At 41.3% G+C, this 57,652-nt stretch overlaps 2 protein-coding genes across 10 annotated transcripts in view; both read left to right on the plus strand.

Moving 5' to 3' along the window:
* The first annotated feature begins 10,473 nt into the window (after nucleotides 1–10,473).
* LOC129179635 (transducin-like enhancer protein 4) lies at nucleotides 10,474–41,917 on the plus strand. 9 transcript variants are annotated; one of them, XM_054773102.1, is made up of 20 exons: nucleotides 10,474–11,021; nucleotides 11,263–11,360; nucleotides 14,414–14,477; nucleotides 14,586–14,630; nucleotides 23,314–23,376; nucleotides 28,390–28,464; nucleotides 29,265–29,463; nucleotides 29,842–29,858; nucleotides 33,324–33,446; nucleotides 33,525–33,578; nucleotides 33,663–33,815; nucleotides 35,585–35,720; nucleotides 35,816–35,991; nucleotides 36,917–36,993; nucleotides 37,115–37,364; nucleotides 37,446–37,693; nucleotides 38,872–39,019; nucleotides 39,092–39,242; nucleotides 39,362–39,438; nucleotides 41,616–41,917. In XM_054773102.1, exons 1-20 carry the CDS (start codon nucleotides 10,977–10,979, stop codon nucleotides 41,721–41,723), a joined length of 2,307 nt encoding a protein of 768 aa, XP_054629077.1. In that variant the 5' UTR covers nucleotides 10,474–10,976; the 3' UTR covers nucleotides 41,724–41,917. The 9 variants fall into 9 exon arrangements, with proteins under 9 accessions (XP_054629077.1, XP_054629074.1, XP_054629075.1 ...); XM_054773099.1 differs by having other exon boundaries at nucleotides 10,476–11,021; nucleotides 29,262–29,463; XM_054773100.1 differs by having other exon boundaries at nucleotides 10,476–11,021; nucleotides 29,262–29,463; nucleotides 35,588–35,720.
* Nucleotides 41,918–54,802: 12,885 nt separating this feature from the next.
* The window catches only part of mccc2 (methylcrotonyl-CoA carboxylase subunit 2), an 11,323-nt gene continuing 8,473 nt past the window's right edge, over nucleotides 54,803–57,652 (plus strand). The window contains exons 1-5 of the mRNA XM_054774132.1: nucleotides 54,803–55,008; nucleotides 55,455–55,521; nucleotides 56,799–56,883; nucleotides 57,006–57,107; nucleotides 57,578–57,652. The exon at nucleotides 57,578–57,652 is cut by the window's right edge and continues 53 nt beyond it. Of these exons, the coding sequence (XP_054630107.1) occupies nucleotides 54,877–55,008; nucleotides 55,455–55,521; nucleotides 56,799–56,883; nucleotides 57,006–57,107; nucleotides 57,578–57,652 (461 nt within the window). The 5' untranslated portion in view covers nucleotides 54,803–54,876. The remainder of the gene's footprint in view (nucleotides 55,009–55,454; nucleotides 55,522–56,798; nucleotides 56,884–57,005; nucleotides 57,108–57,577) is intronic.

A 57,652-nucleotide genomic window follows, 5' to 3' on the forward strand; every position in this document is an offset into this window, starting at 1 on the left:
GTATTAACAAACGGCACCTCGCTGCATTAAAAAAAAATCCTTGACAATAAAAACCCAACATTATGGTTAGATTTGATATTTTTTTATATATATATATTTTTTATTTTTTTAGTGGGTTGCGGCCCACCAATTGAGAATCACTAGAGAGTAAGGGTGTCACGAGACACTCAGCTCACAAGACAAGACAATACATGAGATTGGGTCTACGAGGACATTACTTTTAAGAAAGTAGGCCTACAATAAAAAAAATATTAAAAAATAATATACATGACAACATATTGCAATCTACTAATTTAATTTCAACTGCCTTACACTCATCTGCACTCTGTGTGTATGCTATCAGGCCCGCCTCCACCCGCCGAGACAAAGAGACTGTATGACTGACAAAAGGGCTCACTCCGTTCATGCCATTGGAACAAACGTGCCAAGGTGGTGAAACCAATGCAAACCAGAGAATGAACTGTTCATTTTCATTTATTGCGTGATTAATTTATTTCGGGCCTAGTACCCACGAGACAGTTTTTATCTGAACGTGAAATCTTGTCATGTTTTAATCTTGCGAGATCTTGTGAGACCCCTACTAGATACACTAGAATATATCGAACATGCCGCAGGCCAATAAACACACTTTGTCAGTAGTTTCTGTCTATATAAACACTCATGGAATGTAAACATCTGTACACATACACATACCACATAATCACCTGTCTGTCCATTCACATACACATGAAATATGTCTCTATTAACATAAATGCATCACAAATACACAGTAAACGTCTGTTTGACCACTCACATAAACATGTCATGAAAACGTCATAATAACGATCATATATTAGGAACTTTTCAGCAAATACATTGCTACCCAAAATAATAATGCTTGCAATTGTTCCACTCCTCGCTTTTCTTGCCACAGTTCTGTGATTTCCAGCGCCCGCTTGATTGGTTTGCATTCCAGTCGCCTCTCATTGGGCGAGGCAGAAACCTGACTGAGCCGGGCTAATTTGCCATGCTAATGAGATGGCACCAGCAAACACAGCCAGCTGGAGACCGGAGTAAATGATCCTGTCACCGGTCGAGAACACAAACACGGCTAACGGCTAATTAGCTCTCCTCGGCTTGTCAGGGTGACATTATTGCGGAATCCGAGAAGGACGAACAGAGGGAGGAGGGGCTGACTAGAGACAAAGGGAGCGTATACTTTTGTAACATTAGGTGCAGCATCTTTCTGCTGCGTCCCTTCTTTTCAGTGTGCTGTACACTGAGGGGTTAGTGTGGCGATGGGCCATGAGAATAAGGCGGGAAAATATGCTAAGCAGACAATCAAAGGTGTACCCCCTGGTGCTAAACAGCCAATCACTGCCGCCCCAGCGTGTGTCACCAGCCAGCAGGAGGCAGAATTAGTCCTGGTTAGCGACCAAGGCCCTGCCGTGTGGCTGATTAGGCTTTTAGAAAGAAGAGGAGACAGGACTGAAGTCTGCCTGCGTGAGGTGACTCAGACAAAGGACTTTTTACACTGTACAAAAAGTTGGAGGCATAATTTCACTTTTTAAAAACATTGTGTAGCCCTTACAGTACAGCAAATCTGGATATTTTTTTTGACCAACAAGATTCATCTTCTGTTGTGTTATCGCACAATTGTCTGTCCATAAACGCATAATGTAAAGAACTGTCTGTTCATTAACGTATGGACAGAATGTAGAAATCCGTTTGTCCACTCACATAGAAACGTCATATAAGGAACTGCTTGTTAAGGAATGTATGCACAATACTGTATCTAAAGCTTGTCTATCCATTCACTGACACATCATGAATTCAAGAATTGTTTTCTTTAACGTACGGACATTATGTAAGTATCCGTCTGTCCATTCACATTGTAGAGCAACAATTCATTTTTTTCACATCCAGGGTTCTGTGCCATGAGGTGCTATGTTGAACTTCCAGTGAGAGCGATAACACAAATTTAAACACCTTCTCCCCATTCACACCTAACACCTTGTAACACTAACAAGTCACATGACCCCGGGAGGGAAAATGACTCATTGCCCCCAATTTGTACATTTCCACTAGGGGGTGTACTCACTTTTGTTGCTAACAGTTTAGACATTAATGGATGTGTGCTGAGTTATTTTGAGGGTACAGTAAATTTACACTGTTATCCAACATGTACACTGACTACTTTACATTGTATCAAAGTGTCATTTCTTCCATGTTGCCCCATGAAAAGACATACTGTAATGAAACATTTGCAGAAATGTCAGGGGTGTACTCACTTTGGTGAGGTACTGTGCATCATGCAAGCATCCGTCTATGCTTTCATACACACAATGTAAATGCTAAATTACAATGTAAATATCTTTGCCCATTTACATATCATGTAAACATGTAAGCATCTATCTTTCCTATATATGTAAACACATAATGTAAACATCAGTTTTCCCATTAACAACAACATTATGTAAACTAATTAAAACTATCAGTCCTGTCATCCTTCCATCTTGCTGCTTGTCCTCATTAGGGTCGCAGGTATGCTGGAGCCCATCCCGGCTGACTTCGGGCGAGAGGCGGGGTACACCCTGGACTGGTGGCCAGCCAATGGCAGGGCACATATAGACAAACAACCATTCACACTCACATTCATACCTATGGACAATTTAGAGTCTCCAATTAACCTAACATGCATGTTTTTGGAATGTGGGAGGAAACCGGAGTACCCGGAGAAAACCCACTCACTGTGTGGCCAACATGCTAACCACTAGGCCACCGTGCAGCCCCAGTCCTGTCACGTACACTATTTAAATATATGTCTGTCAATTCACATACACAGATTGAGTAAACATCTGCTGTCTGTTTATTTACACATACTGTATCATATAAACAACATTTATCCATTCATAGAAAAAATGTATTTAAATGTCAGTCTGTACAGTACACACATAATGTAAACATTTGTCTGTCCTTTCACGTACACATATGTACACATCTGTCAATTTTGTATGCGCTTGTCATATAAACATCTGTATGTGTTCAAGTATGCACATATTTTAAATCATCTGTCATCCAGTCACATACACGCATTATGTAGACATCTGTAAGTAGGCATGTATTCTAAACATTTGTTGGTCCATTCATACACTCATCATGTAAACATCTGTCTATCCATTCATGTACACACATCATAGAAACATCTGTCTGAGAGAAAATAAATACATTTGTCGTCTTGGTCGCTTTCCATTTTCATCCGGTTAAACACTTGCAGCCATTTGTGATGTAGTAAAGAAATGGCAGCAAACTGCGCATTGCATTTGAGGGGCGGCCTGGCTTTGAGCACCAGATGCTGATGCTCCCCGAGGGTGGTCGCTGTGATGGAGCCCATCCTTAAATGTCTCCTCACACACGTCGCTCTCCCCGTGTGGAGGCAGGATTAACCTGCTGCTGGTGGAGTAAATCCAGTGCTGCCTCCACCTCTCCATCTCTGTGTCTGGTTATCCCTTCACATGAGCTCGTCCGTTCAAAGGGGATGGCAGCCGGGGATTAATGATGTGTTAAAAGGCGACAATGGGGGATTTAGATGCAGCTTGCAGTAAGGACAGGAGATTTGAGAACACGGGCCACCGGTTAGTGCTCAGTGAAGTATGATTAGGTACCAGCAACACCCCCCTCCACACACACACATACAAAGACAGCATGATAGACAGGTGATATATTATTATTTCATGTACCGAGAGGATAGCGTGGTGGCGAGCTGTTCCTATAGTAAATATACCTTGAGAACCCTACTGACCTTAAGGTCAACAGCAGCAACCCCCACAATCAAGTGGAGGAGTCCACATATTGTTGTCATTTGTTGACATGTGTGTGCTTTATTTCTTCATATTTATTTGTACAGCGTAGTTTGCTGTGATGGGTTTTGAGTTGTGACACTGATCTCTCTTCAGACTTTGGAACAAAGTTGAAAGATGAAATTCTGAGTGTAATGATTGAAATTGATACTTTTTGAGCAGATTAGTGCCAATTTGTAACTGAAGATACCACACTGAGTCAGTAGATTAATACTTGTCATTTTTGGTCCATCCTTAAAACGAACCTCAATCCATTTGCTCTACTCGTATGTTTGGTTGAGTGGGAATTACGCAGTCCACCAAACCCAGGACCGGATCAAACAAGGGGACCAAGACCGCCTGACAGATGGGTCTCAGTCCACCTGCAAGCAGACTGGAGAACTGATCCACCAAATCACCGGATATGACGCCGCTGCCGCCATAACCAGACAATGGTTTGCTAGACCGAACAGAAGGCAAAGTCAGCAAAATAAAAAGAGTTAAATGTCACCCTAGAAAGGTAAATACAGTAGCCCCATTATACAGCCCCATTATTACCAACACAGTTTGGGTTTTCCACCTTGTCGCAACATGTAAATGGTGCCAAAATAACTAACGTGTGCTGTAGCACGTTTTTGTCGTTCTGTTCCTCTTCTGTGTCAAACTCATTGGGTGGATTAAACTGTGTCTCGCCTACACACCCCACAGTGGAAACAAAAGCCAGATCAGGGTTTACTGTTCCGAAAAAGTACAGAAGAGAGCTGAACTGAACTTAACCGCTTGGTGGAAACATGTCTGTTGATGTGGCTCGTGCTATTTGTGTAGTACACGAGTGTATGTAGGGCATGTTATATACACAGGAAACATTTGACAATGACATTTAAAACCATGTCATGAGATACAGTTTGGATGATTACGGTAATTGCGTTTTATAAGGCTGGGAGATATTAGTTCCCAATTCAAATGCAGAGCCTATATCCAATTCTATTTACATTGACAATCTGTCATGTTCTGTGCCTGTCGCTCTGCTGCTGCCTGTCTGACATGTTGTTGCAGTGCGCTGCAGTCTTGCTGAGGCGGAGCCACCTGTGCACACCTGCCGCCAATTACTCACCGGCAGGACTCACCAGTTGCCAGATTGTACCTCAAGCTACGCCTGCTATCCGCTCAGCCCTTCTCCTAACCTTGTCTTGTACCCTAAGCTTCCTGACTTTTAGCTTGTGTATTGTGTGAGTACCACAGTTCCCGCTTGGCCTTTCCAGCGGAATTTTGAGTTTTTTGTACCACAGCTAACGCGTTCCTGTCTGGCTTTTCCAGCAGTGTTTTCTGTTCCTGTTATTGTACTTTTTCCTGCCAGCCTTCTTCGCTGGCAGTGCTTTTTGTTCAGTATTCCTTGGACTCTGACTTGGATTTTTGTTGTATGTATTTTTACCACTTTTTGTATTAAATTATTTTACATCAGATTGTGCGATTGTGCATTGGGATCCACACCTTGGCTAGCGCCAACCCTGACACAATCAAGTGATGCATATCTAATTCATATCGGATTTTTATGCACACTTAAAGTTCCCAAATTATATTTCTCAACAGTCTCAGAGGTCCCTGCACAACAGTGTTTTGGAAGTGTGTCCAAACTCTAGCCTTGATGCTGGACAGTTTAAAAGTGCTTTTCGTGAGCCAAACTGGGCACACCCTCTTTTGTGTGTCTGTAGCTTTAATGCTAATGAGCTGTGTTTGTCCACACCGTGAGCGTGTGGCTTCAAGAAGTGCTTTTGTGCACTGTATCCACTGTGGGGGATAGGTTCCCAAAATAGCCCGCAATAAGTGAAAAAGCCAACTTTATTTGTTTGACGGCTGTAAAACCCCTCACCATACACTTTATACACTGTTCTCAGAAAGGCATTAACATTTTCTCTCATTTTTCTCTTGTTTAAACACTCTAAGTTCAAACCTTTGTTTGAATTTTAATGCTCAACCTACGAGGTTGAAGAAGAAATTATGAAGTGCCTCACGCACATTTCACGATTCTGACCATGCCTCTTCATCCTGGTGCCGCTTCGCTGAAGCTTTTTTGTATCCTTGTTAAAACGTATTATTGCTGTATCCTCGTCCTCCAAAAATGATTACAAAATCAGAATGACACAGGAACCTGAGGTCAAATGCTTGTTACCTTTTAGAATGTAACCAATATTTTGGGGAAAAATGTACCTTCTAAAGTTGAAAGGTTTGAGAAATTCAACCGCCAAGACTTTAACTCAAACAAGTGTCAGAGGATTAACTCTGTGCATATGTTTTGCTTTTTCTTTGGCTTTTTGGCAACACTAATTCCAAAAGCCGTCCACACGGCAGCCACTCAGGGATTACACCACATGCAGCAGAGGGGACAAATGCCGCTCATTTCAATGGCCCAATGAAAACCAGGACATTTTCATCACTTTCTAAACCCCCCCCCCCCAAAAAAAATAGGATTACCAGGCCTTGTCCTGGGAAAGAGGACGTTTGGTCACCAGAGTTAAAGAATTGGACAGCCGGACACAAATGTTAGCAACAGTAGCATAGCTACGTGAGCTACAGTGCTAACATTACAGTCGCATTTTAAGATCGCCGTCATGCTATGTTAGTCTGTTCACTGAACAAAAACAAAATAATCGAGTTTAGGCTTTATTTTAAAATCTGTAGCATTTTCTACAACGCTGTCCTCCGCGAAGTGGCGCTTGTACTGTATACTTGGCAGCGGGCTCATCTAGCTATGGGTGGGTCAGGGGTGGTCGTGACGTCAAGAAAATTTGCAATTTCAGTAGCAACCGTTTGAGCGCCTCCTCTCTCAAAAGTGGAGCAAACCAGTGAGGGAGGTGATGGATTTTTTTTTAACATTTGGGTCTTCTAAAGAGGCTCTAAGGACAGATATGACTGTAAGGATGTCATTAAAAAGTCAATTGTGCATAGTTCGGGACCTGTAAAAGAAACAAGAATCGGATCTGAGGATCATCCTATTCCACATGATTTTTTTCTGTTTGAGGCATATACTGTATCTGAACTGGGAGACAAGGGCGAAAAAACTGGGTCACTTGAACCATGTAGGTGTAAATCCATCCAATGGTTTATAGTTGCACATAATACTGTATGTTACAGCCACCTCTTCAGTCGTGCTTAGTGTTGCATTTAAGGATGTACAGTACATGAAATGGAACACAGCTCACCTCAGCTGAAATAGACCACCTTACTGTATGTGGCACACTGGACAAGAACAATATGTTTTTGGTTTTGTTGTGTTGATGAGGAGCTGTCAAATCCTCACAAAGGGTTAGGGTAAGACACTATACAGCCCCCTTACAAACACACATACATACAGTATACACACTTTGACACGCACATCCAGCCTAACCACCTCAAAAACCTGCAATCTCCTGTGCATCAGATGCCAAATGAAGTTCCTCTTTAGAAAACAAAAAAAAAAGAAGCTCGAGCTGTCAAATCGTCAGAGGCTTTGTGGCCGGCGGCCTTGCAGCCCTTGTGTTGAAGCCAATAATCCGGCGTCGGGGCTTCAGGCGCGCAGAGAGTCGTGATTGACAGGGCTCGATATGAGGCCCTCGCCTCACTTGACATTTGGGTTTCATAAGGTCTGGAACAAAAGGCAGGGGCAAAATAATCAGAGACGGACGCAGGCAAATAAATCTGTTTATTCCTCCTCACCTGCCTCCCCTTCTCTCCCTCCCTTCTGCAACTCCCCTGCTCGCCCACATCACCGCTCCGCTGTTGGAGAGGATAGAGGGAAGGCATGATATTACCTTTTCTGAGCCTTAGTGGATTCACGCGCCACGACAGCAGGTCACTTTAGGCCCTGTGCTTACCTGAGATATTAGTTTGTATGTGTGCTGGATAGAGATGTGTATTTGGATGGAGTGTGTGTGCTCAAGCCAGTCTATGTGCCAACCAACAGAAAGGATAGAGAGACATAGGCAGATACAGGACGAATATAGCGTCTAAGTCTACTTAATTATTGTATAGACCTGAGTATAAGACGACCCTGAATGTAATACGACCACTGTTTTCGGAAAAGACTAAATCAAACTAAAAAAACGAAATGAATATTTTATAATCATCTTTTCCACCTTAGTGAAATAACAACCGGTAGCTTGAAATTTAAAAGTACCACATCTCCTCACTGCTACACAGTTCTTCAATGACTCTGCTTTGTTAATCAGCAACATCTTAAAATTATCATCATAACGCCTCCTCTGCTGTTTGATAAAATGCTAACAGCTTATGAGAGACTTTTTTTCCAGCGTGTCTATGCGAGTGAGTGACGTGAGTGAGTGAAGAAAAGCTCTGACTTGCTTGGGGGGAATTTGTTGGTTTGCATGTATACATTTGTAGAACCTGAATATAAGATGGCCCCTTAGAAGGGAAAAAAAAACACTGTTTTATATTCAGGTCATTACGGTATTTGCTTTAATTCATTAAGATACAGTCGTCCCTCACTACGTTGCGGTTCACTCTATCAATAATTGTCAATAATTAACTAATGATCGCTGTTTTGTGGATGAATATGGTCTATTATTAGTTTTAAAAAATGCATATTTAAGCAAATTGTACATATTCATGGCCTAAATTAAGCATTTTCAGGCATAAAAATGCTTAATGAAGGCTCAATGAACAAAAATACAAATATAGGGCATTCAAAAGGCGTTTTATATGAAGTGCAATACCTTACCTGTGACTTCTTGTGTCTTGTGTTACCTTTAAGACACGGGGCCTGGGACATCAGCTGGCTAGAGTTGACTTTTAGCTGCAGGTTAGCAATGTAGAGAGTGGCCGACAGCAGCTCCTGTGTGAATGTTCAATGCATGTGATCTCTGCTTGTCAATAAAGCAATTGAAGTGCATCATGAGTCACTCTTTAACCATAAACAGCGCGGCAGTAGAGTAGTATTCTACACTGGTCTCTATGTGTCAATAACGTTACGTTGATGAGACAATATCCACCAGGAAGTACGCTGTCAAAGCTAACGTGTGAGGCTATTTTATCATATTTATGTCTAAGATGGCTTATTTTCTATTATTATGTTTAGTATATTGGGTAATACAAGTGTAAATGGTGTTGTGTCAAGTATAGTTGTCTGTAATAATAGAAAAAACAACATATTTAGAATGTCATAAACACGTTTTTTTATGCTCTAACTACGAGAATATTCCATTTATTACTATTGAATTGTACTTTAGTGCGGTCGGGTCTGGAACCAATGAACTGCGATAAACGAGGGATGACTATAGCAATAGCACCAACTGCTGGCATGGAGAGTTATTGCTTCTCACACGCACACTTGCACAGTTTAATTATATTCTGTAGAAGAGCTGTACCTGTACAAAGATAGAGCATATTGATACGTTTTGACTGACACTTTGTAAAAAGCCAGTAAAACATGAAAGTAGCTGATTGATGATGCAGCGCAGTTCTCCTACTAAAATATCACGTCTTATGTACAGGGACATATACAGTCACATATACAGATTTGAGATTTGAGAGATTTGATTTGATTTGATTGAGATACAAATATTTGAGATTCAAGTATTTGTCTCAAACATATATTTAAATTGCAAACGTACAGCAAATATATTTTAAAAATGTTATACAAGCTGACATATATTGTAAGTAAAAGTCCATATTTTAACACGCATGAAAAATACCTGTTTATGGTACATGTGCAAAATATATGTGACTTATACAAGAGCAGCCAGTTTTATAGGTCTTCAAGTATACGAGACATGTATGTGTATATAACATCCATGTGTGATACATGTATTACCATTATGTGGTATATCTTCCCATGGATCATGACTTGATCGATTATGAGCTACACCACTGCAGTCTAGAACCTCAATAATAAACATACTGTTGCATCAAAACTTGAACTTGAAAAGTCTGCATTTCTTGATAACTCGTGGATTACAGTAGATTTTACTTAATTCTGTGGCCTACTGTATATCATTAGCTCTATTGCTTTCATTGTACCCACGCAAGACACATTAACCTCCTGACTTCACTGTGCTAATTCTTTGACCATCAGTTCCATTGGTCCCAATGGAGGGAAAAAACACTGGGTCTGTCCTGTTTGGGTGAGCATGACAATATGACAACGAACCATGATGGAAATAAGCATACAATATATGTCCCACTTTGGCAGCTGTGATAATTCACATTGTGTTCACATCAGCACACCTACATGCGTTAATTATTCATGTACAATACAAGCAGACTGGTGTACCTGCAAAGCCTGGTGACAATTTAATTGAGGGGATTGTAAAATGCAAAAATGTGCACATAATGGAAGACTGTTTTAATGGGTTAATAAATAAATGGCAGAAACAAACAGGGAGCACGTGTTCGCTTGGGAGTGTGTGATAAAACGCGCATAAATCTAGGGATAGTTACCATTACCACTCTGTGTCATTTAGTACCAGGCAGAGAGTTTACCCCACGTGGGGTGCCTGCATCGCTCGCACCTTTTTGTGAGGTGATTGGACAACACGAAGATGAGTGACAGGTTGCAAGAGCGCGGGCTGGACTCTTCTTGCTCACTATTGGTTGCCGTTAATGACCGCCTCCCCTTTAGACTAGAAGCAGGAAGTTGTAGTTTTATAACTCGGATTCACGCGCTACTCTCCTTTGGATTAAAACTACAAATCCCGATATGTTCGATTTACTCGCTTGTAAACGTCGCGAATGTGTAATTGCGCTCGTTTGACTGGCTGCTTCTAAATTTGCTTCTTGAAAGGTGGGGGTGAGATCCGTCAGTGTCGGTGAAGTGGTCGCCGCTGCCGGGATATGTGAACATTAACGGGGGAAGTAGGAAATTAACCGGCTGGTGAGCTGTGGAGACGCCTGCAGGAGGACAAGTGGGGTCACGACATGGCGGAAGACGACGATTAGAAGAGGAAATTCAACAAATAAGTGATTACTAGTGGGATATATTCTCCTATCACACGGTGCAGACTTTTACAAAATTATTGCTGCAACAATGGCGATTTGCCAAAGGTCCGAGGGTGTTTACACTCGTCTAGCCGGCTACTGACTTGATCTTTTACGCACAGGAGAAAGAGCCACACTTCACTCTTTGTTTCACGTTTTCATGTGGAGGAACTTTCCAATGCCTTTTTAATGATTCGAGACTTGAGCAAGATGTACCCTCCGGCGCGGCATCCGGTAAGTAGACCAAAAAAGCTCATATTGAGGAGCCGTGCTTCTCATGCGTAATCACTTTGGTTCGAGTTTCTGTGCCACCGCGCGCTAGCAAGGACAATTGGGCTCATTGACAGACTTCTGTGTCCAAAAACAGACATGCTAAGGAGGCTGACAGGAGGCCTTTGTGGTCTTGACACTTGTATTTCAGATGTCTCAGTCTTTCCTCTGTTTTTCTTCTTTGGTTCTGTTGGTTCGGTTTGAGGTCGTGCACCAGCCTGGACAGCCGTTTAAGTTCACTGTGTCCGAGTCCTGCGACCGGATCAAGGAGGAGTTCCAGTTTCTTCAGGCACAGTATCACAGGTGAGTGTTTGGAGGAGGGAACAGGAACACATATGTCGTCCAAAGGCTTTTCCACGGGTGCTTTTGTACTCTTGTATTATATCTGTACCCTTTTGGAATTTAATCCAATCAGTACCAAAACTGTGGTCCGAAATGTACAGTACAAATGGACTCCTACTGTTCCATCCATCCATCCATCAATCAATTTTCTATACCGCCCAGCTAACTTGGCGCGAGAAGCGGTGTACACCCTGGACTGGTCACCAGGCAATCACAGGACACATAGATAAATATTCCTACTCACATTCACACCTACGGACAATTTAGAATTAACCTAACGTGTATGTTTTTGGGATGTGGGGGGAAGCCGCAGTACCTGGACAAAACCCACGCAAGGACGAGGAGAACATGTAAATTCCACATAAAAATATTCCGAACCAAGAGCTCCAAACGTACGAACCACTGCGCCACCGTGCAGCTCACAAACAAAATAACAATTTTCTGAACTACTATTGTGCTAACGTGAGCACACATCTGTCCTACTTTCATCAATTATACCCCCAGTGGCTGACCACAGGTGTACCTTATCAACCTCCACATTGCACGTCTCCCTCTGCAAGAGCAAGAGGTGTGAAATACTTTTTTAGCCAACATGATGAAGTGTGAAATATATTGCCTGGAGGCAGAACCCACAAGCACCATACCAATGCATAATAATCACCTTGCACCTCTGGCGGCCATCATGTAATTATTGCCCAGTCACCTGCATGGTGACTGTTGGCCAGGGGTTCTTTTTATGTTATTGATTATTATAAATGTTTTTTTTTTTATGAAGGTGCACCTTTGGTGAAAAGAATATCTTTAGGATTTTCTGTTTCCCGTTTCTCCTGTTTCGCTTGTAATTCTTCACAATGCTTGAACGGAGGACAAGCATCTCCCTAATAACAAAGCACTCGGAATAGTTTGCTTGTTAGACGAAGAAATGAACTAAAACACATAAAATTGTACATGTTGTTTTTGCTCTCCCTCTGCTATCACAAAGCAGAATTTTTGTTTGTTTCAATAAAGCAAAAGCATAACTTTTGAATATTTATACACCGCAGTTCCTCCTACAGTATAGTAGCCCGTGGCTTTTACTGTATTTACATAACTACAGAAAGTATCAGGCATTTATTAGTGGGAAGGCATTTATTAAGGGTCATGTATATATTGAATATATAGCGTGTGTGTGTGTGTGTGTACGTATGGATATGTGTAGATATATATATATATATATATATATATATATATATATATATATATATATATATGTCTATCTATATATATATATATATATATGTCTATCTATATATATATATATATATATATATATATAATATAGATATAGAAAGAGAATATTCAATAGTTTTTACATACTTATCATAGGGGAAAAAAAATCTCTATTGTATTTTGGCCCAAAAACATGCATGTTAGGTTAATTGGTGACTCTAAATTGTCCATAGGTATGAATGTGTGTGTGAATGGTTGTTTGTCTATATGTGCCCTGGCGACCAGTCCAGGGTGTACCCCGCCTGTCGCCCGAAGTCAGCTGGGATAGGCTCCAGCATGCCCCCGCGACCCTAAAAGAGGAAAAGTGGTATAGAAAATAGATGGATGGATGGGATTTGGCCCACAAACTTCAGCTTTACAGATGCCATGGCTGCTCTGCAGGCAGCGTCTGTCTGCTGTTGTACGTTTTGCCGTATCAGTCATGCTAAATGATTTTCATAAATTTTTTTTTTTTGAAATCTATATTTTCTTGAGGGATTTAATCTAATTTAATTGATTTAATTTAACTAGGTGATTCATTTTGGCATGGTGTCTATTAGAGCAGAAGCGGTTATTTGAGGAAATGCGGTACAGGTGGTTCTCTGTTTACAGCGTTCCACGTGTTAAGTACGTGCTATCATAAATTCATGAGAAACTTAATTATGGTCCGTAAACGTGAGGCTCGCTGGAGAACTAGTTACAAGGCGGTGAACCGCGGAAGAATACACTATATGCTCAATATTGGCCGCGCATGTCTCAATCGCTTGACTCTGACGACCATTATTACGAATAAACATTGCGTTGTGACGTCTACCCGGACAAAACACAACGAGCTTCTATTGGCCAAACCATGCCAAAACAACATCAGCAAAGTCAATGGCACTCTCTGCACACAGCCACACACACGTCACGTTCACAGACGGTCGAAAACCACAAAACACTACACATAACTGCCAGGATCCTCTAAAAAGCGACAGCAATAATCAAGCAGTGGAGTGGTCTCATTATTGACGTGGAAAGTTTGCTAGTGCTTTGGCTTTTATTATTTTTTTGTTAGTTTCATTTAATTATGTATTTAGTGTTTTATTACTGTATTTTATATCCTTCTGTGTTCTGTGTACAGCGTGAGACACTTAGGTATTTAAGTATTATTTAGGTGTAAGATCTGACTTGCACCAAAACTCGACTTACATCACCGACTTGGAACAGATTACCTCAAAATTCAGTGGCAGATGCGTCATTATTGCATGTCAGTCTGTCCCAGAAAAGCCACAGACGTCCGCACAGTATGGTTTCTCTCCACCGTATCGGTGTGTCAGCATCCTCCCTTCACCTGCACTGATAAGCTTCAGCTGACTATTATCTTATAAAACACTCACGCTGCTGAAGAGTCCAAGCGGTAAGTGGAGAGCTTCCTGTCATAGACATCGGAATAGGAGGAAAGGGTTAAGCTTTAGTGTAACCACACTTGTGATATGGATCTTTGTTATATGGTAGTTATTTTGCCAATGATGCAGTTTGGGCCTTATGTTGAGGTTTGTGTGGTTGACTATTGATCCATTAATTACTGAGACGTACAGTACGTGCTGAGTAAGTGTCTGCAAGGGAAGCTGGTGAGATGCGAAATGCCACATTAAAGTAGCAGGATGTGGTTGCGCGCGCCCTTGCCTTTTACATCCTGACATTGTTTTTGTGACGCTTACATCGCAAAGAATTCGCAGAATGAGTTTTTGCGCCTTACACTGATTTCTCTATCTACTTCACAGTCTGAAAATGGAGTGTGAGAAACTAGCAAGTGAGAAAACGGAGATGCAGCGACACTATGTCATGGTGAGTTTCATTCCCTAAGTGTGTGTGTGTGGAATTTTTATCGATGCGAAAAACAGAACCACAAAGGCCACTTGTTTGTTTTACCTTGCTCTGATCTTTGTTTTTCAGTACTACGAAATGTCATATGGACTTAACATTGAGATGCACAAACAGGTAGGAAATACTTCAGAGTTGTAATGTAAACCAAAAGTGTTGTTATTTGTGACAGAAGGACACTATAAATTGTCACATTTGTTATTTTCAGCCACTGAGGAAACATTGGGTTTATGGTTGTATCATTTTGATGTGTGCTGAAAACAAGTTTTAATTGTGGAATGTTCACATTTAGTGTTTATAAAAGTACTTTAGGGCTCAAACATGCACATTTTGTTTAATTGAAGACATTTTTTGTTAAAGGAATGATGGAAAATATGTGATTTACCAACTTTTCCACTACCCTCTAATTGGGCTTTGATCCACTTATGTATTGGGTCTCCTGTGGGATACATTGAGCAGGGCCCTGTGATTTCCAAATGAATGGAAGTGTGGAATTGGCCAATAAAAACAGAATCTACTGTTATTCGTGGAATCCCGCGGAAATTGACATGTTGTTAATGAAATTCTGTCATTGTGAAAAGAAAGAAAGTTTGTGTGGGGAAGTATTTCCCTGTTGGACCGCTCAATCATGGCGGAATCTCATCACGAACACTAACCCGCCCCTTCCCGAAATAAATAATGTCAAAACTGCGACCTGAAACACTGGCGAAAGTTTGCAAAAAAACGTCAATTCCTCCCTTATGAAGCTAGCTCGGTTAGCTTAGTTTGCCAGAGCATGCTAGTGCAGCTGTGTGTGTGTGTCTCAGGCTGTGTGAGTGTGTTTACACCATGTTGTGTTTTACCGCTTTAATGTAACCGAGCGTTTTATGATGCCCGCTGATGAGTGAAATAAGGACAGGAGACAATTTTATTCTTGCATCCACTTAATCTTAACCATCATCTTAACCATCTTAATCATCTTAATCTTAACCATCTTCTGGACTTCAAAATAAGAGCGAGGTTCGCCACATCCTGTCTAATTGTGCAAACAACATAAGGCTGTCCTAAAAGCTCTTACATTAATACCACAATTGGAATTACATACATCTTCCTTAACCACAAGCGCGGGCATTACAGTTTACAGTATTGGGGATTTTGTAGCTATGTTAAAAACGTTAGCCAAGTTACAGCCGATTCTGAAATAGTGGGCAACATTGGCCAATGATGTATTGCAACAATAAATGTCAGGATTTTTGCATTTAATTAACTGACATTTTATATACTCAAAAGTGCACACTCTATGTTGGTAAAATAAGTGTAAAAAGTAAAAAACGGAATTCTAAAAAATTTAAACGAGGAAAAAATTTAATTTGGGAAAAAAATGGAACGGAGGCTGAAGGGCAGGAGGCTGAGCTAAAGCCATGCTGATATTCCAGGGAGCATTATTCTGCACAACCTAACACTGGCATCGACACAGGAATTCAGAACATTTAGACAGACATTCTCCTATACTCATTAGATATAATAAACAGTTGATTGATTGTTAAATTTTCCCATGATGTGTCATGGAGTTTTCCTATCAATTACCATATATTTACAACATAAAAAAAAAAAGAAAGAAAAGCTATTCAAGCCAATTTCTCAAATGTCTTCTTCATTTTCACTTGCCAAAAATGTCATTTTAAATCAAAGGAAAAAAATTCCAAGTATTTAGCAAGCTTTTGCAACGGGGCTCTTTTTTTAAGGGCCGGCATTAGCATAAATGTCTGTGTTAAGCACTCATCAGCTGCAAGGCGAAATGGGCTGCGGCTAACCAGCCACGCATTCATCTGCAGCAAAGTGTGTGTGTGTGTCTGAGTGGAGCTGAAAAAATGCTTTGCTATGCAGTATGTATGTCTGCTTGTGTGTGTTTGTATATGCTACATATTTACCTTGTGCGTGCGTGTGTGTGCTTATAGTGTAAATGTGTGGCCGTGTGCACATTGCAGATATTTATTCAATTCTGTGTGCATGCTGATCTTATATTGTGTAAATGTTTGGACCTTGTTGTGATTGTATATGACGAGTGTGTGCTTGCTTCCACAAGGGAATGTTACACACACATGCACGCACGCACACACAGCTTTTCACCGCACACTAATCATGGTTGCGTGATGAAATATGGGGTGTCCACATAAATCCTGCTGTCCGCTGCTGTTTTAGTCCATTTTGTGTTTGTGTATCTATAAAGCCAAGATGGAAACAAATAGAAATGTGACCGTTGTTTGCATTCTATGGGCGGGCAGTCCAATGATTTCTGTCAGGGTGTGTATGTGTTTGTGTGTCTTGTAGAACCAAATGATTTCTGCAGGATGTTTACGTGTGCAAGCCTCTGTGTAAATGTGTGTCTACGCAAGCCGATATGACAATACGACCCGCTGTGTGGATGTCGAGATTGAACAGGAGGGTGTGGAGGGTGTTGCTGGGGCCCTCAAGCTCCAGTCCCATTACGGCAGATGGTCTCTCCCACCAAGTGAATCTCTGATATTGCTTGTTTAGCATTTTCCGAGGGTAATAGGCCCATTGATTTTTGGCTCTGCTCTCTGTTTTATTTACACACGCCCGGGGAGCGCAATGTACCAGCACTCGTTAAAGAGAAATTGACTTGTGGACTGAGTGCAGGCTGAGAAGGGAAGGGGGGCATGAAGGCTTTGGAGCAGGCGACAGAGCTACATGAGGACAGCTAATCAATTGCAAATTAGTGAGACTGAAAGAGAAATAATGCAAGCGATGGACGGGCTGAGACGGGGAGGAGGAGAAGGTGGTGAGAGGCGGAAGTAATAAGATGTTGTGATAGTGAGGAATGGCAGCGTTCTCAAGCAACCCTGACAACTCATTTACTGCTGGTGGATTGGGGGGGAGGTCGGATTCATTTGGAGGATTTAACATTCTTTTCGTCTGTGACACTTCTGGAGGTGGTTCAGCATAGAAAATTTAAAAGAACTTCAAATCATCTGAAATAACGTTTGTGCTTCAACTGACCTGCTGACTCTTTAAAGTGGTTTTAACAGACAGTCACACTAACCATTTATTTATTTAATATTTGAAACGTGTCAACAGGCTTGTGTTTTCACACTTACAGTTAACTTTTTGTAATTCAACCCCCTGGTGTGGTTTCTCTTTTCACACAGTAAAAAAAAACATGAAAGCAACCAACAAACACACCACGTGTGATTGCTCTCTTCTCTTATTGGCTGCAAGAATGTAAACAGGAAGCATGTTTTATATGGACTAGTGAATGACTAAGCAAAATTATTAGTCTTTAACTTGATTTATTACTGTATTGACCCAAACCCAAATGTAAGATAACCCTGAATATATAAGACTTATTCAAGAATTCGTTTTTAGAAAACCTTTTTTTGCATTATATTTCACGCTGCTCGACAGCTTCCCAAATAGAAACACCTCTAGTCTAGCGTTATTAACATCATCTTGCAGCTTCACATTCTGTGCAGTGCCCTTTCTTTCACAACTCTGTTTCCCTGCCTGCCTATCACACTCTTACTGACTCACACACTCCCAGTCTGCCAGTCCCGGAGGAATGCAGCCTTTATATAGTGAGGTCCATTAGGTGTATTAGCTGGTGGTGAAAAGCGGTGCTGATGTGATGCTTACAAAGCTCCACGGGGGAGATGGACATTTGATCTTCTCCCTGACCCAATCTGACTCCAGGGCAGCTGCCTGGTTTCATTTATCTGATGCGATGCTGTTACTGTGGAAGTGTTACCTCTTTCTGATGCTTTCAAGCGACATCCATAGCGATAAGTAGCAGTTACCGAGCCGCTGTTGTTACGCTACAAGAAGTTTGCGATCTTGTTATCGCCAAGAGGTGCCTTAACCCACATTGGCCCTTAGGGTCAGAACATAAAAACTTACCAAAAAACATTTTTCTAAGAGGTTACTTGGCGTTTCTTTGGACCAGCGACCTGCGGACCACACTACTCTAAAATATTTTGGTCACCAGCCTGGACACATCTTATATGGTGTAGTTGTGGTACGGTGGCCAACACCCTATCCATCCATCCATCCATCCATCCATCCATTTTATTGCGCATGACCCTATGCTCATGACCACAGGTGAGGGTTTGGTTTGGTTTGGTTTGGTTTAGTTTATTTGAACATGAAGGTTACAATGGAATACATCTCATGAATCATTCTTTGACAGTTCCACATGTCCAAAAGGAGTAGGAAGAAGCGAAGCTTATTTAATCCTACCCCCCATCCATTCTACATCTAGTACAGTACATGTAGTTCACTTCCTGGATTCCATGTCATGTTTTCAGTGATAGTCAGGATAACACATAATAGATAATGGTGAGATAGCCCTCCCCCCAAAAAAAGAAAGAACATTCATAATAATGATAATAATGATGACAATACTAAATCAATAAATAAATAAGAACAAAGCTTTTTCTTTTTTTTTTTTTCCTTTCTTTTTTTTTTCCTTTCCTTCTTTTTTTTTTTAACACAACAAAGAAAATTATAAAAATAAATAAATAAATAAATAAATAAAAAATAAAGTTTAATTAAATTAAAAAAAAAAATAAAAATAAAATAAAATAAAAAATAAAAAAATAAAAAAATAAAATAAAATAACAAACCTGACAGAACAATCAGGACTCTTCTGCCTTGTATTTAGCAAACATCAACTGCTTGTATTGTTTTTTGAATTTGCTCATCTCTGTACATTGTTTGAGTTCTTTACTCAATCCGTTCCATAATTTAATTCCACACACGGAAATGCTGTGGGTTTTCAGCGTAGTTCTCGCATATAAATGTTTTAGGTTTAATTTTCCTCTAAGATCATATTTCTCCTCTCTGATTGAGAAATACTTGATTAGATTTTTGGGTAACGAGTTATTATTAACTTTATACATTATTCTAGCGGTTTGAAAGTGTACTAAATCTGCGAATTTTAATATCTGTGATTTTAAAAATAAAGGGTTTGTATGTTCTCTATACTTGGCATTATGAATGATCCTCACAGATCTTTTTTGCAGTACAGTGAGTGAGTGAAGATTGCTTTCGTAATTATTTCCCCATATCTCCACACAATACGTTAGATATGGTAATACTAAGGAACAGTACAGAGTGTGGAGTGATTTTTGATCAAGAACATATTTTGCTTTATTCAATATAGAGATATTTCTCGCCACCTTTTGCTGTATATATTTAATATGAGATTTCCAACTCATTTTTTCATCTATTATAACCCCAAGGAATTTATATTCTTCCACTTTTTCAATATCCGTTCCATTAATTTGTATTTGGTCGTACGTGTCCTTTCTACTATTACCAAATAGCATTATTTTAGTTTTACTTAAATTCAGAGATAATCTGTTCTTGTCAAACCATGACTTTAATATGACCATTTCATCCTTGACCTTTTTAATGAGTTCTTGTGTGCTTTCACCAGAACAGAAAGCGGTGGTATCATCGACGAATAAGACCAATTTTAAGTTGTTAGTTACTTTGCAAATGTCGTTAATGTACAAGTTAAACAGTTTTGGTCCCAGTATGGACCCCTGTGGTACTCCACACGTATTGTGTAGACTCCCAGATGTATATTCTCCTAGCTTTACAAATTGTTTCCTCTTTGCTAGGTAGCTTTTAACCCAATTTAAGACTAAACCTCTAATTCCGTACCTTTCTAATTTTGAAATTAAAATAGTGTGATTAATTGTATCGAAAGCTTTTGTCAGATCCATGATTACTGCAGCTGCGCATCTTTTGTTGTCTATGGCAGTAGTGATTTCCTCCGTGATTTCCATCAGTGCCATAGAAGTTGAAATGTTGGCTCTGTAACCATATTGACTACTTGCCAATAATTCATTCTTATTAATAAATTTGTCCAACCTATTATTAAATAGCTTCTCCACAATTTTCGAGAATTGTGGTAACAAGGAAACTGGTCGATAATTTGTAAACACCAATTTACAAATTATCGACCAGTTTCCTTGTTACCACAAGGGTGGGAACATAGATTGACTGGTAAATTGAGAGCTTTGCCTTCCGGCTCAGCTCTCTCTTCAACATGACGGTCCGGTACAGAGGCCACATTACTGCAGACGCTTCACCGATCCGTCTGTCGACCTTACGCTCCAACCTTCCCTCACTCGTGAACAAGACCCTGAGATGAACTCCTCCACCTGGGGTAAGACCTCACTCCCAACCCAGAAGGTGCAATCCACCCTTTTCCAACTCAGATTTGGAGGTGCTGAGTCTTATCCCAGAAGCTTCACACTCAGCTGCGAACCGCCCCAGTAAATGCGGAAGGTCACCGCTCCATGAGGCCATCAGGACCACATCGTCTGCGAGTAGCAGAGATGAAATCCGAAGTCCCCCAAACTAGACTCCCTCGATGCCTTGCCTGTGCCTAGAAATTCTGTCCATGAAAATTATGAACAGAATCGGTGACAGAGGGCAGCCTTGGCGGAGGCCAGTGTTCACCGGAAACAGGCTCGAATTACTACTTAAGATGGCTGGGACCCACGCATATTTATCCGAACACATACGTAAACAATATGGCTGCAACGCTCGCGGCGGCTGCATCTTCATCACATACACAACAATGGACAGCTGATAGTGGGCATTAATACGATGACAGAAAAAGGAAAGCCAAGCGATTTGTGAGGTCTGATTTTTTTTTCGAGAAGGTATTTTTGTCATGCAAATGTAATACTTCGATAATTCGAACGCATATTGTTTTGAGAAGCCAAACTCTTTACTTCAGTAACCCCAGCAATTAACCGGTTTCTCATCACTGAAATCCGACCAGACCTGGGCTCACGGGACCAAGTGTGGGGTAAGTCACCGTTGATGTACTACACTGCTGATGGGGCTGTCATACAACTTCATGTCAAAAAATCTCTTTTTAAGATGTAATATTTTACCGTATTATAGAGCAATTGATTTTTACGGCCTGGTGTTTAACAGAGACAGAAAAAAAAATGTTTACCTTTTGTTCCGCCAACTTCCTCCTGGGCATGTGTTAAAAGATGATATCCTTCAGGTATATATTTGTTTTTTAGCCAGCAGTGTTTATGTATTTTTAATTTGCTGTATTTTCCTGTTGCATGTGTTTTATGGTGTTTGTGTGATTTTGGTTTTGGATAATTTCTCTTCAGAGTGTTTGGACATTGTTGCACGTTTGCCCCTGCCGGCCACTGTATTGTGGAAAGTTTGAATCAACTTCAATTTCCACAGAATTGCCGCTCTCAATATGCCACACAACGAAATAGTTGTTGATGAATAGTAATACGTCTTCGTTTGTACAAACACAGAAGTCATTACCGTGTATGCAGGGTGCTTTTTTTATGCATGCAGGTTGCGGTCTTCCACATCTTTTCTTGTTTGCATGCACACTGGGTTTGAATTGCACTTCTGGCACTTCCTTTGGGACGGTAGATCAGGCAATTTCCTGTTTAAAAAAAAAAAAAACACCTGGTGGGGGTGCTTTATAATCTTTAAAAGCTAACCCTTGGGTTCAGTAAAAACATCTGATGAATACAGAGTAGCCTGGGGAGGTGTGTGCATGTACCACTCTGCAACAGAACTAGTGTGTGTGTGTGTGTGTGTGTGTGTGTGTGTCCACTCTCATGGCCTCTGGCGGCTTGTGTTAGCGCTGATACCAGAACTTCACCTCTGTCAAGGTCATAGACATAAATCAAGTAGTTTAAGGTGAGATTTAAGTCCCTCTGCATTTTAGTTTGTGTTCAAATTTTGGCGACTGTTACTTTCATCATGTTGTTTTGCATTTCAATCTCAAGCACACAGAAAATTAGGATTTTGATTTAGGTTTTCCATGTAGTGCTCGTTGAAATACTGTCAACAGCCACAACGTTAAAGGGACAGTTCTGATTTTTTGACATAAAGTTGCATGACATCCCCATCAGCAGTGTAGTGTATCAACAGTGACTTGCCCTCGACTTTGTTGCGTGACCGGAGTTCCGGTCGGATTTCGGTGAGGAGGAACGTAGTTCCGGTCAGTTGCTGGGGTCACTTAAGTAAAGAGTTTGGCTTCTCAAAACAGTATGGGATCAAAAGAGTAATACAGTTGGATCACAAAACCGTTGCTAACAAAAAAGTCAGACCTCTCAGTCGCTCTGCTTTTTCCTTTCCATTTGCATCACTACGTGCTCTCACCTGTGTGTTGTTGTTGTTATCACTTAATAGTTTACCTGATGGTTCATTGCCTCATGAGTAAAAAAAAAAAAAATGAGTGCACTACTTGGCTGCAAACAGCAGAGGCGCAGGCTGGAAAGTTGAGCTACATCAATTCTGACCTGCCCATTCTGCTTAATGACACCAACATGGAAAGAGGAGTTAGAAACATTCAAGGGAACAATTCTTCCAGTCCATTAAAATATTTGAAAAAAATAATTAAATACATATTTATATTACTAAATCAATTTGTACCTTTTTGTTTAAGGCAGCATTATTGTGGTGTAGCTAGTAAGTTTGAATTTAATAGATTGAAAGATATTTTTGGTATTTCTGGGTGTTTTTGCCATTGTTATCCTTACACTGACTGATAAGTAAAGTCAAAGTTGGGGGAAAAAGCCTCCTGCCATCACTTTATAGCACTAATGTAAAAGCTTTCAACAACACAGTATACATCACATTCTGATAGCACATCAACTTGCCATACAGATATTTATGACTATTTATGACACTACTTACTACACCGAATTGCCAGGATGGGAGTATTTGCGGGATGTGCGCCAAATGTGTTTGTCCTGTCAGTCGCTTATGTTTATGTGCCCACTTCTCTGTCTTTCAGGCGGAGATTGTCAAGCGGCTGAATGCAATCTGTGCCCAAGTCATCCCCTTCCTCTCTCAGGAGGTGAGAAAGAAATGCCTGTCGCTGTGAGTTAAGGAGGAGGCGGGTGAAAAAATATGGGAGAAAGAGGGAGGAAGGAAAGCGTGTAGCGTGTGGTAGATTGCGAGGAACAGCAGACAGCATGGACGCACATGTGCGCTCGCATGTTCACTGCACGCACACACACACACACACACATGCACGCACAAAAACGGATTATCCTGGGTTTATCCCCCCCCCCCCTCCTCCTCTCAGGATAGGCAGATATACTCTGAACCTATTAAATGTCTCCCACTAACATATGCAAGGAAAGAGTGTGATTTGTGCTGTAAATGTGTGCAGTGTTTTAGTAGTATGTTTACTATGGAATGCTTCTTGTGTATGTGTGTGCGTTTAGCAGATAAATCCCTCCTCTGGAGGAGTTGAAAGTGCCTGTGTGTGTTTGTGGAGGGGTGGGAACAGCAGAAAAGTGCGAGTGTGTACTCCAGAACTCTCCTCCAGATTAGCCCTGGATTAGGAGGGTTTAGTGTGGATTAGAAATAATGGCATTAGACAGAGGTGCCGCTGCTGCTTGCTGCACAGCCCGGAGGCCTGCAGAGGATGGAGGCAGCAAGAGGAAAAAGGCTTTTTACTGTTTTGTTTGGACTCACAGACACGCTTGCTGGGTGTGAATGTGAAATGTAACACAATCACGTTAGCACCGCACCGTCATCCTATCTGCGTCTGGAAGTGTTTAAGGAGCTTTTTTTATTTTACGTATGAAATTAATGATATTGTGCTTTCATTTTCATGCTGGTTTGAAAGTTGCTTAATTTTCACGAAATACTGTAAACATTTGTTTGTTTAATTTATTATGTTGTTTGTTTTAATGTATTTTAACAGCTCTTGACGTTCCAATTACAATGTTAAATACTCTTGAGAAATTCAAGTTAATTGTTTTTGATAGTGTATTCACATTATTATGGCATATTATAATCACATTAATGGAAAACATCTCAAAATAATGTTGACTATAATATTGTTTAGCTATCATTTGTAGGGCAATTATTAGCTACTACTCACCTCGACACACGGCAAGGGCTTTGGAACCAGTCCTCGAGAGGGCTGGACTTTATTCCACTCTGGTGTCGCCAGCAGTGAGAGGCGACAGGCAGGGGTGGCAATTCTTGTTACCAGCTCAGGGCCTGTACAGCGAACCCGGTGAACCAGAGGGTAACCCTTCGCCTTTGGGTGGGGGGGGACCCGTCCTGAATGTCGTTTGCGCTTATGCGCCAAACAGCAGTTCAGAGTGCCCGCCCTTTTGGGAGGCCTAGAGGTAGTAGTGGACAGTGCTCCCTCGGGGGATTCCCTTGTTCTGCTGGGGGACTTCAATGCTCAACGCTGGCAGCAACAGTGAGATCTGGAGAGGCATGATTGGGAGGAACGGCTCCCCTGATCTGAACCCGAGTGGTGCTTTGTTTTTGGACTTCTGTGCTTTTTACAGATTGTTAATATTGAACACCATGTTCAAGCATAAGGGTGTCCACGTGTGCACTTGGCACCAGGACACCCTGGGCCGCAGTTCGATGATCGATGGGGTTGTTTTGTCGGACTTAGGGCCACATGTTTTGGACACTTTGTGAAGAGAAGGGCAAAGCTGTCAACCGATCACCACTTGGTGATGATTTGACTCTGATGATGGGGTAGGTTGCCGGCAGACCTGGTAAGCCCAAATGCATTATGAGAGTCTGCTGGGAACATCTGGCATCGTCAGATGGATTTTCAACTCCCACCTCCGGGAGAACTTTGACTACATTTCGAGGGAGGCAGAAGACATTGAGTCTAAGTGGGCCACAGCTTCGATCCAAGGTGGTCGGTGCCTGTCTTGGCAGTAATCTCAGAACCCATTGGTGGACATCAGCGGTGAGGGATGCCATCAAGCTGAAGGAATCCTATTGGGCCTTTTTGGCTCATGGGACTCCAGAGACAGCTGACAGGTACCAGCAGGCCAAGTGGTTTGTGGCTCTGGCAGATGTGGGAGGAGGGGAAGCCATGGAGAATGCCCTTGAAGAGATTCTGGACCACCATCTGCCGTCTCAGGAGTGGGAAGCAGTACACTGTCAACATTGTGAATAGTAGCGGTCGAGGTCAGTAGCACACCATGGGCTACTGATCAGTGGAAGGAATACTTCAAAGACCTTCACAATCAAACCAAAATGTCTTCAAATGAGGAAGAAGTTCCTTGGGACTCCACGTTGGCCTCTCCTATCTCTGGGGCTGAGGTTTCCGATGTGGTCAAAAAGCTACTCGGTGGCAGGGCACCGGGGGTGGAAGAATTCTGCCCAGAGTTCCTTAAGGCCCTGGATGCTGCGGGGGTGTCTTGGTTGACACAACTCTGCAGCATTCCATGAATATTGGGAGTTGTTCTGGATTGGCAGACCACGGTGGTGGTCGTCCTATTTAAGAAGGGGGGCCTGAGGGTGTGTTTCAACTATCGTGGGATCACACTCCTCAGCCTTCCTGATAAGGTGTATACAGGGGTTCTGGAGAGGCGGCTCTGCCAAATAGTTGAATCTTGAATTCAGGAGGAACAGTGTGGTTTTCGTCCTGGTTATGGAACTGTGGACCATCTCTACACTCTCGGCAGGGTCCTTGAGGGTGCATGGGAATTCAACCGTGTTCCTTGAAGAATCCTGTGGGCAGTACTTGGAAAGTATTCGATTTGCTCCCTGTATGATGGGTGTCAGAGCTTGGTCCGGATTGCTGACAATAAGTCTGACAAGGGCAGGCGGCCTTACGGTGGTCTGATTTTATGGCTGTAGAATTGGGTCTCTGCTTTTTGCAGGTGATGTGGTCCAGCTGTCTTCATCGGGTCGTGATTTTCAACTCTCACTGGATCGGTTTTCAGCCGAGTGTGAAGTGGTCGGGATGAGAATCAGCACCTCAAAGTCCATGGTCCTCGGCCAGAAAAGGGTGGAGTGCCATATCCAGGTCAGGGAATAGATCCTGCCCCAAGTAGAGGAGTTTAAGTACCTTGGGGTCTTGTTCATGAGTAAGGGAAGGGTTGAGCACGTGATTGACAGACGGATTGTTGCCGCGTCTTCAGTGATGCAGACTGTGCATCGGTCCGTTGTGGTGAAGAGGGAGCTGAGACGAAAGGCAAAGCTCTCAATTTACTAGTTGAGCTACGTTACCACCCTCACCTATGGTCATTGGCTTTGGGTAGTGAGCGAAAGGACAAGATCATGGGTACAAGCGGCCGAAATTAGTTTTCTCTGTAGGGTGGCTGGGCTCTTTCATAGCTATAACGTGAGAGGCACTGTCATCTGGGAGAAACTGCTGCTACTCCGCATTGAGAGGAGCCAGATGAGGTGGCTTGGGCATCTGGTCAGCATGCATCCAACCGTTGGGAGGCCTCGGGGATGATCCAGGACACGTGGGAGAGACCATGTCTCTGGGAGGAGCTGGACGAAGTAGCTGGGGTAGAGGGAAGTCTTGGCTTCCTTGGTTAGGCTGCTGCCCGTGCGACACGTCCTCAGATAAGCGGAAGAAGATAGACTATACACGTTTTTGTATATTTTGACTTACTTCTGTTATTATGATATAGTATAATTTATGCATGTACACTGACTGGCCACAACACTTGTGCCATGTAATGAGACGAAATGTAAGAGGATTCTGCTTATACAAAATATAATAATGATCAGTTTTGATGTTTGTTTTGAATATACATACTAGTTCACCAGTATATCCTACTGGGCGATACGTTGTCATAGTCAAGCATGCCCTGTCGCCAGAGATTAAAGCTTATCGGTTTTATTTGAGTCACTCTGACATTTTCTGTGTTTGCACCAAAATTTGAGTTCTTGCCATGGGACAAAAATGATATCATATTTCTTTGAAGTTATGATTTTTTTTTGACATAGCGGTCTCATATCATTAACAATAGCAGGATGAATGCCCAATGGTGTACATTGTGGTTGTCTACAACCATGCATTCCTAGAATAAAGTTGTTTTTTTGTGGGGTTTTTTTGTAGCTTTAGTTTGCAATGGTATTAAATTGTGCTGCATCATAAAGTGTTTGCCCCTTTTCATATTGCTAAATAACCAAAAATCCATTGCAAGGGACAACCACAAGACTAACCACACCGTTAAATTAAAACCTCTCAGACAGTGTCAATAAACAGCTCAGCATTGTCTTTGTTGTATAAATGACAACAAAGCAATTATTATATTACAACAAAGCAGTGATTTGTTGTCCATAAGGTGTAATTTGTGCTAATGATTTACCGTCATCATAGTGGTTAAGCTTGTTATTATTTAAGGATATGTTTCACACCGGCAGGCTAGATTCTGCAACCACATACTTGTTCATTTCCACACCTGATGATAAGCTCTTTCATCTCTGGCCTACTTTCAGTTGTTGCTCATGGATGAATCACTCACTCTCCATCTGGTCTCACACTTTGAAATCTGTGTTGAATTAAAGGGACTGTATGGAGCGGGTTCCTCCAGCTGCCTAGACGGCGCAACATTCAAACATACTCCTGGTGTTATACCCCGCCTCCTGCTGCTTCCAACATGACACACACACTAACTTTGTTTGTTAGCTAATGATAGTGAGTTGGCAAAGTTTAGCTATCATTGAATGTATAGCCTATCATAACAACATGAATGTGAATTGTTGATCGCCTCTCCAAGACTGATTTTGTGTGTGTGTGTGTGTGTGTGTGTGTGTGTGTGTGTGTGCCATGGACATGTACATGTATACCAGACATGAATGAGTGACTGCCGTGAATGCCAGTTATTTTATTTGTGCAGAAGGAACATTTACAAGAATTTTTATGCAGTTTAATTCGCCAATCTGTTCTTTTAAACCGTTATTGGTAACATTTGTTAGCCGGCGGTTGTGTTTGGAGCAAGTTGCATACAGTCTCTTTAATGGGAAGCATAATCAGGACAGAACAGTTTTTATTCATTTTTATTCAGGTCACAACATTTTCAATGCCCCTTTGTCAACCTTATGTCGAACACTAATTCCTAATTGTGTGTCTCAGCATCAGCAGCAGGTGGTGCAAGCAGTGGAGAGGGCCAAGCAGGTCACCATGGCTGAACTCAACGCCATCATTGGAGTGGGTATTCATCTTTCTTACAGGCTTTCTTGAAGGCTCATATACTGATACACACATTTTTCTACTGCAAAATATTTTGTTACGTTCATATATTGACATTATCTTCAGTACAAATGTACAGTATGCAGTCGTCCCTCATCACATCAAGCTTCGAATTTTGTGGTTTTACTATCACTGTTTTTCCAAATTATAAATCAGTGTTATGCAGTTGAATACGGCATACTATTAGTCAGAGAAATACGCGTTCAAGCAATTTTTATGTATTTTTGCCCTAAATTAAGCCTTTTCACACGTCAAAATGACTAAATGAACTAAAACACAAATATAAGACATTTAGAAAATGCATTGAAAGACACGTTGATATGTAATATTCTACATTGGTCACTAGGTGTCGGTAATTAGCTGTCGCAAGAAGTCCCGTAAGTAAAAAAAGAAACAACATGGAACTCTCCAAATGCAAACGTGAGTCTATATTGTGTCTTATTTTCTGTTATGTCTACTATATTGGGTAATAAGAGTGTAAACGTGACCATAGGGGTCTTATGTGTAGAGGGCTCTAATAATGTTAAAAACCCTATTTAGAAGGTCGTAAATAGGTTCTCTATGCTCTAACTATGAATATATGCCATTTATATATAATAAATCCCACTTTGTGTAAATTCTCTTACCACGGTCAGGTCTTGAACCAATTAACCGTGATAAATGAGGCACGACAGTATATATTGCTCTTTCTGCTCTTTCGTTTTCCTATTTGTTCAAATGTCGCATTAATGGCTGCCTCTGTGTGTGTGCTTCAGCAGCAGCAACTCCAAGCTCAGCATCTCTCGCACGGCCACGCCATCCCTGTCCCACTCACGCCGCACCCAGCAGGCCTTCAGCCCCCACTGCCCCCGGGTGCCGGTACTGCCAGCCTGCTGGCGCTCTCCTCTGCCCTGGGTCATCCGCTGCCCCTCAAAGACGAGAGGAAAAACCAGGACAGCGCCGAAGAACACCCAAGAGGTAAACCTTCCTCTGCATGTGCTGTTTTAGTTGATTTTGACTAAGTTTGTGGAACACATGCTCAGTTAGCTCACCAGTGTGCAAACTAATTTAGAGGAAGATTAGAATATATTAAGATACTTTGTTAGTTTGAGGCGTGCTGGTTTAACATGTTCTCAAGCTACATGTTTACAATTTTAATGAGCGGATGTTGATCCAATGCAAACTATTAATGAAGTTACCTCATGTTGCATCAGACAATAATCCCTGCTAAAACAGAGAGTCAGTCTTTATTTATCTGTGTGTGTGTTTCATAGTTGTTGACATAATTATGCTGCCTGGTGTTTGCTGCTCATCATCAAATGTTTCCGTTTTCTTCCTCTCGCCATCTCCTCACAGAAAGAGACTCAACGAAGGTAAGTCCTTTCAGTCCTCCTACAATCTGTGACTTTCATACATTAATAAGATAGCTCCGTTATACTGACACAGATACTAAAATATATCAACGAGGCAATGAGCAATATTACACTTATAAAGATGTGAGTCTTTCCTCTGGTTACTCAAGCTATTCTAGTGTTTTTTTAAGATTTTGCAATGTGCAAATGGAGACAGAAAAATGTAAAAGTATGATGGTTGGTGAAGGGAGGAAGCGCCAAAGACAAACACTACAGCTTGTAGTAATTAGTCCCTTAAGCTGAGCCTTTTCCCTAGGCAAACATTTGGTTTGTTGAATACTCAATGAGCAGATTAGCATTTCTTTATTCTCACAGCCTGTGCCCGACTCGGCGAACGCACACACTATTAGGAAACACGGACACACTTATCAGGCTGCATGCTCCCTTGTGTTTGGGAGTAGGTGGAGACAGGAGGAATGCTTAATATGTTATCTCCTGCCCCCCCTCCATGTAGTCTGTCCTCCTCCACACACACTCGCAGCAGTAGGCACTGTGATAGTAGCGATTAGCTGTGTGTTTGTGTGTGTGTGTGTGTGTGAATATATGTGGGTGCATATGTGAGGTCTTCTGGAATCAGTGACAAAGATTGGAAGACCAGAATGATGAATGCCTTTCATTAGTGCCCAGTGAGAGAACACACACACACACACACACACACACACACACACACACACACACACACACACACACACACACACACTTAGAGATGCTCTTTGACATGGCGGCCAACAGTCACTTCATGAAACCAATAAGCCCCTTGTCAGCGGTCTACAGTTGCCTTGGCAACAGTCCACTGGGTACAGTGTGTGTGAAATGCATGAGCTTCTGTAGCTTAATGTCCTTGGTGTTAGCACCTCGCACATTGATAACGCGACGTGGGCGTAAACGGCAACATACAATGTGTTGGTCTGCAGTTCTATTATTATTGTTGTGGTGGTGGTGTGTCCAAGGACTGTAGATACTCAGGATTCTTGTTGGTGCTGATACTTTAAATGTACATTAAATTAAGTTAATTCTAGATTAGTTTTTCAGGATCATTGACATACTCAAAACTGAGTGCACCCGTCATGATATTCAGCAACATATCTGCACAAAGGACAATACTATACAAATGAAACCTAGATATTCTTTAGTGTAGTCAGTGTACAGCTTTTAGAGCAATATAGATTTACTATACCCTGAAAATGACTCAACAGTCAGCCATTTACAAGTAAGTACCCCTCACAGTGAACACATACAGTATGTTGTGTCGTTTATAGGTGTTGTTGTTCACACATGGGCATTAAAGTGTCCGATAGGCAACACCTACTGAAGTGTGGTAACGCTCTCAGATTAATTAAAGTGATTATATTGAACTGTCTGGCACTGTTTGACAGTGGGTAGCATGGGGGTCAACTTGTCTCATCAGTAAAAATTAATTCTCCATGATGTTATTGAAAGAGCTAATCTCTAAGCTAATTAATCTAATCACTGTGGAGAGCATCAACCTTCTTCATTGCACTCCCTGACATCTCAACATTGTTTGCACACACACACACGTACGTACACACGGAGCACTAAAATGTAAACATGTACGGGTGCTACAGACGCACACACACACACACACACACACACACACACACACACACACACACAGACACAAAAACACACAAGCGGCAAACCTTGCTCCACCCTCACAGAATCCTTGTCATCAACACTTGCATCACGGCAAAGGGCACCGGAAAGGTTGCAAGCGTGAGTTAGTGGAAAGGTCGAGTTAAAGGTCCTGCTTCTTTTCTCTTCTCTCTGTTGGTTGTCTGCGGGGTGAGAAGCACTTCCCGATGAGACAGCAGTTGATGGGCAATGAGTGATCAGGACAGATGGCCATTCAATTGAATGTATTTACGTTCTTCTGCAGTAAACCTATTCGAAGCCATGTGGCATGTTTCTTTCATTATGTCTTAATAGAATTAAATGTTTCCCATAATATTTCACATGTACACACGACACATTTGACCTGTTTTTTATGGCAGTTGGGGTGCAGCTTAGAGAATTTCCACCACAATAAATTGGATGTCAGTTGTTTTATTGCAAATGATTATACATAAAAACCTAGAAAAAGATAGATATATCCAAATGTGACCTCACATGAACAATAGCCCCTTTCTCATTGCCTTCAAAAGCAAATCCAGTCGTTCCTCGCTACATCGCGGTTCGAACATTGTGCCTCCATTCTCTTGTGGTTTTCCAAAAATTAATTAATTATTGATCGCTGTTTCGTGGTTGAAATTGATCTATTATTAGGAGAAAAAAATGCCTATTTAAGCACATTTTACATATTCATCACCTAAATTAAGCATTTTCAAGCATAAAAATGGCTAAATCAACGAAAATACAAATATAATGCATTCAAAAGACGTGATAAGTGTAATATGGTATCTGTGACTTGTTTTAAGAAGCAGTGCTTGGGAAGTGATGTGTTTGACATCAGCTGACTAGAGTTGACTGTTGGCTGAGTGCTAGCATCAGGTTAGCAGGGTAGAGCGTGGCTGACAGCAGCTCCTGTGCGAATGTTCACTGCATGTGTTCTCTGCTTGTTAATAAAGCGATTGAAGTGCGTCGTGAGTCTCTCCTTAACCATAAACAGCGTGACAGAGTAGTATTCTATACTGGTCTGTAGGTGTCAGTAACATTACATTGATGAGGCATTATTTACCAGGAAGTACACTGTCAGTGCTAACATGTGAGTCTATCTTATCTTATTTATCTCTTAGATGGCTTATTTTATAGTATTATGTCTTCTATATTGGGTAATACAAGTCTAAAGGTGACTATGGGGGTGTTATTTCATGTGTACGGGGCTCTAATAATGTTAAAAACCCTATTTAGAAGGTTGTATTAATATTGAATCCTACTTCGCGGAAGTTCACTTATCACTGTCGGCTCCGAAACCATTTAACCACGATATACGAGGGACGACTTTACCAACATGGAAGTGGGGGGGCAAACCCTAACCCTAACCTGGCAATTTTCTACCTAAGGAAGTTATATAAGAGCTGTAACAGAGGCAATCCTGCCACCATTGTGGGTAAACCGCATAAAGGCCTTGGTGAAGGAAAACCTTATTTTGTATGCCACATCAGGGGTCACCAATGTTTTTCCTTGTGAGAGCTACTTTTACAAAATGAAAATGGCCAAGAGCTACTCATTTTTGTAACATTTATTTTCAGAGCTTATTTTAAACCCAAACAAAGCGAATATGCTTGTTTTACCAGAACATGAACAAAATGCTGGTGTCCACAACTCACATTTTGTATTTCAGAATGCATTTCTTTCTACTGTTCTTTCATTATTAACTGAAAACTTGAATGAAAAGCAGGCTTGCGGGCACCTCATTTGGTCGTGGGGGGCTACCTGGTGCCAGTTTACGATTGTTATTTCTTCCAGAGCTCATCTGTGTCTCCGCCTGCCACTTTTCGGACTGGAGAGAAGCACAGAGGTTCGGGTGATTACACCGCCGACAGCAAGAAGCAGAAGACAGAGGATAAAGAGCTAAGCTCGACACGTTACGTAAGTCCGTCTTGTCGTACGGAACTTAAAATATGAACGATAGAAGTTAAAACATCAATTTTACATTACACTTTCCAGGAGAGTGATGGCGAGAAGAGTGATGACAACTTGGTAGTGGATGTCTCCAATGAGGTATGCTGCAGTCTGACGTCTGGCGTGCTACTACTTGGAGTCGAGAAATGAAACAGATAAAATGAAACTCAAAAATCACCCCAGGATCCAGTGTCTCCCAGAGGAAGTCCCGCCCATTCTCCCCGCGAGAATGGTTTGGACAAAAGTCGCCTGCTGAAAAAGGATGCACCCCTGAGTCCTTCTTCTGTCGCTTCCTCCAGCAGCACACCTTCATCCAAGTCCAAAGAGATTAATTTGGTGAGTCATTTGGGTAATTATACCCTTTTGATCTTCTTTGTATCATTTCTCTTAGGTAAGTTGCTATTCTTAGGAAAGAAATGTTGGAGTTTGGCACCACAGATAATAACTTCCCAATGATATTTTGTGTGGAAAGTTTATAAGAGCAGTTATACAGTAACTCACAAAGGTGAGTACACCTCTCACATTTCACCAACAATTTTTATATCTTCTCAAGGGGCTATACTATAGAGCTAGCTAAATGGAGTACCAAGAAATTTGTGTTTTGCCTACAGTCAAACATGGTGGAAGTGTAATGATGTGGGACTGCATGAGTGCTGCCGGCATTGGCGTGCTGTGGTTAATTGAGGGGGAACATGAATTTCAACATGTACTGGATTGCTGTGAAACAGAGCATGAGCTTCTACCTTGGAAAACTGTGACACATGGCAGTTTTCCAACACAATGAGGAGCCCAAACACACCTCCAAGATGACGAGTGCCTTGCTAAGGCAGACCTGAACCCGACTGCGGGGCATTCCCAAATGGAAGGAAGGTGGAGGAGCGCAAGGTGTCTAACGTCCACCATTTCCCCCAGCGATGTCTTCACGGAGAAGTGGAAGAGGATTCTCAGCTCTAGTGAATTCCATGCTCAGGAGGACTAAGGCAGCGCTAGATAACAATGGGGCTCACACTAAATATTGTCACTTCGTACACAATTTGGACATTGTGACATTGACACTGTGAGGTGTTTTGCCAGCTATTTAAACAAGGATTGCTGCTATTTTCAAAGAGTACAGTGGAACCTTGGTTGGCGTCATTAATTTGTTCAGGAAGGTCTGACCATCTGAAATGGACACCAACCGAATCAAATTTTCCCATAAGAAATAATGTAAATCCAATTAATCTGCTCCAAAAAGCAAAAAATGTTAACACGAAACACGTTTTTATAGTTTTACAATTATATTTTGAGGTACGGAAAACTATTTGAAATGTGGATAAATGTAAATATATATAAATAATGACTGAAAGGGATGAATGAACATTTACGGTTACTTTTATTTTCATTGAAGATGTGATTCTTGACGCCTGTCCCCAAAGACATGATGTGGCAACCACCACCACCTTCCTGTTTTGACATGAGTTGTTTCTTGAATTCAATAGTGTTCACCTCACTACTGTAACCTAAAATGGAGCCAAAGAAAGTTGCAAATGCCAGCACTTTGATAAAGAAGGTGAGAAACACTGCTGAATTCAAGAAGTAACTCATGACAAAACAGGAAGGTGGTGTCCCTGTGGCGTCTCGCTGACAGTAGTCTTCAATGACAATAAAAGTAACCATAAATGTCCATTTAACCCTTTTGTTCTTAATTTCTACGCATTTAGAATTCTTTTATACATGTAAAACTATTATATTATAAAACAATAAAATTTGTTATGTGTTAACATTTTTGGGTGTAAACGGCTGATGAAATCGTAGACGGGCGAAGGTAACTTGCAGTTCCAGTTGGCATTGTGTTTGCTATCAAATAGCATGCTAACAAGGAAGGATGTTTTGACGCAGTATTAATAACACGACAAGACGCACGCCATATTGTAAGCTAAAAGCGAAATTGTGGCATACATTTTTGGTTTTAACCAAAACACATGCTAACCAGGGTGGATGGTAACCGAGGTTCCACTGTAAATCTACACAGCTGTACAAGCTATACACTGACTGATTTAATTTATATTAAACTTTTGCATCGCTTTAATACTTTCTTTTTGTTTTGTTTTTTTGTTGTTTTGGAGAAGAATGAAAAATCCACAACACCCGTGTCCAAGTCCAGCACACCCACCTCCCGCTCTGATGCACCCACGCCTAGCAGCACCACCACTCCGGGCCTGAGGGCCACACCCAGTAAGCCATTAGTAGTGGAGACACTAGGTAGGTGTTGTTTTGTTATGTAAGAAATTGCAACAGAATATACTGTATGTGCATAGACGTTTAGACTTGATTCTAACCATCTATTCTTGACGCAGCCCCGGGTCTCCGCACACCCCTGGCGGTGCCGTGTTCGTACCCCGGTCCATTCGGAATGGTCTCTCACCTGGGCATGAATGGCGAGCTAAGTGGAGCGGGAGCCGCCTACACTGGCCTGCACAACATGAGCACTGTGGCTGCAGCAGCTGTGGCCGCTTACGGGCGCACACAAGTAGTATGTGAAACAGTACCCGTTTGTACCAGTTTGTACCAGTACCAGTACCCTAGTTATTTTATGGTAGCATGCTGATAATATGTCTGTGCTTGGGACACCTGATCATAGCAGGAAATAAAAGTTGCAGAAAATAAGGAATAATAACTCTTAAAAATAGCACCTTGCACAAAATAAAAAATTTTCTGGTGCTGTCATGTTCTTCACCAAGGTCATCCAACCTTGCCTTTTGTAGCCCTACATTTGTGCATTGAGGCTCAGTCATCCTGGAAAATTCAACTACAGTATTAGCATAGAATTGTCCATAATGTTTGAGCAATATGAAGAATTGAGATTGATGGAGGTGTGTCCCAAGACCTTAGTTTATTTAGAGCAGTGATTCTCAACTGGTGGGTCACAGGGGGTCTTTGCCAAAAAAAATAGCGTAATTACCCGACGTCCATGTACGCATCTTGTGTCTATTCACTTGCTACGCCTCCAGAAGGTGTATGCCATGTTTCAGGGCGACTTTGTCAAGCTTGAGCAGGAGGGGAAGGACATTGAGTGTGGACTTAAGGCTCCATCCTTCCGACACTTGCTAGATAGAGCTAGATATCTCCTGGAGAAGAGCACGGCATAAAGCGAAAGCTCACGTTGTGCTGTGTGATATAATGCTTGCAACACGTTCAAAAGTTGCTGCCCTCTAGGCAACCATGTAACCGTTAGTCTTTTTGCATTTAAAATTAAAATAAATAAATGTAATTTATTAAATAAATAAGATATTTGAGAAGTTTACATTTAAAAAAAAAAATAAATAAAAATTCTGCAATTGGGGTTGCTGCTTGTCATTGAAGGGTGATGGTGGGTCCCGCGGCCAAACCAGTTGAGAACCACCGGTCTGCAGCGTATGTCACCCCAGTCTGTTGAAGGTAACCTTCATCTTCTGTAGGTTGGATTTGATCCGCACCATCACATACGTGTCCCTGGTCTTCCTCCTAACCTGTCGGGCATTCCGGGCGGAAAACCGTATGTCTCCTTTTTCGCCTCATAATAATAACATACTTATTTCCACTTATTTATCCATTTCCTGCCACCGTTACTTCTTGGTGTCCTCTAACACAATGTGTGATGGATGTCTTTACTTCAGAGCCTACTCCTTTCATGTGAGTACTGATGGACAAATGCAGCCGGTACCTTTTCCTCCCGACGCTCTGATCGGCCCTGCTATCCCACGGCACGCGCGGCAGATCAATACACTTAATCATGGGGAGGTGGTGTGTGCTGTCACCATCAGCAACCCAACACGTCATGTTTACACTGGCGGCAAGGGCTGCGTCAAGGTGTGGGATATCAGTCATCCTGGAAACAAGACCTCCGTGTCACAACTCGACTGCCTTGTGAGTCACTTCAATGACCGTCTGATTCATGAAAGTCGGATCTTGGGGCTAAGAAATGAAAATGCATGTCTGTACCATCAGAACAGAGACAACTACATCCGCTCATGTCGACTGCTCCCTGATGGACGGACACTCATTGTCGGAGGCGAGGCGAGTACTTTGTCAATATGGGACTTGGCGACACCGACTCCACGGATCAAAGCAGAATTGACCTCATCGGCCCCTGCGTGTTACGCTCTGGCCATTAGCCCCGACTCCAAGGTGTGCTTTTCCTGCTGTTCTGATGGAAACATAGCCGTGTGGGATCTTCACAACCAGACTCTGGTTAGGTAGGTCACGCATTCTCGACTATAAATGGTCACTGGGGGGGGCGGGAGGGGGGGCAGCTGACTTAGGGTAAGAAGTGGTGTCCACCCTGGACTTAAATTGCCTTCTTTTCACAACAAGCTACTTAGTGATGCCTTAACAATGGCAAAATCGGGTACTTTGGGTATTTGAAGTGCCTGGTCAGCCAGGGTTCCAAGCATGCCAAGCCTATACACTATGGGGATTGGAAACCTCTTCTGATCACAAAGTACAAAAATGAACATGTGCTAAGGTTAGCTTATCTTTGTTCTGGGCGCTGCAGTATTATACTCCACAATCTCCACTTCCATTTTCTTCCTGACCTCAGTCTCCTCTTGGATAAAGTTTGTCGTCTTACCTAATGCTGAGAGGTAAACGCGTTCATTCACCTAAATTGTAGTTAGCATGTTTCATCCCAACCGATGCATTCAATATGCGCTGATTTTCTCAGTTTCCCATGTTACTATTTTGAAGTGGACAACCATTTACCATCTTATGGAAAGTTATGGACAATTTAGTCTTCAATTAAAATAGTTTAGAGTACTGTGGTACATTGGTTTTAGTTATTTATTTCTTCCAAAAGGTCAGACTGAAAAACTGGAACGTACAAATCCCAAGCAATTTTTTCCACAGGTTTATTGCACTTGTTTGTTGCATGTTTATTGCACGGTCATTGTACAGGATTATTGGAGCAGTTTATATTATGGAGTCTGACAGCTGCAGGAAGGAAAGACCTGCGATATCTCTCCTTCACACACTTTGGATGTATCATCCTGTCCCTGATGGAGCTCCTTAGTGCAGTGAGCGTGTGTTCTCAACATCTTTGATCCTTTGTGATCTGTTTTGTTAACACTTTCACCCCTTTCACAAAATTAGCTTTCTTGAGTTCTTCTTTCTTCGCCAGGATGGAACTTATTGTTGACGCGGCAAACAGACTAGTTTGTGCAACACTGGCATTTGAGTTTGCCAAATAAATGTACTTTACAGGATGCCTTAGTATTGTGTCGTACAATAACTAAGTATGGTGAGCTTTGCTGTTGTGTTTGCAGGCTTTCCCTACGTATTTATGTTGAACAACTTAGACACTCAATTAGTGTTTTGAAGACAAGCCATAAGTATTATCTCTGTGATTGTATTAAATATGCTTTGTGTTTGTCTACAGGCAGTTCCAGGGCCACACGGATGGAGCCAGCTGCATAGACATCTCCAATGATGGCACCAAACTTTGGACGGGAGGTCTGGACAACACCGTGCGCTCCTGGGATCTTCGAGAGGGCCGGCAACTGCAGCAGCATGACTTCACCTCACAGGTACGTCATAGTCTTCACCTTCTTCAGTGAGACGTCATACAGTAACACAAAAATTATGAACTGTGCTTGCAGATCTTCTCACTGGGCTACTGTCCAACTGGCGAGTGGCTGGCGGTGGGGATGGAGAACAGCAATGTGGAGGTCCTACACGTCTCCAAACCTGACAAGTACCAGCTTCACCTTCATGAAAGCTGCGTGCTGTCTCTCAGATTTGCTCACTGTGGTGAGTCATTGTCGTATGCTTGCGTTTTGTTTCTTTGTGTGTTTCTTGTCACTTTTTTGGCCACCGCGACGTCATTGGGCCAGTTGTCATCGGCTCATTAACTGTGCTGTCATTTGCAGGAAAGTGGTTCGTCAGCACAGGAAAAGACAATCTGCTTAACGCATGGAGAACCCCGTACGGGGCCAGCATATTCCAGGTAACTGTGGAGGAACGTGGGCTGCACGGTGGTCTAGTGGTTAGCATGTTGGCCACACAGTCACAGTCAGGAGATCGGGAAGACCTGGGTTAGAATCTCCATTTCATTTACACAATGAAAAGAGCCATGTGACTATCTATTAGTGACATCAAATAAAGCATGGAACCCTTAAAAACTGCTACCAACAGCAAACTAATGGTTTGTTATAACGACGCTTTTATAATGTTTTTATTTTTCTTGTTTATTTGTGTATTGTCAATTTAGCATAATTGGTCATTGTTTTTTTTAAGGCTTTAAAAATTCATCTATTTAAAGTCAAGTACTTGTGTATCATTCGGAGTGGCGTTACGATGCATAAAAATGGGGCGGGTATTTTTAGTGCATGTGTGGGAAAGCACTATAGTACGTCACAGAGAGCAGTCATCTTTCCAGCAGTGAGCCAGCATCCAACTGACAACATAGCTGGTTAGCTACCTCAGCGAGTGCAGCTTGTACGGCTGAGATGTCATCGTGCGTCAACGCGAGTTGTCGATGTGAACCAAGAAAGGTTGTAGGAGATTTGTAGATTTATATACAGATGCGCCAAAATGTTACTCTAGGTTGAATGTCTTTGTATGGACTTGTTTCAGGAGCAAAATGGGAATGCAAGGGTTGAAAAACGTAGTCCCACGTGTGCTCCCTTTTTATTTTTTCTACTCGCACAGTCTATTTCTAGGCGCACAAGCGAGTGAAAAGCTGGTACTGTACAGCGGCTTCATTTGAACCACCAGCCGTTGCCTCATCGTCCGTTTCCCTTCTTGTTCAGGCTGGATTGGTGGAGTCACGTGACCATACACGCTGTACGGGACACAGCACACCAACACACACAAGACAAAAAAGACTTGGATTTTCTTTTTTTTATTAAAACACCGAATTTATCGACATGGGCAAAATGATGTCGGTTATCGTGGTACATTTCGGTAAGTGTAGATTTTCGGTTTATCGCCCAGGCTTACTGCTGTGAAAAGATTCTGTAGCGGTAGCAGTAAATGTAGCAGCCACTTGGAATGAATTAGTCAGAAGTGGAGTTTCAAACAGGTGCCTTTTATTCTTCTGGCTCAGTTGTTGCATCATTTGCACCATGAGCACCGTGAAAGCTACAGATTAAACAACAAAAATATGACATTGTGCTGTAGTTTCACAACCAATACACATCACTTTTTCAATACAACCGCATGAATCAAACAGAATACATTTTCATTGAGCAATATGCAGCTTCACATAATAAAACATTTAAACAACTTCACTGATGAACACACACGTGCACACAAAGTCTGAGATATACATATAAGGCATACCTCAAGTCGCCTTCCCAGGGCGCTAGCTTAAACACAAGGTAGTCTTCCACGTTAGCCTACCACGTTAGCCTACCACCACCCAGGTTGACACTTGCCCGGAAATGCTGACAACTTAAAACACGAACAATTCAATGAAAACACACATTCTCATGAACTTATTACTCACAATATTTAGACAATCAGCGCAAACAACTTTATCCCGAGAAAATACGTGAGCACATTGTGTGCGAGGTGGCAATCAACGTTTGCAAAGTTAAATTTTTTTTTCACACAGGAAAAAGAAAAGCGCCCTGCCAAAATAAAAGTGTGCCAACATCCGGTGGCAGGACTGAATAGTGAGTGAATAGCTGAGCATGAAGCACGTAAACATGTCATTTCCATAAAGTCACAGCAAAGACAATCAAAATGTTCGACAGAAAAAAAAGCTATTCAGATGGAGCTCAAGATTGTAGCGATATAGAGGAGAACATAACGATCTGCTGAAGAAACAAGACATACAGACAGGAGTACAGCGACAAAGGATTTATAGTGCTAGAGTAATAATGTTCAAAGTGCAGTCTCAGCTCACTTCATATTGGACCACAGCTTATTCTAAAAATAAAATAAAATGTCACCCAGAAGAGAGCAAAAAGAATGAATACATTAATTGTAATGGTACGGGCACCAGTTGAAATGTTGAGTATTGCACACAGTAATACTAATAACTATTTGCTTTGTCCACTTTTAACACAAAGCTGAGACGTAGGCTGTCATGTCTTTAAATCCATAGCACCCACAATTGAATTCGTCTGTATGTGGAGGATTTCCACCCTGACATATTTTCCTCCCCTCCCCCGACAGTCCAAGGAGTCTTCTTCAGTGCTGAGCTGCGACATCTCCGTAGATGACAAGTACATTGTGACGGGCTCTGGAGACAAGAAAGCTACTGTCTATGAGGTCATATACTAAGAGAGAGGCGGAGTGATTCTTCCAATCCTCGCCTCCACGGCACTGTTCAACGTGGCCAACCCTGTGTACATTATGTATGTTTGGACTTTTTCTTGAACTTTTTTTTTTTTTTCTTAAGCTGCTCCTAACAAAGCACACATTTTTTTAATGCGTGAATGTCTAAATACACTGAGCATATGCTGATAACTTATTTTCACACTCCTCTTTTGTCTTTCTGAATGTGTTTGCTTAGAAAAGTACGGCCTGTAATTGTTTATTCCTGCGTGCGCATGGATGCTTGAAAGCTGTCTCCTGTCTCCTGCCTCCCGCATACAGTATCTACCACATAAACATTGTTTGGGATCTAGAGTTGGAAGCAAATATATGTGCACCTGTGTATATTTCCATCACATGAATATAAATGTATACAGTGGAAACTTGGTGTTCATGATGAATCTGTTCCAAAGGGTCCGTCTAAAACCGAATTGTACGAAAACTGAAATAATCCTTTCCGGACGCCCATAAATGTTCACACAAAACACCTTTAATATGGAACAACCATAGTTTACATGCAAAAATGCATATACACGATGAATGAAAGGGATAAAGACATCACTTTACCTTTTGTTGGAGACTCTTGTTGGCAAAGACAGATGAGCGGCGAGGGAGGAGGGACGGAGAAAGCCACATGTATGCCACCTCCGTATTTTGCTGCTACTTTTTTCCCCTCGTTTATCTTATTTATCAAAGTGCTGTTGCTCATGTTATATCCAAGAAGGCACGGACAAAGGCTCGCACCCAATTTGTTTACAGCAGGGGTCACCAACGTTTTTCCTTGTGAGAGCTACTTTTACAAAATGAAAATGGCCAAGAGCTACTCATTTTTGTAACATTTCTTTTCAGAGCTTATTTTAAACCCAAACCAAGCGAATATGCTTGTTTTACCAGAACATGAACAAAATGCTGGTGTCCACAACTCACATTTTGTATTTCAGAATGCATTTCTTTCATTATTAACTGAAAACCTGAATGAAAAGCAGGCTTGCGGGCACCTCATGTGGTCGTGGGGGGCTACCTGGTGCCTGCGGGCACCATGTTGGTGACCCCTGGTTTACAGCCATCAAACACATGTGCAAGGCAGCGCTATAAGGCAAAGCATGCTACAATTTGCAACTTTATTTGGCTTCGTTGTGGGCTATTTTGCAGCTGTCATCAATAAAGAAAAGCAGAGAGATTTTCTGAAAGCCTATTCTAACACTCAGTTACGCAATGCGCTTGAACGCATCGTGTGAACAGCCGCATCGGCAGCGCTTCAACAGGGAGAAAGGAGACAGACACGGAGTTGCACACTTAATTAAGATGATTGAAGGATTCCCTGGCCGGAATCTGTTTCCATTCTTCACAGAGACTGAGCCACCAACGTGTGGATGCCTTTTTTCAGGCACTCGATTCCTAGTTAGGACTAAGACTAGTAGAGGCAATCATTTATGACGCAACCAAGGTTCCACTGTATTTCATTTTTATTGTGTTTTTTCCCATGTAATTAATACCCAATTTGCACTTTCCAACTGTGAGAAAAGTGTAAAGGTTGACTTTATAGCAAATGCTTTCTAAAATCGTCTTAATTTGTCGGCTGTTTGGAGCAGAAGACCTCATGTCAACAGCGGCACTTTGGGGAAATATTAACATTTGGCTTTATGGGCCCAAGTGGAAATGCGAACCAAACAGCTGGGACCACACAGAAACAGTAGCCCATCTCTAGAACAAACTCTAATCATTCGTTTTCTTTATTTTTGGAAACAAGAAGCCTCCTTATTCTCATAGTTTATGAATTATTATGATAATACCTAACCCCAAGATGATGTCGACAGTCAAATTGTCAGTGCTTTTAAAAGATGCTGATATTCTTCAAACATTTGGGGCTACTTTAAACTGGAAGTTTGCAAAACCTCTATAGATAAATGACAAATGTCACATCAGTGCATGTTTTTCTTGTGTTGCTACTGGCAACTGTGCTTTTTTTTCCCCGCCCACTAACCAGTAATCTCCTTTAAATGTGCAGTAGTTTGTGCCTCTGACATTCACAAAACATAAATATTGTTTCTTTATTTGTGTCATAATTCAAATATCATATCAACTCCGTTTGTGTGTCCGTCTACCTCTTGGGCAAATAATAAGTCTGCCCTCAGTGCCCTCATTAGTGAGCTGTTTTTACACTTTTGCTTGTTACCCCTCAGTTAGAAGTCTGCTTTCTGTTTAATGACACAGCAGCTCTTTTCCAACAGCACGTGGTCTGTGACATGTCTTATTACTTGTCTTGGACTTGTGTGTGCTTGTAGAAAAAAACAACACAGTGCCTTTATGCTTCTTTGTTCAACTGATGGATATTACTGTTGTTTTTGGTGGGGTGTTGCAGCAATGAAGGCGCCAATTAAAGTTAAACTGTAACATATTTTCTTTTATTCCCCGTTTTGCATGTGAAACACACCACTATAGTTACTGCTGTGTTATTGGTAGTTTGAAGCATGGTGTCATTTTTTTTTTTTTTCCTGGTACATGCCTAAAATACTCTTTTGGTAGCGCACATCCCATAATAGTTACTGCTGGGCTGTGCTAAACCGTAGCCACCAAGAAGCGTGAGAACAATACAAACTGGGTGATTGCAGTGCATTGTTTGGTTATGTTTTATTCTAGATTTATGATTTAAAGGTGGGTTTTTCCAACCTTAAGGTCCAGATGCACTTTTTCCCAATGTCAGAGTAAAGTTCAGGCCCACATTTTCTTCATTAAGTTTATTACATGTATGCCTGTTATATTATTTGTGTTTTTATGGCAATTGAGTTCCAGGGAGGAACCTGATTTGTGATTTGGGCTTGACGCTACAAAGGTTTTTGGAAATCCTGTCTAAATGGTCAGGTAAATCTTTTATAGGCATTTTATTACTTCATGGTGTAATATGTTGTATTTCAGTGAGTCGATGGTTTTACATGTCGCGGCAGTGTCTCAGATGGACAACATGGTGAAAAACAATGTGCGTTTTTTCTTCTTCAACCCTTTACAATGCTGCCTCACGCTTAAAATCTCTCTTGAGACTTAAATAACAAACCACCAGTTTCTTCAATAAAGGAGCTACGAAAAATGCCCAGAAAGCAGTTCCAAAGGTACTGCTGTTATTATTATTTTCTATTTGTGGTTACTACTTTATCCTCACAGATCTGTGTGAACGTTTGCATGAGATGCTTGACATGCGTTCACGTGTAAGAAGGTTAAAAGCAAGACCCATTCACTAGCTGCCATCATGTCCCAGCACCACGCTCCATGCACCATGCAAAATCTAAGCAAGATTAGATATCGGAAAACAATCTACAGTCATCCCTCGCCACATCGTGCTTCGAATTCTGCGGCTTCACTCTATCATGAGTTTTCAAACATATTACGGAATAAATCACGGCCTATTATAAGTGAAAAAATATGCATGTCTAAGCAAATTTAACATATTTTTGGCCTAAATTAAGCATTTTCAAGCAAAATGTGAAAATGAGCTCAAATACAAATATAAGACATTCAGAAAACGCATTGAAAGACAAATGTAGTGCTATACACTGGTCACTAGGTGTCAGTAATGTTACATGAGACACCACAAAAAGTCCCGGAACTAAAAAAAAAAAAAAAGAAACAACAGGGAACTCACCAAATGCTAACGTGTCAGTCTATATTGTGTCATATTTTCTGTAATTATGTCTACTATATTGGGCAATATGAGAGTAAAGATGACAATATGGGTCTTATTTCATGTCTAGAGGGCTCTAATAGTGTTAAAAACCGTGTTTAGAAGGTTGTAAATAGGTTTTCTATGCTCGAACTATGAAAACGTTCCATTTATAAATAAGGAATCCTACTACGCGGAAATTCACTTATCACAGTCGGGTCTGGAACCAATAAACGAGGGGTAACATTTGAACATACTGCTAGTCTTATGTCCCGCCTCTTCCTGCTTGCATACACTGACGTGAACACACGCACGCACACTAGTTATGTTTGTCGTCAGCTTATACTGGTGATTGGGCAAAGTTTAGCTACTAACATGAGCTATCAATTGAATATATAGTCTATCGTAACAACAACATGACTGCAAATTGTCGATCGCCTCTCTGGGACCGCTTTCGTGTGCGTGGGCACGCCGCAGTCATGCACGTGAATGCCAACAGCTGTGAATGACAGCCATGACCAGCAGTTGATTCATTTGTGCCGACAATACAGTGCAACGACTTTTATGCAGTTTAATTAGTAATTGTGAAAAATAGCAACTTGAAAAAAAAAATCTGTTCTTTTTAAACCCCTATTGGTGACATATGCTAGCCTTTGGTGGTCTTCGTATATTTTGTGGTTGACAAAATGTAATTTGGAGCGAGTTTGCTGACAGCCAGTTTAAAATAACCACAATAATCTCGCTTTGCCGAATTGCCACTCAAATGTTCTTTTTCTGTTGACAGACGATTATACAGGATCTTAGATTTTAGAAAGTATTACTTGAGATAAGAAAAAATGAATAGAAAAATGGAAAACGCTTACTTCTGCTTGATGTCTGCTATTTAATCTTGCTTAGATTTCAGATTTTCGCAATGATGTCATGCAGTTAAAAGTTCACAAGTTCACCTGATTCTTTTTTTTTTTTTTTCCCCCGGGTTTGCTCTGATTTGCTTACAATCTACCATCACTCACACCTTTTTGTCTTATGCTTTTGGATAAATATGTTACTATTTTGTTCTACAGGGATACAGTCAATACTTCACTTTAATTATGAGAAATGTTACAAAACTAGCTCATGGGCTGTGCTAACCGCAAGCAGGGTTTCCCTAAACATGGCACACCGCGTATTGCTATGACGTTGATATACACTGTACATAAATTAACGATAAAAACACACAAGGCATACATTTACTACAAGCCAAGAAATGGTGTGATATCTTATATCGTGGATATAAATTAACCATTTGCATCCTGACCCTAAGTTTTGGGAAACCCTGCCTGAAAGGATCAAATCCAAATGGCTTGCTGCAAAGTGATCTGGCTGACACATGAAACTATTATATTGACTAATAATATGTGAAACATTTAGCTTGACAAAACTCGTGATGGTATTGTACAATAACTGTAAACATGTAATTATTTGAGCTTAAAAAGAAACTTCCTGTCGCTAACAGCTTTGTTTCTTTTCTCGACAAATGGCCTTTGCTTTCTTTTTTTTTTTTTTTTTTTTTTTTTCCAAGTCTGTCGTTGATTTTATTAAATTATTGTGTGGATTTTTTGGGTGTAAGATTTCATTATTCGCTCTCTCAACCTGTGAGAACATTAAATCAATTCACTTCAATGAAAGGACCAAATTGATGATTTTTCAGAAGTTCCATGTTAAGAGGTTTTCCATTAGCGTTTACATCAGGGATGTCCAAAGTGTGGCCTGTGGGCCATTTGTGGCCCGTGGCTGATTTTTAAAAATTTTTTTTATCGGCCCTCACACATGTTAAAAATACAAACAAGAAGACTAACAAAAACAAGAAAAACTGAAAAACAGCAGTAATTTCCATCCAACCATCCATTTTCTATGCCGCTTCTCCTCATTAGGGTCGCGGGGGCATGCTGGAACCTATCCCAGCTGACTTCGGGCGAGAGGTGGGGTACACCCTGGACTGGTGGCCAGCCAATGGCAGGGCACATATAGACAAACAACCATTCACACTCACATTCATACCTATGGACCATTTAGAGTCTCCAATTAACCTAGCATGCATGTTTTTGGAATGTGGGAGGAAACCGGAGTACCCGGAGAAAACCCACACACGCACGGGGAGAACATGCAAATACAAGAATAAATTACTAATATTATAATAAAGTCATAATATTAATTTAAAAAATTGTAACATTACCAGCAAAAAAGTTTACAAGCAAAACATAATAATATGAGGGAAAAAAAATAAATTCCGTAAGCATTTTTGCAATATTAGGAACAAAACAAAGACTAAAGTTGCAATTTTTGGAACATTGGGTTGGGGAAAAGATGTAATATTGCGTTACGAGAATAAAGTTCAAATATTATAAATAAAATATAACGGGACAAAATATTATGGGACTAAAGTCACGGTGTTATGAAGAAAATTACAAATTTTAAATTTGTAAAATTGAAAAACAACAGCAAAAATGGTCAAACGAGCAGTGGAGGAAAAAGTAATGCACTTTGACACAAAACTGAGATGCGGGTTGTTTTTTCCGATGTAACTTGTTTGCATATCTCCATGGGCTAATTTACAAAATGTAAACTATCAAAGTCGCCCCCGTATCCTTTGATTTTACTGCATACTGCCCTTGCGGGGAAAAGTATGGACTCCCCTGGTTTACGTGTTTTAATGAGTATGAGTCCATCCAGGTGTTTATTATTGTTATTGGTTGCAGTGGTGTGGAACTGCACTGCATCATCCTGTTTAGAGTGGTTCCAGTGTTAGAGTATTTCTAATATTTGGATAGATTGATGATGCGGTGCACTTTTACGCCACTGCAAAACATATTCTTCCATGAACACGTCTCTAACAGTGTCAGTGTGTACCTAATGACGTGTCCTGTGAGTGTATAATGGGGCAGGATTTTTGGATGATGTTGGAATACTCCACATGAAAGCAAGGGAGGCAACAATGGCTTCAAGTGTGGATGCGTTTTTTGTGGTACAAGCTAGTGGTCTCGGTGCTGGACCACTGTTGGAGTGGATGATCCAAGCGAGGGCTGTGGAGGGCGACGATGATGATGGTGATGATGCGCCATTACAGTGAATGATACTCCTGTTAGAGCTCTCCAAACGGGCTCTTCAGAGAGGAAAGGTGTGGACGCAATGTGGGAATGAGGCCTCCCGGTTCTCGTGTTTTATATTAGCATCTCTGTCGTCTGACAAATTGGCCACTTTGCAGACAGAAATAGGAGCAAGATTAAACCAACAGGCGCTGGAACTGGAAGATGGCTGTTTATTGTCATCACGTCTTTTTTTATTGTTCCTTCACTGGCCTTCCATTGTTAACGCTGTGGACATTTTCATTTTGCACGATTCTTGCAAGTTATCTGAAGTTATAGACATACTTTTGCATCGTAATGATGAAATATAAGGCTTTAACCCCCTAAACTAGTCTGAAAATGGCGGGTTGGCTTATATTTGGGTTCAAGAGATCAGCAGATGGTGCCAAATGACTTATCCCCAAGCCTGTCAGAGCTTTTCTTCCTGTCGCTCTCACACACCAGTGACCTGGAGAGATGCAGCTGTGATGGAAAGGTGTCGCAAACGTTGCTGGCAAACAGGAGGAGGAGCAGATGACACTAATTTTAAGATAACGCTGATCACTGAAGCAGAGCCATTGTACAAATGTAAAGTAGCTAAGGAATATGATATCCAGGGATGCCCTGATCAGGTTTTTATGCTGCCGATACAGATAACGAACATCCATGAGTGAAATCAGCCGATATCGATACCGATGACGTAGATGAAGTGTCAGTGTTTAAATGTACTATTGGCTACATCAGGGGTCACCAACGTTTTTTCTCGTGAGAGCTACTTTCACAAAATGAAAACTCATTTTTGTAACATTTATTTTCAAGTCTTATTTCGACCCCAACAAAGCAAATTTGCTTGTTTTGCCGGAACATGAACAAAATGCTGGTATCCACACATTTTGTATCTCAGAATGCATTTCTTTCTAGCGTTCTCAAAGTATTAACTGAAAACCTGAATGAAAAGCAGGCTGGCAGGTGCCTCATGTGGTCGTTGGGGGCTCACGTTGGTGACCCCTGGGCTAAGTGATACGAAAAGGGGAACCATTAAAAAAACGTATTTGACTTACTTAAAAAAAAATTATGTTCATGTCTAATAATATTTATCCAAAACGGGCCTTGAAAAAGAGGAGTCGCCTTATATTGAGTGTTGTCTTACATTTCAATGGCATAATGTCGGCCATCTACATGACCTTTGGGGACTGTTGCTTACTCCAAAATTCATAACATTTTTCAAGCATATGTATTCTGGTGAAAATGTATGTATTTATGGGTGGTGACCCCTCCCCAAAATATGATGCTCTAGTGCAGGGGTGTCAAACTCTTTTTCATTGAGGGCCACATCGCAGTTATGGCTGCCCTTCGAAGGCCACCTGTAACTGTCAATTTATATATATCAATAAATATATTCATATTTATTGATATATATATATATATATATATATATACAGTATATATTGCACTGTGCTGGCCGTTCATTTATTTTTTTGCAGAATTTCAGCCAAACTTCTGAGCGCCATTGCACACCATCCATTGCTGAAATGGATGAACACAAACGCTTTCTGACGCTTCTTCTTTGTTGGTGTTATGCGGCCATTTTTTACGGTCAACGAGCTGGTTGATCACCGAAAGTAGGAATCGAAATTTTAAAAAAATGAACGATTCCGGGAGAATCGGAATATTAGTCCCGGTTCCCATCGATGCTCGATGCCCGACCCTACTCATGATACACAGTTGCACATGCATTTGATTATTATATTTTTACTAGCAAATTTGTTTTTGTACGATGGATAATGTCGCGCTCTGCAGTGACACTACTCTGGTGCTGCCGGTGAGCACCTTATTGGTTTCTCTGTTTGTTTTGGGTTTGCTTTCTCCTCCCTTTCTCATTGTGTTTTTCTCATTTCAGACCCCGTGCTACCTTGATGGGTGGAGCTACCGAACTAGCCATAGGTGTTCCACATCATTGTTACCCTTTTATAATCACACCTGTGGCGGCAAGGAAGGCATCATTTGATTGCTTTTCATAGACCCACGGCACACATCTTCCTCATCCACCTAGACTCCTTCCTTCCTGCCGGCCTGCTTCATCTTTAATTGTTACGGTAGATATGCTGTCACGTACAGTTGCCTTCCTGCCAGTTCGGTAGCTTCTCCCAGTGAGCCTTCCCGTTTAGAGTTCTGTTATGTTTAATTGCGGTTCCCTTCTTCCGTGGTGCCCTTTTTGTTTCTATGTCAGTCCTGCACCATAGATTTTTGTTGTTACATTTTTTTCTTCTTGGCCGCTGGAGTTGGCTGTGCAAGACATTAAAAGGACTACTTTATAGACACCACCCTGCTCCTTTGACAGATAACTTGCTTTGAAATGAGTAGTGAAGGGAGAATGTCAAGGTGACGAGCATACATTCAAGTTTTTATTTTTGATAACAAAATATTGTTGGAATATCTTGTTGCATGATCGGATAATATAGAGGTTTAGAAGAACTGCACGCAGTACAAACTTCCTTGTCAAAATGAAACATACCTTTAGAAGGAAAAAGGTGAAGTGCATAATTGACATACGTTATTATTCCCCAGCTGTTGCGGGCCATGTAAAATGATGTGGCGGGTCATATCTGGCCCTTGGGCCTTGTGTTTGACACCTGAAGCGGACATAAAAGTATATGAAACGGTGAATAAAAGTCCATTCTCAGTGCCCTAGTCCTTAAATTTTCAACTTGTATCCCTCATTTTTTAAATATTCTTTCTGTTTTGCTTAAAGCAGATCCAACAGGTGGTGCTGTAGTTAAAAATGTCTTACAAAGAGTGAAACGAGCGTGTTTAAAACTTGTCGCCTACTCCTTGCCGTGCTGTGTGTTTGTCGTCATGCCGACACTCCGTTCTTTGATGTGCAAGCATGGACGACATTTTGATTACTGATGGGGGGGCCAAACTCGCGTACAGACACACGCATGCGTACACACAGGCACAGACTCAAATGTTATTGTAAATGAAACCTCTGAAATGAAAGCTACCCAGGCAGAGCAAACGCCCAACATGTTGGCAGATGAACATGGACTGGCCACCTAACGAATCAAGTGTGTGCAAATCCAGGCGCTCATAGAACGACAGTGGGGACGGCCAGTCACAAAAAAAAATGGCTGAGCCAATCGATGAGCTTGTGGGCGGTCTAAAGGGAAACAGGCTTCAGCTTGGGCGGCCTATTTTCCGCTTGGTTATAGTGTTTGACATTGTTACATTGTTTTTGGACGGTAAAAACTACAGGGGACTAAAACTGCCCTTTGAAAAAGTGCAGGGGACAGGGAAGACATGTCCCCAGCGCCAAATTACATCCATGTTTGTAAGAAAACCACGATGTAAGCTTCACGATGCCAATTAGGTTTAAGTACGGATTGGATAAATTCCAACAACAATGTGATCTTTACATGTGGTCTTATTCAGGAGGTGTATATTTTTGGAGCTTTTTAAAAGAGTGTTATGTATGTGCTGCTAACATTTTAGTGCTCTGCTCCAGAGTGGACAGATGATTAATTCATGTTCCTGCCGCCTTAACGAGGTAATGCCTATGAGTGGGCAGGAGGGAGGCGGCACTCGGCCACGCTTTGATATCCTTCATTTAAGTCTGTGTCAGCCATTAATGACTTCTTTCAGATGGGAAACCAGCATCATTATCGCTTTCTAAAAAGAGGAATGAGGAGAGAGCTTGCGAGAACTCGATGTGTGTGTGTGTGTGTGTGTGTGTTATTTTATCACATTTATGGGGAACCCTTTGCGGTGTGGGGTCCAAACAGCAGAATGCATTCAATGGAACACTATGATATGAATGAACGAGCTTTCAACACCACTTGACTGTAACTTACATTGGCGGCGCGCAGTGCGTATTTAGTCATTAGGGAGCCCAAGGCAAACGCACTCATTGGGGCCCTCCACGTCCTTGTGCAGCTCTGACAAAAGTTTTGTTTGAAATTTTGATTCTTACAGAAGGTGAGCACGTAATTTAGGCTACTTTTTTCCTGCTTTTGAAATCTGTTACAGGTATCTGTCATAGCCATAGCTACGTTAATATACACAAAGGGAACCCATTATTCATTCACTCCTCAGTCACACAGTGGTGGTAATCTACAGCTGTAGTCACAGCCGCCCTGGGGTAGTCTGACGGAAAAGTGGCTGCCAATTTGGCAGCGAACATTCATACACCAGTGTGTGCAGCACTGGAGGGAACGAGGATTGAACCGCCAACCTTTCGGTTTCTGGACAACCTGCTCTACCTCGTGAGCCGCTGCCACCCGCTTTTAACGTAATTGTGCGCTTTAACACTCACGTCTTTGAGCGTCACTCTCCGCTTCATCTCTAGTACTACTGCATTTTCCACGGCTGACGCTGACAGCAGTGCCTGTGTGTCTGCGTTTGTCATGACTGTGAAAAAGGTTGATGACTACGGTAGTTTTTATTTTAAAGATCTGTTTGTTTTCCTCTCGCCTTCTCCTCTTCTCCGCTTTATTTTTCTCGAAGGTGCGCATGCACAGTAACATAGTTACGTAGAACAACATAAAATAGTTCATTACATGGGCGGGCGGGTGAAAACTATCACGATAGATTACGCATTTTGATACAGTTTTAAGCACGTGAATTAACATGAAAACAGTCGTGTGTACTTTAAGTCAAAGAAAAAAAAATCAATAATCCGTTTTGATGAGAAGTTTGGAGGGCCGTGGAAATCTCGGGGAGTAACCTGTGTTTGCCTGACGTTAAGTCCGCCCCTGGTGGCACACTCTTGGACACACGCTCAGAATGGTTTGGAAGACACGCTAGCATACATGCGGTGCACTGCTATATTTTTCACTTCTGAATTCAATTTTAAATAGCCTGATATAGACTGATCATACTTAATAATAATTGTTTCCATACAAAAACAAAAATAATTTTTAAAAAAATGCTGGAAAAAGGCATTAAAAAGCATGTTCGCACACTCTGAGAATTCTCTGATTCTCTTAAATTTCCCAACGCAAGCATCCATTTTCACCCGAGCCATTGAGCGAAGCACTCTCCTGCGCTGCAGCTTTTCATGCCTCTACATCCATTCTGTCACTCCACCACTGTGGTAAGGGAGGAGTCAAAAGGTCACGGCAAAGTAGAACGAGCTGGACGTACGAGAGTGTTCGAGGTCGCGCACAGAGTGGAGGATTGTGTGTTGCTAAGACAAACAAAAGCGGCCATTTGAGTGGAGGTCACAAGCACGCTGCCGGAGCGTTGGAGGAGAAGTGAAATAAACTAAAAAGCTCTCGTTTTGAACACTCTTCAGCCCACTCGGACAAATGTACGCTGCCTCTCCATGGAGTACTTGGGTCAGAAAGGATGGGGGGGGGGTTTGCAGCTTTTAAGCTAATGCTGATTTACATTTAAAAAGCTCTTTAGTTCACATTTATAAATGACAAACAGTTACAGTGGTGTGGAATGTTATTTTAAGGGCTTTTTTATTTTTAATCAGTGTCACACTAACACCCCCCCCGCAACCCCCCCACATATTTCAGCCAGATGTATTTACATTTAGCAGGGTTGTATATACAGGGTTAGTTAGGCTTCTGTTGATACATTGCCCTTCTTTATTTCTTTGTTTTCATGTTTTTTTTCATGGGACTACGGGTTAGTTAGTTAAATTAGATATATAGATGTGTTAGCTAGAATCTGGAATCTAGTGTTTTTGTTCTCTTGAGCCTAATGTCTCCGTACACTGTCTCTTAATGAAGAAATAAGTAGGCATCTTATTACTTAACATGAATGCAGAAAGTTTGAAGATACACTACATGGCTTACTTTTGGAATAGTAGATTACAAAACCAAAATAATGTCAATATTAATGTTTTTTAAAAATCTATATAGGTAACCTATAATATAAAACCTGTAACATGCAATGCATCAATATGATGTGTGTGGTAATGTGTCATTTTTATGAGTATACAGTGTGTTTGCACGAACAGTGGCACTGAGCCTTTTGAAGGTGCTTTGTCGCCATCTGATGGTGAAATTTATAAACACATGTAGCTTTATGATGTTAAGATTTTTCAATCAATGTACTCATCAAAGGATGCCGTTATTCCCCATGCAACACTGCATAAAGACTGAATATGTGCCCTGTAATATGTGGCGTAATAATATGACTTTTAAGCAAAAACCAGAATCTGCCAAATTAACATTGAGCCCAATTGGTCTCAAAGTTACGGATGTCCCCTCCGGGGCTCCGTACAACGTAATTGCCATGTGCAGCCACCAGGCGGCAATATCGGTTTTCATTGGCGTTGGAGCCAACCAAGAAGAACAAGAGCATTGCTAGCCTAGCTAGCGAACGCAAGAGTTAAAAACTAAGCATCAAAATGCTTCTTCAGATGGTCAAACCGTTGCTGCTCCGTTGCAGGAGCCTCCCGCTGGCTTGTAAGAGATCATACTACGCCGACAAAGTTGCCCGACTCGGCTCTCAGCCTGATAAACACTCCGCCGACTACCAGGTATGCTAGACTCGAACGCCAGCTAGCCCCCTAGGGGCTAACAGGCATCCTTGCTAATAAACTGTAGGGTAGTGTGTTGATAAGGGTTGGTTTTAATGCCAAACCCGAAATCCTTTGGAAATTACGTCAGTACAGTTATCGATGTACATGTTTGTGCAATTAAGCCATCCGCATTTTACACTTAAAACCCCTTTGATTGCCTTCAGCTAACAGTAGTTGTCACCTAGTGTTTTTTCTACCAGTCAATGTCAATAAGCATACACATTATGCAGTCAACATGGAAGTGTAAATCACAAGTTCGCATTATATATGAATCATTAATTCATGTACTATGTAATATTATGTACATATGGAAGTGCCCTGGATACAAACTCATAATAATACTTATACTATCCTATAAAAGCTGTGTGCCCAGTCTCATATTTTCTGTTTTTTTTTTCTTTCAGGAGAACTATGAACGAATGCAAGCTCTTGTTGAAGAATTGAAAAGCCGCACAGAAAAGATAAAATTGGGTGGGTGGTTCTGCAAATGATCTTGACAAGAGAATGATAGTGGTCCCCCATAATCCACATGTCATGTCTCTGTGATGCAAAGACATATTTATTACAGTATACAGTACATCTTCTCAAGGGACAATACTACAGAAATTAACCTTTAGAAGAGTCAGTGTACTGTACAGCTTGCATATCGGTGTAGAATTACCAACAATTGAAAATGAGTTAAAACACAGCTATTGTTGTCTAAATAACTGATATAACACATGTGTTTACCAAGATAATTTTGTCCTGCCTACAGTCAAATATGCTGGTGTTAGTGTCATGGTGTGGGCCTGCACGAGTGCTGCCGGAACTGAGGAGCTGTGGTTCATTGTGAGGCCAAATATGACCTTAGTAAAAAAAAATTAACTTAAAACACACACATGTGACAACAACGCTAAAATCTTTAAGCATATCAGCATGTGGACTCAAATTATGGAACAGATTGAGCAAAGAACTCAAACAATGCACTAAAATGAGCGATTTCAAGAAACAGTACGAGCAGTTGATGTTTACAAAGTGCAAGGAAGAAGAGTCCTGAACCACTGTGTACATACAATGTTATGTCCAAGCACTCTTGCACTTACTAACTCTTCATTTCCTTGTGAGTACGTTGTCTGTACTCACTCATCATCCAGCCATGTTTCTGTCAACTATTAACTTTTCATCAGTAATTATTACATTTTTTTATTTTTATAACTGTTATATTATTGATTTACTGTGATTATAAACCTTGACTCCTATTGTACCACATTGGTACACTGCCTTATTTTCCTATGTATTTATAATTGGTAAATAGAACATTTGAAATACCAAAAGTTAACAAATGTAATTAATGTGAAACAGATGGGGTTGGAGTAAATAAGCTTTGCTTCTTCCCACTCCTTTTTGGACCTGTGGAACAGTGAATTGTACTGTGTGATGTATTCCAATGTAACTTGTATGCATGTTTAAAATCAATTAAACCATTATTACACCTTTTCGTTCCCTACCCCCATTGTTGTTGTTTTATGTTTAGTTTAATTGCTAGACTTTGTCGTGGGCCAACTAAAAAAAAAACAAAACGAGCTGATGTCGCAAATGGCCCCAAACTGCAGTTTGGACACCCTTGTCTCATAACAGTCACTCCGCTTCAAATGTATCAAATGTGTTGAATCATGTGATAACATGGCCTTCCACTCACCCTCGTGATGCAATGTAGTGAAAAGCGGTCACGTAAATGTCACTCAGGTTTATTTCTGTTATGTATGCAGGTGGGGGAGAAAAAGCTAGAAAACTTCATACTTCCCGTGGTAAACTCTTACCCAGAGAACGTATTGACAGACTCCTGGACCCAGGGTACTGCTCTCTTTGGATACTTTTCTTATTGACTTCCCACAACACAACTCATTTTCATCTCTGTACTCAAAAATCTGCTTTTCTTTACCATTGTTCATCAAGACTTATTCCTGTTTTTACAGGACTCCTTTTTTAGAATTTTCCCAGTTTGCAGCATATGAGTTGTATGGAAAGGAGGAGGTGCCAGCAGGTGGTATGATTACTGGGATCGGACGGGTGTCAGGGTAAGTCTTAATGCAGTTAGACTCATAAGTTTACATACCATGGCAGAATTTGTGATTTCTTGGTCATTTTTCAGAGAATATGAATGATATTCCAAAAACTTTTCTTTCCCTTTACTGCTATATTGTGTTGTGCAATATACTTGTTCATAAATAACCACGTGGTCCAAAGACAGCTATGTTTTCCTTTCCACTTTCTCATTCACTCCAAATCATTATTAGAAGACAAACAAAGTTGTTCTCTACAATGAGTTTTCTGATTTCGGTATAACGGCCTCTGTTCAATTGTTACTTGCTTTGTCCACTTGGCCATTTATGTACATAAACACCTCGGCTTAATTAAAGCATTTGTGATGTACTAGTACAATGTTATTTTTCTGCCTTTACAAAGTGTTCAGTCATTTCTGTCACTACTTATTTTTTGATCATTGTAAAATGACACATGGCAAATTAATGTCTATAATGTTTGCCAGGGTTGAATGTGTCATTGTGGCCAATGATGCAACAGTCAAAGGGGGGACGTATTACCCCATCACGGTGAAGAAGCA

Source organism: Dunckerocampus dactyliophorus, chromosome 4 (assembly GCF_027744805.1).
Source record: "Dunckerocampus dactyliophorus isolate RoL2022-P2 chromosome 4, RoL_Ddac_1.1, whole genome shotgun sequence".
NCBI classification, from domain to species: domain Eukaryota; kingdom Metazoa; phylum Chordata; class Actinopteri; order Syngnathiformes; family Syngnathidae; genus Dunckerocampus; species Dunckerocampus dactyliophorus.

What these genes read in the sequence shown, in the direction of transcription:
- LOC129179635 (XM_054773095.1), top strand. Translation starts at nt 11,209, where the DNA reads ATGTCTCAGTCTTTCCTCTGTTTTTCTTCTTTGGTTCTGTTGGTTCGG. An exon ending in ACATTGAGATGCACAAACAG is followed by an intron (nt 14,631 to 23,313) that starts GTAGGAAATACT and finishes TCTGTCTTTCAG; the next exon opens with GCGGAGATTGTCAAGCGGCT. An exon ending in AGCTAAGCTCGACACGTTAC is followed by an intron (nt 33,447 to 33,524) that starts GTAAGTCCGTCT and finishes TACACTTTCCAG; the next exon opens with GAGAGTGATGGCGAGAAGAG.